Raw genomic sequence first — 72,089 nt, forward strand, 5'->3', positions numbered from 1 at the left:
AGTTATGTATTGTTTTCAAATGTAATTATATACACATATTGATGGTAATAGCGTAAAGCCACTGTAACAATAACCACAACATGATCAAAGTATAAACAGTTCAACTCAGTAATATGTAAATCGGAGTATTGGTGCATGGCTGTATGTATTGTGAGGTAGTGACACATACCTCAGTGACTGTAATTGCTTATATTATATTGTTGTGTCCCGGAACTGGCCGGTTAACCTTAGAGTGCGTAGGAGGGAAGAACCTCCGATATTACGTAGGAGGAAGTAACAACCTCCAACATCACGTAAGGAGAGAAGTTCTCCGACCCTACGTAAGGAGAGAAGTATCTCCGTTTTCCGTGTACACATCGTAGGATGAACACAGCCGTGGCATCCATGTAAACAGGCACCCTTAACTCCGTGGGGACAACATCGCCTGGGTGGAAAGATCACCATTCGTTATTACGAGGAAGAATTCTCGTGTGAACTGCTCAATAACATCAGAGATTCCAAAGTTCTGTATAGAACTGTTGTGACAGTGACAGTGGAGTGGCTTTGTATTGTTTGTGGGTTTTTTTTTTGGTTGTGTGTTGTTGTTGTATATATGTAGACACACACAGTTTTATTGTGTATTAGTTGTGTTATTCTTAGAACATCTGTATTAGTGTTAGTATTGGTAGAAGTAGACTATTAGTATTAGGATAGTGTATCGTGATAGTTGTATTGTTAGTAGTAGATAGTTGTATTATTAGTAGTAAACATTTGTACTGTTAGTATTCAGATATTAGTATTAGTAGTAGATGGTAGTATTGTTAGTTGTAGTAGAAGCTAGATTAGTTAGTTGTGTTAGTTAATTTGCTATTAGTTTGAATTTAAATATTGTTATTGGGATTTAAAATTACCTTAAGGGAGGGAATAAATCTTTATTACAACTTCATTTGTGTTTGTGGTTGATTCAATACGTGACACATTGATCCACGCAATTGGGATACGATGACATGCATCAACCACGTCAGTGAGGCTGACCACCCGATTGCCTCTTACGACAAGCATAGTTGCCATTTGCTGAAGACCTGTTCTACCCAGGATCTTCACGGGTCAGTTATCGCAGTAGTAGTAACAGTAATAGTAGTAGTAGTAGTAGTAGTAATATTAGTAGTATAAGTAGCAGCAGGAGTAACAGTAGCAGTAGCAGTAGTAGTAGTAGTAGTAGTAGCAGCAGTAGAAGTAGTGGTAGTAGTAGTAGCAGTAGTAGCAGCAGCAGTAGCAATAGTAGTAGCAGTAGTAGTAGCAGTAGTAGTAGCAGTAGTAGTAGCAGTAATAGTAGTAGCAGTAGTAGTAGCAGCAGTAGCAGCAGTAGTAGTAGCAGCAGTAATAGTAGTAGTAGCAGCAGTAATAGTAGTAGTAGCAGCAGTAGTAGTAGTAGTAGCAGTAGTAATATTATTAGTAGGAGTAGTAGTTGTTGTAGTAGTAGTAGTAGTAGTAGTAGGAGGGGGGGGGGAGGTGTAACCGTGCTGATGTTGGTAGTAGTCGCCGTCGTAGTGAAAGTAGTAGTAGTTGTATTTTTAGTGGCAGTAGTTTCAGTAGTCGTAGCATCATCAGCACTGGTAGTGGTCGTGGTCGTGGTAGTGGTAGTGGTAGTGGTAGTGGAAGTGGTAGTGGTAGTGGTAGTGGAAGTGGAAGTGGAAGTGGAAGTGGAAGTCGTAGTCGTAGTCGTAGTCGTAGTAGTAGTAGTAGTAGTAGTTGTTGTTGTTGTTGTTGTTGTTGTTGTAGCAGTAGGAGTTGTCGTGGTAACAGTAGTGGACCCGTGAATATCCGGGTTAGAACAGGTCTTCAGCAACCCATGCTTGTCGTCAGAGGCGACTAGCGGGATTCGGAGGTCAGGCTCGCTGACTTGGTTGATGCATGTGATCGTATCTCAATTGCCTGGATCGATGCTCATGATGTCAATCACAGACTCAATTATTTTCACGCCGCCGTCATAATGCTGGAATATTGACGAGGGGAGAAATTAGATAAAAAGTATAAGATCAGTCAGCAAGAGGCTGACAATAACGTATAGTAAAGTGTATAAATTTAGTGTATGTCATTTAGACACGCCGTTCAATGTATTTACAACATACTGACAAAAAACAAACAAAACATCACACAGACAGCACGCGTCAAGTGAAGCTCCACGTGCGTCCTGTGAAAACAGCAGACGTTCGCGTGTCACCAACACAGTTAATCTGGACCCGACTCAACACCTGGCGGGGTGGAGGTCAGATGTTGCGGTGTCGTGTGTCAATGCTCGCTATAGAGGTCACGATCGGCGTGCAAGTGACCGACATTAGAGACACCTTCAATTTCGCAGGAAGTTGGTAATGAGACCCTCTTTATTAATGCATTTATTCAATGGTAAAAAGACTGTAACCAACAGGACTGGTATTGTAAAGTTTGTGAAATACGTAAATGTTCAATGTATAAGGAATATAAGTCATTGCTAACAGTTGAAAAGTATCTCTGTGAAATCATAAGCAGTCATTATAGACGTATGTTTTGTTTGTTAAGAATTGGCGAGTTGCCATTGATGGTAAATTTAGGTAGAATATGCGGTATAGAGTACTGAAATAGGCAGTGCAGATTTTGTAATTTACAGGAAATTGAAGATGAGTTTCATTTTATGCTTGTCTGACCATGTTACCGATATTTAAGAACTAAGTATTTACCTATCTGTTACTCTTCCAATCCTACTTTATTTAAATATGACACACTATTATCTTGTAACCGCACTAGTATTGTAACTAATTGTGTTAAGTATATACTGGAAGCACCTGCAATCCGAAATACGGTCACTTAATACCCTCTGTCATCTGCCTCATACTGTATTTTTAAATGAGTATTTGTACGTGGGCCTATGGCCTTTATACTGAAATAAAGAATTGAATTTAGAACGATATGGAAACACACCTTCAGTTTAGACATTTTAACGCAAGGCGAGAGAAGTACCAGTCTCGATTATCCACCGAAACCGATTCGATTGGACGTAATAGGCAAAAATAGGTGAAAATATTATGAACTGATCACTAAAAATCAGTGATGGCACAAGGTCTCGAGTTAAGGGCAAGCATGTCCTGCATTGCAGGAAGAGTCAGCCACTCGCACAATCTATGTAAAAAAAGAGCCCTGTGGAGATCCGGGGTAAAACAGGTCTTCAGCAACCCATGCTTCCCATAAAAGGCGACTATGCTCGTCGTAAGATCTTTTGTTGTTTAACGCCGCACTCAGCAATATTCCAGCTATATGACGGCTGTCTGCAAATAATCGAGCCTGGACCAGACAATCCAGTGATTGATATCACGGATCGATGACATGCATCAGCCAAGTCAGCGAGTCTGACAACCCGATACCGTTAGTCGCCTCTTACGAAAGCATAGTTGCCTTTTACGCTTGAGGTAAGAAAAAAGGATCGGGTGGTCAGGCTCGCTGACATGGTTGATGCATGTCATCGCATCCCAATTGCCTGGATCAATGCTCGTGATGTCAAATACTTGGTTGTCCTGTCCAGACTCGATTATTTACAGACCGCCGTCATATAGCTGGAATATCGCTGAGTGCTGAGTGCTGAGTGCGGCGTTAAACCACTACATATCTTGAAAACTAAAATCCTAAATAATATTTTTGAAGCAAACCCATTTTAATCAAAAGCTAAATTACTTTCCAAAATAAAGTTAAAAGTTAATGTTGTGTTTTTTGGAGAACCGCACACAGCCAGCCCACCCTTCTAATTCGGCACATCTTGACTGAATATAGGCCAATTTGGCTTGCAATGATGTTTGACACCATGTACTTCATATCTTGAAAACTCATATCCTCAATTATATTTTGCATTAAACCCATTTGAATGAAAGCAGAGGTAAGCGTCTATTTAACAACTGCCACTGTGTATGGGAATTTAATTCCGCCAGGTAAGAATTCTTTTATAATCGAGTTGAACATGAGGGTACCAGATGTTTCTGCTATCTACAATAAACTTTCTGGGGAGAATGTGGTTTGTGACGTGGGTTTTCAGGGCTGTTCACGAAGTATCGTTTTTCACAGCCCTGATTTTTAGGAAACGTTGAAAATGGTGATATGGAAAGTGTAGTATCTGTACTTATAAAACAAATATTTGTAGTCGTATAATGTACAACTCATTCATTTACCAAATCAAGCAATTTATTCTCAAAACACCTGCGGAGAATATTTTGCCGAATATTTACACAATGCTCATAACAACACATGATGAAAGGCAGACACATACATACTAGTATATGGTATACACCGTTGTTTTGTTGACAGAAGTGAGATGACTCGAAATGAATTTAGAAAGTCTTGATATATTTTAGTCCAAATGCATGAGATTAAGGGTTATGGTAAATGCAAAATTCGGAATGAGTGCCTTCGAAGAGTATGCTTGGGTTGTAGCTAACCATTTATGCCAGAATGCGAGTATGGCATTGTCATGTTAATTGTTTGCTCAGACGATGAGGAAATACGGTTTCAAACGTGTACAATGTATGTGTATCTAAGCTCGTATCATCCAGATGTAGTATATATTCATATATTCATTCACAAACCACGACAAACCACGACCCCGATGCAAAGTTTAGGAGATTCCATTACTTAATTATAGACCGGTCAATATCCGGGGTAGAATAGGTCTTCAGCAACCCATGCTTGTCGTAAGAAACAACTAAAGGGACCGGGTGATCGATGCTCATGATATTAATCACTATATTGTCTGGTCCAGATTCGATTATTTACAGACCGCCATCATATAGCTGGAAAATTGCTGAGTGAGGCGTTAAAGAACAAACCGAAAACCTTAGATGGCTTTGTGGAACGGGGAATAACTCTAAGGGGTTTTATCTGCGTCTGAATGAAATCGATGTATGCCTAACTGCCGTATACTAGGTGTCTTTTACAAGCTTGTCAAGATCAGACACGAGCCAACGAGCATGAATGGGTTTCATGACACTAATCCCCTTATTTGATACACTGATCTGTTTTCTACTTCTTTTCATCAAAGGGCCGAACGTATATACTAGTACCAACAGACTGTCAACTAAAACAACACTAACACAATGATAGCTGCAAGGAAACCATTCTCACGCTTGGCCATCAAACATTCGGGCAATTAGCTAGTCTACTCACAGTTCCTGCTCAAAACGTCATTTGAAACAAACGAAGCGTTTTCAGGTAAGGCTTTTATTTACGTAGGTTACATTAATTAAAATAACACAGGACATAAATCCAGCGCATAATTGTTTAGGAAAGGGTATGGGCACTCGCATTTGTAAAATGCGCATTTATGTCTAAAATCAAGAGCTCGCATTATTTTCATGTCGCATTAAATTCCTGTTTTACAGTACCTGCCGATACAGACCAAGACATGCATTCATAAGACACCCCTGCAATATAATTAGGTGTGCGGTAAATCGTTGTCTACCGGTCCCTCGGGTAACATGCGTTGATGTGGCTCGGGGAACATAAGTTAATATAGAAGATACATCAACCCAAATGACCATCGAGACAGGTCGACAACTGAAATACCGTTCAAAGCAGCGCTCAACCAAAGTCAACTCACTCGCTCTTCCTGTGCCAAAGGGCGACAACTCCTTTGTTCTGTACATAAATGTCCCATGCGTGTTAGAGATATAGAGGGAAGGGGCGGACCATTTGACTGTTGAAAAATAAAGTAGCTGTCTGCCCCCCCCCAAAAAAATATGTTGTTGCTATGTGTTATTCTTAAAAAATAATATTCAGGGTCATACTTTTAATGGAAAACAAGACCGCCTCCGTGGTCTAGTGGTAGAGCGTCCGCCCGGAGAGCGGAAGGTCAGGAGTTCGATCCCCGGCCGCGTCATACCAAAAGACGTTAAAAGATGGTACTTGTTGTTACCCTGTCTGGCGCTCGGCATTAAGTTTTAATGGATAAAATATCTGGTTTTGCAGCTGTAGCTTAAAAAATATGTAATCCCCAGACAAAATCCCAGGGCAGCGGGGCAACGCAGATACTCATTGCCGAGATCGGGTTGATTTGAGGGAGTCATCGTGATGTAAATACGGGTTCATATTTTTAAAGTTTGTAATTTTTATGTCCTTTATTAAGTTGTAAATAATGTTGATGTCTCATGTAAGAAATAAACTTCTGATAGTCGTTGTTTATCATTCAATAAAACACTGCAAGGAGAATAAACGAATGGTTTATTTTAAAACAAATATGTTCTAATCAACACCGGCATTTCAATAAATAATGCCTGGTGGTGTACACTGGTTTTTCCAAGTATACAAAGCTGGTGAAAAACAAAGTCATGATTAAGATCTAGGTAAATATTTATTTGTAGGACACGAACTTTGGGACATAAATTAAATGAAACCTAGTTAATTCGATCTTTATGAGCTTTATGATATACCATTTTGACAAAAAAGACGAATTTTACCGTGACATCATTTTTCGGCATGTTCTAAAATCGGCAGAACAATACATATTCGAAGATCACAGTGACTTTGTTTTAATGTAAACACAAGTCCCTTTATACAAGAAAGTAGGGCTGGGACGATAAACCATCTGTGCAATCTGATATGTATCACGATACTTGTATGTGCTCTTATCTGTGGTGCGTAAGTCCTCTTTTTCATACACAGGATGGTCAAATGCCTGGCACACTGACGATTTACACTTGGTGCAGTGCATGAAAATATTTTCTTGTTCACTACTAATTTTCGCTATAAATTATGGTTTGGGGGAATAGCCATTAAAGTATACATGTAAGGTATGAATCGATATATTTACTTAGTGTGCGACTGTGATCGATACTTGTATCAGGAGTGTGAGTGAGTGAGTGAGTTGGGTTTAACGCCGCTTTTAACAGTATTCCAGTTATATCACGGCGTGTCAGCTTAATGTGGGAGGAAAGCCCGAAGTGATGCAGGTCTCAGACGTTTACCACTTCGATGAAACCGACGAGCACGGGTATGGTGCTGACAAACCTAGAAACATAATTTGGGCGAAGCGGGATTCGAACCCACAATCATAGGTTTCTTGCGTGACCAAGGGACACAACTCTGCACAGCGAATCGCGGCGCCTTAGACGACTGGGCCACCCGTGCCCCCACTTGTATCAGGAAGTAAAATCATCCACCGATGCATATAAGACCACCAAAGTGTCCTGACATTGGTTACATTCCAAACAACGTTATTATACCGACAGAATCATTTTGTTTTAATATGATATGTACTCCGGTAGTATGATATATACTCCGTTTATACAGCCTTCGGCTGTAGTAGGTAGGAACTGTTGGTTATGCGACGACCAAGTAGCCTCGACATCAGCCAGGTTTCCTGGGTAGCGCCAGCGCAGCATACCCAGGGAACCATGTAGGCTCATTCGTGACCATCTCGTGTTATTCCGGGACAAGCCGAATAGCGACTCGTGCCCCTCTCGTTGCCATGTTTGCGACCGGGTTCCGTCTTAGCGCAAACGGGCATACCTAAAACAATTGTCAACTCGTTGCGTAATGGTTCACACACTTTCCCCATATATTATGTATATGTCAGATGCAATTTAAAGCACATCGGGACGTGCGGAATAGTACAGTATGATTGAACACATTTAACTGTGTCTTTTGTATATTTTTACATGCAAGACATATGTAAAATCAAAAATTATTTCTGGGGGATTCTTTGACGAAGAACTTGAAATCATACGCGCATTCTGATTGGTTTGTCGTATTTTCGCACATAACATTCATCGATAGGGGGACGAGTCTTCTTGCAGGTTACGGAAAGGGGCGAGTGTTGACGAATGGGGGACGAGTCTTTTTGCAGGTTACGGAAAGGGGCGAGTGTTGACGAATGCATGCAGGCTGCCTCAACTCGGCTACACGCTACAACTGTCCGTGGTCACGTGGACTCCATTCTGAGAAAGCCATGCTATGCTGGACTTTCTCTGTGAAGAATGTGGTCAGTAGATATAGGGGTGTATTTTGCTGGTCCGAGAGTTCCGAGTAGTGGGGAAAGTATAACCTTCCGCATTCATGGTGAAGTGTAAGAATGAGTTGCGGGTGCTGTCCACACCCATTGATACCCCAGTTACCGTAGAAAGGCAGTTGTAGTGGCAGCTGAGGTCTCCCGGAAGCCCAATCTCATGTGTTCGTCTTCAGGTAGATATATTGTGTGTCGTTCCAAACACACTTAGCCACCTTAATTTATAACGAGTGAGTGAGTGAGCTGGGTTTTACGCCGCTTTTAACATTATTCCAGTTATATCACGGCGTGTCAGCTTAATGTGGGAGGAAAGCCCGAAGTGACGCAGGTCTAAGACGTTTACCACTTCGGTGAAACCCACGAGCACGGGTATGGTGCTGACAAACCTAGAAACATAATTGGGGCGAAGCGGGATTCGAACCCACAATCATAGGTTTCTGGCATGCCCAAGGGACGCAACTCTGCACAGCGAATCGCGGCGCCTTAGACGACTGGGCCACCCGTGCCCCCCTTCAGGTAGAATAGTTCCTGGCAGATGTGTAGAACGGTGATACTTATTCATGTCAGTCTTGCACAGTACAAAGACAGCAAACTATAGTTTACTTGTGCTCCATTAACCTCAAATATCGTAGGGGTGGCCCAGTCGTCTAAGGTGCCGGAATTCGCTGTGCAGAGTTGCGTCCCTTTGGCACGCCAGAACCCTAGTTATGAATATGTGTTTGAATCCCGGTTCGCCCCGATTATGTTTCTGTGTTTGTCAACACCATACCCGTGTTCGTGGGTTTGAGACCTGCATCACATTAAAGTGACACGCCGTGATATAACTGGAATACTGTTCAAAGTGGCGTTAAACCCAACTTACTTACGTAAAGCATGGGGAAAGGTAATCGTATTAATTCTTTTATCTCAAATATTGAATATCAGTAAGAAGGAGCATGGACACTGCCCATCAGTATTATTCGTGACAGTGTGTTACATAAGATTTTTCGGCAGGGTGGCCCATTTGCTAAAGGAGCCGAAATTTGCAGAGTTGCGTCCCTTGGGTGCGCCAGAAACCTCGGATCGTGGTTTCGAATCCCGTTCTGCCTCGATAATGTTACCAGGTTTGTCACCATATCCGCACGCGTTAAACCCAACTCACTCACTCACCTATATACGATTGTGGGTTCAAGTAACAGAAGAGTACTGATTATGATCAGTGGGTTGTCAGCAGTGTACCTCTACAAGGGGCGGTCGGGTAGCCTAGTGGTTAAAGCGTTCGCTCGTCACGCCGAAGACCCGGGTTCCATTCCCGACATGGGTACAATGTGTGAAGCCCATTTCTGGTTTCCCCCGCCGTGATATTGCTGGAATATTGCTAAAAGTGGCGTAAAACCATACTCTCTCACTCTCACCTCTACAAAGTTGTAGATACTGTTTAAACCGGTCCTCCGGGGGACCGGAATGCAGGTCCGTTTTAGACAGAATTATGCATTTTACAGAAATCCGATTCTGTCAAAGAGATACGCCCCTTGGTATCTCATGCGAAACTAAATTGGGGACAGTACACATGGTCCGGTATTGACAGAGACCTGGATTAATCAGAGTCCGGTTTAGACAGATTCTACTGTTATCACTTCGTTCCCAGGTTTTCCCGATTTAATGAAATACTGTTCAACGTTGCGTAAACCCAAATTATCTACTCGCTCGCAAACAGATCATCTGAAGAAATAAATACAATACCGAGAGAATAATCTTTCCGTACTGAATATATAACTAGGTGATCTACAGTATTTTTCGAGGCTCTCTTGTATGGTGTAAAAATTCTGTAGCTGGATTTCAATGGCCTTTCTTCGGACTGTTTGACAATAAACACAGGAATCCAAATAGTTCGCATATATTTAATTCACATTATGTACAGTCTTGATTATACATATATTTTGACAAAAAATAATCGCTTCGAGATTCAGAAGTGGCAACTTGTAATTAACTAATGGCGGTTATTCGTTCCTGATTCAACACAGAGGTTGGTCGGTGCCCAGTGTTGTAGGGTCACTTTATAGATTTGAAACCTGTTCAGTCAGAGACGGCAATTCGTTCCGAAGAGTCATTTTGATTTGATTCGTCCTCATTCGACCCTTTCCGTGACCGTGACGTCACTTCCAAACGGAGCAATTGTTGGTCCCGGGTACATTTCACTATTGTATGGATATAGTGGACACTGGATAATCGAGGGTGTGATACAAGGTTATTATCATTATAGTAAAGAGTAATAATGCAGTGGGTTATCGAGGGCACTTTTTCTCACACGGCAATTGTCAAATGATGCCGCAGACAGCAATAGTCCAGATGTATCTCCTTTGCCGTACCGGTAAACTAGTGTAGGAACATTCTCACTGAACTTTCTACTTTTGTTCCAAGGTGAAAAAAGGTAAACAGTACTCGACCACATGTGACGTAAGACTGCGCATGCTCAGAAGCCGTTAGTTAAAATACATATGGAGTTCTGAAACGAATCTAAAAGTACTAGAGCTGGGAGATCGTGAAGTGGTCGACTGTGTAATTTATTTACAAAATGATACATGTTAACGTGCTAAATCAGCTAAATTTGCAATACACCGGGGATCGTATATACATATATTAACAATGTAGCCAATGACTCCACCTTAACACGTTCCTGGAATAATCCCTGAATAAATGGTTTCCCTGATCAATCATCAACACAAAGTTTCTCCAAGATCCCAGAGCATACAATTATTAAAATACTCACTTCTAAGTCCACCATTGTCCACTCTTCTCCCCCCCCCCCTCCCCCAACCCCCTTCCCGCCTTTCTAAGCCCTTGCAGCCTTTACTCCCCCATTCTCAGCCCTAGCCGCCGTTAGTCCCCCCCCCCATTCACGGCCCTAGCCGCTTCTTCTCCCCCCCCCCCCATCCCCCCTTCCGCCTTTCGAAGCCCTTGCAGCCTCTACTCATCCCAGTCTCAGCCTAGCAGCCCTTACTCCCCCCCCCCCCCCCCCCACCCCCACCCCCTTCACGGCCCTCGCCGCCTCTCCCCCCAATATATCACACTGGTCGTCATCAGGCAGTGGTTGTCAAATGTCCCAGCTATAGGTCCGGTGTTCATCGTTTTACTTGATGAGTGTTCGCCTGGGTCTCGTTTGCTTTTTAAGCAAGACCCAGTCTTGTGTACATACAGACGAATAAAGAACATGATGTCGATGGTTTAGCAATAATGCTACATGGGATTGACTGGGCTTCTGTCTATCAAATCGACTATAAGGGCGTAGGCTGCGATTGGACGACACCTAAAAGCACTTAACATTGGTCGTCGATATCACACTGCTTGTTTGTGAAGTAACATTACAAAGCAGTATTTTATCATTGTTATCGCCAAAAAGATGTAGTCGTGTCTTTATGTTAATTTACATTCGTAATTAAGGACGCTACGCATGCGCACCTGTAACTGGCACTGTACATATTTGTACTTGATATTTGACCGCCGCCTGTTGGCTAAATTCCCTATGCTTGTTGCGCGATCCAACATTGGAACCAGTCTATTATGCGTCTTGCCTATCCGGTTCTTGTTCGCCGTTACAAACTACACTTTTAAGCAGTGTCATTTAGAGGAATGAACGACATAAAGCCATTACAACATATGGACTGTGACAAGATGACAGGGCAGTGGTGATCGAGGCACTTTCCATCAACTATTCCGTCAAGGCACCAGTGATGCAACATAAACATTGTCCAGGGAATATCACCCTAATGTCATTTGATATCAGATATATCACCAGTCGTCGATAAAAGCTTAACACTCCTCGATACACGTTCATCGACTCGAGTGGTTATATCTGAGGGTCAGATTCTATTTAGCATCCAACCAACTTTAGTGGCAGAGATTAGTGATGTCATTTGACAGTAGCGCCATGGTTTTGGTTTGGTTTGTTGTTTAACGTCGCACTTAGCAATATTCCAGCTATACGACGGCGGTCTGTAAATAATGGAGTCTGAACCAGACAATCCAGTGATTGACATCATGAGCTTCGATCAATGCAATTGGAATACGATGACATGAATCAACCAAGTCAGCTAGCCTGACCACCCGATCCCGTTAGATGCCTCTTACGACAAGCATAGTCGTCTTTTACGTCTTGTTTGCTGAAGACCTATTCTACCCCGAATCATCACGGGTGGTAATGCCATGGTAACCGATGACGTCACAATGGTGTGTGATGAAATTTTACTGCAGCATCTCATTTCGAAGCCTGTTTTGGGTGATCTATACAATATTTTCCATTCATGCTTCGAAGGCCTGCTTGGTGATGTACGTCACCGAGGTTGCACTGTCCACGTGATCAGCTCTTGGCAAAAGTTGACGGGGAACATCTGGATGGTCAGCTGAATTTCCTATGTTCCTACACGTATTAGCAGCTGAAATAAAGTCACTACTAGAGCTGTACTCCAGTTCCAATTGAAATCTGCCCTCAGTATAAGTATCCCTATTGCGCCTGCGTATTAGAACTCATCAATGCTGACTGTCGGGATGATGGGTGTCTGGTCGGAGTAAGTTTCCCTTGGGTCAAGGTCATTCAACGGAAGATATTGGTAAATAATCTTTTACAAACCATGGAAGTTACAAACCCTCACCACACAGATAATGTCAGCACCACACATTTATAATCGTATCGACCTTACTTTGCTATCATGAGCTTTGTACTGGGTGTATTGTGCCCATCGTCCGGTGACACCGTTGCTACCTTGCGGTCAAGGCCTTTCGGATCACTTTCGCTGAAAAATTGAAAATCGGCATGCTCAAATTCTTATTGGTTTTTAATTCATTTCGTTTGATGGTTTATAGACAAGTACAAGGGAAGTGCCAATATAGGTCTGAAAAGATGGTGTAGCTTAGTGTCCAGTCTTATCTTTTGCTGGAAAAGAGTGAGTGAGTGAGTGAGTATGGTTTTACGCCGCTTTTAGCAATATTCCAGCAATATCACGGCGGGGGGCCCCAGAAATGGGCTTCCAACATTGTACCAATGTCGGGAATCGAACCCGGGTCTTTGGCGTGACGAACGCTTTAACCACTAGGATACCCGACCACCCCTGCTGAAAAAGAAATCTGGTTTCGGGAAAAGAAATCTTTTGGCCATCTCATAAGGCAGTGAGTATTTATTCACACTGGGTATTAGTACGCTTTCTTCGGTATTCAATATGTTTTTACTCCCTTGGGTCCAGTCTTTTGGGTTCTTTACACCTATATCCGTGTGCTGCCCAATGTGTGTGACATATCGCATGAGTGTGAGTGAGTGAGATGGGTTTAACGCCGCTTTTAACAGTATTCCAGTTATATCACGGCGTGTCAGCTTAATGTGGGAGGAAAACTCGAAGTGATGCAGGTCTAAGATGTTTACCACTTCGGTGAAACCCACGAGCACGGGTATGGTGCTGACAAACCTAGAAACATAATCGGGGCGAACCGGGATTCGAACCCACAATCATAAGTTTCTGGCGTGCCCAAGGGACGCAACTCTGCACGGCGAATAGCGGCGCCTTAGACGACTGGGCCACCCGTTCCCCCGACATATCGCATGAACTAACAACCCATTTTTGGTGCATTATTCATTCAGTAGAGTTCATGTATGTGGCATGCCTGCATTTGATCAGTAAACAAAGATTTGTAAAGACATTTAGGTACGCAGTTTGGAAAGTCTACATTGGGTAATTAAGCAGATGGTGTTGATACACCATTGGGATTTTGACATTTTCCTTGCGCATTTGTTGTGAGTGAGTATGGTTTTACGCCGCTTTTAGCAATATTCCAGCAATATCACGGCGGGGTACAGCAGAAATGGGTTTCACACATTGTGGGGAATCGAACCCTGGTCTTGGGCGTGACGAGCAAACGCTTTAACCACTAGGCTACCCGACCGCCCCCTGTGCATTTGAACACAGGCAACCCAAAGTGATTGACTAATGGCGATTTATATGCGTACTTGACGCAAATGCGCAGCCAATCTGGAGCTCTGCCATCTGTGCTAAAATAACAATAACAACCAGAAATGTATCGTTTTGTGCTCTCCGCCTCTTGCGTCTTGAGGCCGGTCGGGTAGCCAACTGTTTAAAGCGTTCGCTCGTCACGCCGAAGACCTGGGTTCGATTCCTGACATGGGTACAATGTGTGAAGCCCATTTCTGGTGTCCCCCGCCGTGATATTGCTGGAATATTGCTAAAAGCGGCGTAATACCAAACTCACTCACTCACTCAATCTTGCGTCTTGAGAACGCTCGACACTGATGCAGGAGCAGCCATTGAACTTTGAAGGGAGAATAATACACGAAAAAGTGGAATAATTTTTTGCACCCATTTTATACAAAATGTACAAGTTCAAAATTATTGCACTTATATACGACGTGCATGCACGTGCATGCGTGTTAGCGGCGTGTGTCCGTTTTAATAGTGTTTGGGCCGCCATACGCAATTTAACATGGGTATTGACGCCCAGCCGTCAAGTACTTGTTTTATGCTCTTAATTGCGATCGTCAAGCATGGTAACTACAAGTACCTTATTTTAACGTGTTATGTTATGACGCGCCAGGGCATCGACTCACAACTTTCACACTCCGGGCGGACGCTCTGTCTACCAGACCACGGAGGCTAAGGGTTGGGAGGGTTTTGCATACTGTAGCATTTGCCAGTATCACTGACTACTGTAATTGGTCAGGCAATACTGTATTTGTTCAGTCTATTAAAAATAACAGATTAATTCTAATTCAATCGACATTAATGTGTAACAAAAAGTACAAATAAACGAGCACAATACCGAACCCTTCTTATAGACTAGCCTTTCTGAGCCTCGCTCTGGTCTGTCAGTAATTCGAAACCACATTCAGCGGATCCTGGTGTGACAAAGTAACTCAACTCTGCACAGCGTATTCCGGCTTTCTACATCAGTTGGCCACCCTATCAGTATTTGATACCTAAGACCAAGATAAGCAGAACAGTTGTGATGAACGTGCATTTTCTTGCAGACAAGAAGCCTTTTATCTTCATGAACTCCAGATTGTACACACCTGCGTGCTTTCCTCCTATACTTTTTAGGGAGTGCAACATAATCGAAATATAAATGCTACACCTTCACGTGCAGTTGTAAATAAATTGCTTAGTTCGGAGCATCGTTAAACACAGGAAACGCTCCAATATAGACTACAAGGATCTCCCCTCACCGCCGTATGCCGATCAAGTAGCCAATTAATGTCGAAGTCGTCATCATCCTCGCCGAACGGATTGATCAGCTGCTCAGCAACCTGTCAATCAAACGGTTGTAAATGACAGACATATACACGTGTTTGTCAAACGTGGATCAGCTTTCGACACACTGGGCCATTTAATATTGTTCGTTACATAATTTTATTTTAGTTAGCGCTTCAATTAATTGATTTATCTCTGAAAGAAGGAGGCAAACAGGAGATCTAATGTTTCAGAGCAAGTCGTTCTTTGTCAAATCTGAGAATATATTATTTGTTTCCAGTTTATCCGGGAAAAGATTGTTTTCTTCACCTGAAGCGCCCCCACTGGCTCTCGGTGGACGCCATGTGGACAGATAGCGAGATCTATAATTTGCATGCAATACACCTTGAAATACACTCAGGAAAAACATTCACTGATTTCTATTCACTGGTCAGGCTCGCTGTCTTGCTTGATGCAGGTCATCGTATCCCAGTATCGATGCTCATGATGTCAATCACTGGATTGTCTGGCCCAGGCTCGATTATTTACAGACCGCCGTCATATAGCTGGAATATTGCTGAGTGCGGCGTTAAACAACAACCAAAACAAAAACAAAAACCACCACCACAACTACCACCACTATAACAACACTAATTTTATATATTTGTGTACCGCATTTATTCAGACATCCCTCCTCAAATGCGGTTGATTCGTTCCCCTACCAGTGGATCCGTATGCATTTTAGTGATCATTCTCCGCTCCCTGGGCAGTATACAACCCATGATACCTACAGGCGCTGTTACATCACCTCGCATATCGGGTATCCGTTCCGTGCTGGGTAAACAGAGGCACATTTGAACTAAGTTTCTTGCACACGGTGAAACCACACGTATTGACACTTGTGGTTCGGGTGTATGTACTTGATATCACCATCACCACCATCTATTGCTGACCCGTGAAGATCTGGGATAGAATAGGTCTTCAGCAACCCATGCTTGCCGTAAAAGGCGAGTGTGCTTGTCGTAAGAGGCGACTAATCGGGTGGTCAGGCTCGCTGACTTGGTTGAAGCATGTCATTGTATCCCAACTGCTTAGATCGATGCTCATGATATACACTGGATTGTCTGGTCCAGACTCTCTTATTTCAGATCGCCGTCATATAGCTGGACTATTGCTGGGTGAGGCGTTAAACAACCAACCAACCAACCATCTATTGCTGTCAACCCATTTACACGACAGAACATAGTCCCCTTTGTGTCACGTTGAAAGGAAATCCGTGACGATCCTGGTTACAATAGATCGTCAGTTACCATGCTTGTCTCCCCTTGTGAAGATCCTGGTTACAACAGATCGTCAGTAACCATGCTTGTCTCCCCTCGTGAAGATCCTGGTTACAATAGATCGTCAGAAACCATGCTTGTCTCCCTCGTGACGATCCTGGTTACAATAGATCGTCAGTAACCATGCTTGTCTCCCTCGTGAAGATCCCGGTTACAATAGATCGTCAGTAACCATGCTTGTCTCCCCTCGTGACGATCCCGGTTACAATAGATCGTCAGCAACCATGCTGGTCTCCCCTCGTGACGATCCTGGTTACAATAGATCGTCAGTAACCATGCTTGTCTCCCCTTGTGAAGATCCTGGTTACAATAGATCGTCAGTAACCATGCTTGTCTTCCCTCGTGAAGATCCTGGTTACAATAGATCGTCAGTTACCATGCTTGTCTTCCCTCGTGAAGATCCTGGTTACAATAGATCGTCTGTAACCATGCTTGTCTCCCCTCGTGAAGATCCTGGTTACAACAGATCGTCAGTAACCATGCTTGTCTCCCCTCGTGAAGATCCTGGTTACAATAGATCGTCAGTAACCGTGCTTGTCTCCCCTCGTGAAGATCCCGGTTACAATAGATCGTCAGTAACTATGCTTGTCTTCCCTCGTGACGATCCTGGTTACAATAGATCGTCAGTAACCATGCTTGTCTCCCCTCGTGAAGATCCGGGTAAGAATAGGTGAGTGAGTGAGTGAGTATGGTTTTACGCCGCTTTTAGCAATATTCCAGCAATAACACGGCGGGGGACACCAGAAATGGGCTTCACACATTATACCCATGTCGGGAATCGAACCCGGGTCTTCGGCGTGACGAGCGAACGCTTTAACCACTAGGCTACCCGACCGCCCTGTAAGAATAGGTCTTGAGCAAACCCACGTTTGTCATAATAGGCGACAGGTTCGCTGAGTTGGTTGATGCAGGTCATCGTATCCCAACTGCGTAGATCGATGCTCATGATGTCAATAACTGGATTGTCTGGTCCAGACTCTATTATTTACAGACCGTCGTCATATAGCTGGAATATTGCGAGTGCGGCATCAAACAACAAACAAACAAACAAACAAACAAACAAACACTCCACTGCAGGACAACTTACCTTCAACCAGCCCATGTAGAAGAAGAACTGCATGAAAGTAAAGACAGGAATGTAGAAGTCGTATTCGTAGCCGTCGTATTGTTGGAGCGGGTCCAGAAACTGCCGTCCCAGAATACACGCCGCAAAAAACATATGCACGGCCAGCGTCACTACCTGCAATTAACCAAGCGTGATTTTTCATCGACATAAGACGTTACCTCACTTAGCATACTTTAAAGTCTTCTCTCAGATGTCGGAAGTAGTTATGACTATTGTCTTCAAGTATTTGTTTGCTTGTTGTTTAACGCCGCACTCAGCAATATTCCAGCCATATGACGGCGATCTGCACTGAGATCTGCGCTGAGAAAAAAGTTCAGTGAACTTAATTAATAACAGCGGTCAGAAGGTTTGTAAAAAACCGAAATCACTATCCTGCCTGCCACGGGGCAGTTGTTGAGAGAAGGGCATCACATTTCAGTTTCAGAGCCAAGATTTAAATATTGCTCACTTCCGCCTTGGTCAGTGCCACGCCCCCCATTTTGAGTAAACAAGATGAGTAGGGAAACAGGATGGTACTGAGTCAGGTGATGTGAAATGAGGGTTTACTGTCGCGTTAGTGCACATATATAGCGACGTGTGTGTGTGTGTGTGTGTGTGTGTGTGTGTCTGTGTCTTTGTGTGACTGTGTGTGTGTCTGTGTGTGTGTGCGTGTGTGTGTGTGTGTGTGCGCGCGTGTGTGTGTCTGTGTGTGACTGTGTGTGTCTCTGTGTGTGTGCGTGTGTGTGTCTGTGTGTGTGTATGTGTGTGTGTCTGTGTGTGTGTCTGTGTGTGTGTGTACGACTGTGTGTGTGTGTGCGCGCGTGTGTGGGTGTCTATGTGTGTGTGTGTGTATGTGTGTCTGTGTGTATCAATGTGTGTGTGTGTGTGTCTGTGTGTGTCAATGTGTGTGTGGGTCTGTGTGTGTGTATGTGTGTGGTGTGTGGGTCTGTGTGTGTGTCTGTGTGTGTGTGTCTGTCTGTGTGTGTGTGTCTCTGTGTCTCTGTGTGTGTGTCTGTCTGTCTGTGTGTGTGTCTGTCTGTGTGTGTATGTGTGTGTCTGTGTGTCTATGTGTGTCTGTGTGTATGAGTGTCTGTGTGTGTGTGTGTCTGTCTGACTAGCTGTGTGTGTGTGTGTCTGTGTGTGTGTGTGTGTGTGTGTGTGTGTGTGTGTGTGTGTGTGTGTGTGTGTGTGTGTGTGTGTGTGTGCTTGTACTAGTCCGGACTGATGCAGATTTATAGTGCTAGCCCACTGAGATACAATGCCGCAGTTTAACATGAATACCCCATTCAGACACTGACGCAGTATACTGACTCCGAGCCGACCAGTCCTTATTTAACCCCCTTAATGTCGAGCGCCAGGCAGGGTAAAAACAAGTACCATCTTTTAACGTCTTTTGGCATGACGCGGATAGAATAGATAGAAAAGAAATTGCTCTTATCTTGATCAGGGATATATTTGTTGTTTTTTAAACATTTTAGGTGCTAGGGTTCTTTGAATGAATGTTAACAATGGTTTAAATAGGTGAGACCTTTTTCGGCGCTCCGAGCCTAGACTTGGGGTTTACCTGATCATTTAAAAGATTAAACATCGGACCCGGGAGGCCCGAGTCTCACTCATTATATTTATCTTTCATCTCTATTTTGTTGTTTTCTTGTTTTGGTCGTCTAAGGCGCCGCGATCCGCATTGCAGAGTTGCGTCCCTTGGGCACGCCAGAAACCTATGCTTGTGGGTTCGAGTCCCGGTTCGCCCCGATTATGTTTCTAGGTTTGTCAGAACCATACCCGTGCTCCCGGTAAACGCCTGAGACCTGCATTACTTGGGCTTTCCTCCTACATTAAGCTGACACGCCGTGATATAACTGGAATACTGTTAAAAGTGGCGTTAAACCCAACGCACTCACTCACTCAATCTAACTGACTGATACGAGCAAGAATAGTTTTCATGCTTGTATCTTTTTTGTGTTTACACTAGTTGATATGATGGAGTTCTATAGAGTACGTGAACCCACCTGTGTGTAGACGAGAGGGATTGTTATCCAGTCGTACACAAAACACAGAGAGCATTTATCTCGGAACGTTGCCAGTTGCTGAAAGAGACAAACACGTAGTGATGACATGTGGGTGGAAACGGTAATTCGTGTAGACAACACATTACTGCACAGCTGACTCAATGCCAACCCTATCAGTACAGTAAACTACGGTTATAACGAACACGTAGTGATGACATGTGGGTGGAAACGGTAATTCGTGTCGACAACACATTACTGCACAGCTGACTCAATGCCAACCCTATCAGTACAGTAAACTACGGTTATAACGAACACGTAGTGATGACATGTGGGTGGAAACGGTAATTCGTGTCGACAACACATTACTGCACAGCTGACTCAATGCCAACCCTATCAGTACAGTAAACTACGGTTATAACGAACACGTAGTGATGACATGTGGGTGGAAACGGTAATTCGTGTCGACAACACATTACTGCACAGCTGACTCAATGCCAACCCTATCAGTACAGTAAACTACGGTTATAACGAACACGTAGTGATGACATGTGGGTGGAAACGGTAATTCGTGTAGACAACACATTACTGCACAGCTGACTCAATGCCAACCCTATCAGTACAGTAAACTACGGTTATAACGAACACGTAGTGATGACATGTGGGTGGAAACGGTAATTCGTGTCGACAACACATTACTGCACAGCTGACTCAATGCCAACCCTATCAGTACAGTGAACTACGGTTATAACGAACACGTAGTGATGACATGTGGGTGGAAACGGTAATTCGTGTAGACAATACATTACTGCACAGCTGACTCAATGCCAACCTTACCAGTCTATGAAGAAAGGAACTTCATGAAATAGTCAAATATTCTTTACTGTCAGCTACAGATTATTGTGGGAATAAGCCCAATATCATGCATGTATTGTGGTTCTAAAGAACGAGTCTGGTGCAGACAAACCAATTCGGGTTGACCGATCCTTGCTTTACGACCCTAATGCCGAGCAAAAGGCAGGGTAACAACAAGTACCATCTTTTAACGGATTGAGTGTGACAGGGCCGGGGATCGAAGCACCGAGCTTCCGCTCTCCTGGTAGACGTTTTGTCCACTAGACGAAGGAAGTGGTTCACACGAGCGACGAGAGACACACTTTACTAAGTCATGTTAGGATGCATCTCGTGAAGATGGCTCGCCGTGATATTACGGAGATACTCTTCAAAGCGGCGTGACACCCGATTCACTCACTCACGCATAAAACATAAAATCTAGAATTCCGTAATCTCGGTGTTTTGTTGGATTCAACCTAGGTATAGGAGTTGTCAAAGCGTTCACATGTCGCAATTCCCCGCTTGGTACAATGTGTAGAACTGAAATAAGATGTCCTCCGCCGTCCAAGGTTATTGCTTTTTTAACGTGATGTATGCACGTGTTTGTTTGTTTGTTGTTGAACGCCGCACTTAGCAATATTCCAGCTATATGACGGCGGTATGTTTATAATCGAGTCTGGACCAGATAATCCAGTGATTGACATCATGAGCATCGATCTACGCAATTGGGATACCATGTCATGCATCAACCAAATCCACCAAATCCCGTTAGTCGCCTCCTACGACAAGCACAGTCGCCTGCTATGGCAAGCATGGGTTGCTGAGGAACTATTCTAACCCGGATCTTTCCTCGGCAATGATATTGCTGGATCACTGCAAACAGCGGCGGAGAAGACCAACACACCTACGTTTCCATTCTTTCGCTGTTTACTTCATACCTCGATGAGACCCGTGAAGATTCAGGGGTAGAATAGGTCTTCAGCAACCCATGCTTGCCGTAAAAGGCGACTATGCTTGTCGTAAAAGGCGACTAACGGGATCGGGCGGACAGGCTCGCTGACTTGGTTGATGCATGTCATCGTTCCCAATTGCGTAGATCGATGCTCATGATGTTAATCAATGTATTGTCTGGTCCAGACTCGTTTATTTACAGACCACCGTCATATAGCTGGAATATTGCTGAGTGCGGCGTTAAACAACAAACAAACAAACAAACAAACATCATACCTCGATGATCATTCGTAGACCGAACTCGTTCTCCAGCTTGCCCTCCCGTCGAGCTTGAACCAGCACGCTGTTGGCCCACATCAAGGGCACCCAGAACTTGTGGAACTGACACTGCGTGTCCTCAAACGTCATGGCTTCGTCCTTGGTGATGAAACCTACAACAACAACACAAGGGTATAAATACCACCACGACTAGATCGGGTGTCGCTGACGATTCAGGGTGGAAGTGTTGGTGGTATCTATTGCTTGAGTTGACCCATTTAGACTCTAGAACACAGCCCTTTGTTTCACGTTGGAAGGATCACGTGAACAATAATTTAGGAGTAAGTGAATATTGTTTAACACCGCAGTCAGCAATGTTCAAGCTTTATCAGCATAATTTGGATCAGACAAACAACATAATGCAATCAATCAGTCCAGTGGTCGAGCCTGACCACCCGATCCACGACGACAATGGAACGCTGAGAGAATGTTCTTCACCAGAACCCGATATCCGTGATATATGCTTGTCGTAAAAGGTGACTAAGCTTGTCGAAAGAGGCGACTAACGGGATCGGGTAGTCAGGCTCGCTGACGTGGTTAATGCATGTCATCGTATTCCAATTGCGAGGATCGATGCTCATGGTGTGAATCACGGGATAGTTTGGTCCAGATTCGATTATTTACAGACCACTGCCATACATCTGTAATACAGCTGGAGTGTGGCGCTAAACAACAAACAAACAAACAAACAAGCATGTGGTCCTCCTCGCCTCTAGTGACCGCCTCCGTGGTGTAGTAGTAGAGCGTCCGCCCGGAGAAGTTACTGTGTCTCTGTGTGTGTGTCTGTCTGTCTGTGTGTGTGTCTGTCTGTGTGTGTATGTGTGTGTCTGTGTGTCTATGTGTGTCTGTGTGTATGAGTGTCTGTGTGTGTGTGTGTCTGTCTGACTAGCTGTGTGTGTGTGTGTCTGTGTGTGTGTGTGTGTGTGTGTGTGTGTGTGTGTGTGTGTGTGTGTGTGTGTGTGTGTGTGTGTGTGTGTGTGTGTGTGCTTGTACTAGTCCGGACTGATGCAGATTTATAGTGCTAGCCCACTGAGATACAATGCCGCAGTTTAACATGAATACCCCATTCAGACACTGACGCAGTATACTGACTCCGAGCCGACCAGTCCTTATTTAACCCCCTTAATGTCGAGCGCCAGGCAGGGTAAAAACAAGTACCATCTTTTAACGTCTTTTGGCATGACGCGGATAGAATAGATAGAAAAGAAATTGCTCTTATCTTGATCAGGGATATATTTGTTGTTTTTTAAACATTTTAGGTGCTAGGGTTCTTTGAATGAATGTTAACAATGGTTTAAATAGGTGAGACCTTTTTCGGCGCTCCGAGCCTAGACTTGGGGTTTACCTGATCATTTAAAAGATTAAACATCGGACCCGGGAGGCCCGAGTCTCACTCATTATATTTATCTTTCATCTCTATTTTGTTGTTTTCTTGTTTTGGTCGTCTAAGGCGCCGCGATCCGCATTGCAGAGTTGCGTCCCTTGGGCACGCCAGAAACCTATGCTTGTGGGTTCGAGTCCCGGTTCGCCCCGATTATGTTTCTAGGTTTGTCAGAACCATACCCGTGCTCCCGGTAAACGCCTGAGACCTGCATTACTTGGGCTTTCCTCCTACATTAAGCTGACACGCCGTGATATAACTGGAATACTGTTAAAAGTGGCGTTAAACCCAACGCACTCACTCACTCAATCTAACTGACTGATACGAGCAAGAATAGTTTTCATGCTTGTATCTTTTTTGTGTTTACACTAGTTGATATGATGGAGTTCTATAGAGTACGTGAACCCACCTGTGTGTAGACGAGAGGGATTGTTATCCAGTCGTACACAAAACACAGAGAGCATTTATCTCGGAACGTTGCCAGTTGCTGAAAGAGACAAACACGTAGTGATGACATGTGGGTGGAAACGGTAATTCGTGTAGACAACACATTACTGCACAGCTGACTCAATGCCAACCCTATCAGTACAGTAAACTATGGTTATAACGAACACGTAGTGATGACATGTGGGTGGAAACGGTAATTCGTGTCGACAACACATTACTGCACAGCTGACTCAATGCCAACCCTATCAGTACAGTAAACTACGGTTATAACGAACACGTAGTGATGACATGTGGGTGGAAACGGTAATTCGTGTCGACAACACATTACTGCACAGCTGACTCAATGCCAACCCTATCAGTACAGTAAACTACGGTTATAACGAACACGTAGTGATGACATGTGGGTGGAAACGGTAATTCGTGTCGACAACACATTACTGCACAGCTGACTCAATGCCAACCCTATCAGTACAGTAAACTACGGTTATAACGAACACGTAGTGATGACATGTGGGTGGAAACGGTAATTCGTGTAGACAACACATTACTGCACAGCTGACTCAATGCCAACCCTATCAGTACAGTAAACTACGGTTATAACGAACACGTAGTGATGACATGTGGGTGGAAACGGTAATTCGTGTCGACAACACATTACTGCACAGCTGACTCAATGCCAACCCTATCAGTACAGTGAACTACGGTTATAACGAACACGTAGTGATGACATGTGGGTGGAAACGGTAATTCGTGTAGACAATACATTACTGCACAGCTTTTGTCCACTAGACGAAGGAAGTGGTTCACACGAGCGACGAGAGACACACTTTACTAAGTCATGTTAGGATGCATCTCGTGAAGATGGCTCGCCGTGATATTACGGAGATACTCTTCAAAGCGGCGTGACACCCGATTCACTCACTCACGCATAAAACATAAAATCTAGAATTCCGTAATCTCGGTGTTTTGTTGGATTCAACCTAGGTATAGGAGTTGTCAAAGCGTTCACATGTCGCAATTCCCCGCTTGGTACAATGTGTAGAACTGAAATAAGATGTCCTCCGCCGTCCAAGGTTATTGCTTTTTTAACGTGATGTATGCACGTGTTTGTTTGTTTGTTGTTGAACGCCGCACTTAGCAATATTCCAGCTATATGACGGCGGTATGTTTATAATCGAGTCTGGACCAGATAATCCAGTGATTGACATCATGAGCATCGATCTACGCAATTGGGATACCATGTCATGCATCAACCAAATCCACCAAATCCCGTTAGTCGCCTCCTACGACAAGCACAGTCGCCTGCTATGGCAAGCATGGGTTGCTGAGGAACTATTCTAACCCGGATCTTTCCTCGGCAATGATATTGCTGGATCACTGCAAACAGCGGTGGAGAAGACCAACACACCTACGTTTACATTCTTTCGCTGTTTACTTCATACCTCGATGAGACCCGTGAAGATTCAGGGGTAGAATAGGTCTTCAGCAACCCATGCTTGCCGTAAAAGGCGACTATGCTTGTCGTAAAAGGCGACTAACGGGATCGGGCGGACAGGCTCGCTGACTTGGTTGATGCATGTCATCGTTCCCAATTGCGTAGATCGATGCTCATGATGTTAATCAATGTATTGTCTGGTCCAGACTCGTTTATTTACAGACCACCGTCATATAGCTGGAATATTGCTGAGTGCGGCGTTAAACAACAAACAAACAAACAAACAAACATCATACCTCGATGATCATTCGTAGACCGAACTCGTTCTCCAGCTTGCCCTCCCGTCGAGCTTGAACCAGCACGCTGTTGGCCCACATCAAGGGCACCCAGAACTTGTGGAACTGACACTGCGTGTCCTCAAACGTCATGGCTTCGTCCTTGGTGATGAAACCTACAACAACAACACAAGGGTATAAATACCACCACGACTAGATCGGGTGTCGCTGACGATTCAGGGTGGAAGTGTTGGTGGTATCTATTGCTTGAGTTGACCCATTTAGACTCTAGAACACAGCCCTTTGTTTCACGTTGGAAGGATCACGTGAACAATAATTTAGGAGTAAGTGAATATTGTTTAACACCGCAGTCAGCAATGTTCAAGCTTTATCAGCATAATTTGGATCAGACAAACAACATAATGCAATCAATCAGTCCAGTGGTCGAGCCTGACCACCCGATCCACGACGACAATGGAACGCTGAGAGAATGTTCTTCACCATAACCCGATATCCGTGATATATGCTTGTCGTAAAAGGTGACTAAGCTTGTCGAAAGAGGCGACTAACGGGATCGGGTAGTCAGGCTCGCTGACGTGGTTAATGCATGTCATCGTATTCCAATTGCGAGGATCGATGCTCATGGTGTGAATCACGGGATAGTTTGGTCCAGATTCGATTATTTACAGACCACTGCCATACATCTGTAATACAGCTGGAGTGTGGCGCTAAACAACAAACAAACAAACAAACAAGCATGTGGTCCTCCTCGCCTCTAGTGACCGCCTCCGTGGTGTAGTAGTAGAGCGTCCGCCCGGAGAGCGGAAGGTCCGGGGTTCGATCCCAGACCGCGTCATACCAAAAGACCTTAAAATATGGTACTTGTTTTTAACCCTGTCTGTACGCTCGGCATTAAGGGGCTAAAACAAGGACTGGTCGGCTCGGAGTCAGTATACTGTGTCTGAGTGGGGTATTTATGTCAAACTGCGGCATGGTATCTCAGTGAGCTAGCACTATAAATCGACATCAGTCCGGACTAGTACAAGCAGCCACACAAACACACACACGTACATGCACGGCGCTTTATAAGCGCAATAATCTTGGACGCGACGTTAAACACCATTTCACCTCATTTCACCTCGCCTCTAGTCCTCTAGTCCTCGCCCGGCCCGCACAACACACAACCGGGTTTACCTGCCTCTACAATGTGGTCCTCGTCGCCTCAAGTCCTCTAGTCCTCGCCCGGCCCGCACAACACACAACCGGGACTTAGGCCTGCCTCTACAATGTGGCCCCCCTCGCCTCTAGTCCTCTTGTCCTCTAGTCCTCGCCCGCCCCGCATAACACACAACCGGGTTTACCTGCCTCTACAATGTGGTCCTCGTCGCCTCAAGTCCTCTAGTTCTCGCCCGGCCCGCACAACACACAACCGGGTTTACCTGCCTCTACAATGTGGTCCTCGTCGCCTCAAGTCCTCTAGTCCTCGCCCGGCCCGCACAACACAACCGTGTTTACCTGCCTCTTCAATGTGGTCCTCGTCGCCTCAAGTCCTCTAGTCCTCGTCCGGCCCCGCACAACACACAACCGGGTTTACCAGCCTCTACAATGTGTTCCTCGTCGCCTCTAGTCCTCTAGTCCTCACCCGCCCCGCACAACATACAACCGGGTTGACCTGCCTCTACTATGTGGTCCTCCTCGCCTCTAGTCCTCTAGTCCTCGCCCGGCCCACACAACACACAACCGGGTTAACCTGCCTCTACTATGTGGTCCTTGTCGCCTCTAGTCCTCACCCAGCCCGCACAACACACAACCGGGTTTACCTGCCTCTACAATGTGGTCCTCGTCGCCTCTAGTCCTCTTGTCCTCGCCCGGCCCGCACAACACACAACCGGGTTTACCTGCCTCTACAATGTGGTTCTCCTCGCTTCTAGTCCTCTAGTCCTCGCTCGGCCCGCACAACACACAACCGTGTTTACCTGCCTCTACAATGTGGTCCTCGCCGCCTCTAGTCCTCTAGTCCTCGCCCGGCCCGCACAACACACAACCGTGTTTACCTGCCTCTACAATGTGGTCCTCGCCGCCTCTAGTCCTCTAGTCCTCGCCCGGCTCTCACAACACACAACCGTGTTTACCTGCCTCTACAATGTGGTCCTCCTCGCCTCTAGTCCTCTAGTCCTCTAGTCCTCGTCCGGCCCGCACAACACACAACCGGGTTTACCTGCCTCTACAATGTGGTCCTCCTCGCCTCGAGTCCTCGCCCGGCCCACACAACACACATCCGGGTTTACCTGCCTCTAACATGTGGTCCTCGTCGCCTCTGGTCCTCTAGTCCTCGCCCAGCCCGCACAACACACAACCGGGTTTACCTGCCTCTACAATGTGGTTCTCCTCGCTTCTAGTCCTCTAGTCCTCGCTCGGCCCGCACAACACACAACCGTGTTTACCTGCCTCTACAATGTGGTCCTCGCCGCCTCTAGTCCTCTAGTCCTCGCCCGGCCCGCACAACACACAACCGTGTTTACCTGCCTCTACAATGTGGTCCTCGCCGCCTCTAGTCCTCTAGTCCTCGCCCGGCTCTCACAACACACAACCGTGTTTACCTGCCTCTACAATGTGGTCCTCCTCGCCTCTAGTCCTCTAGTCCTCTAGTCCTCGTCCGGCCCGCACAACACACAACCGGGTTTACCTGCCTCTACAATGTGGTCCTCCTCGCCTCTGGTCCTCGTCCGGCCCGCACAACACACAACCGGGTTTACCCGCCTCTACAATGTGGTCCCCCTCGCCTCTATTCCTCGTCGCCTCTAGTCCTCTAGTCCTCGCCCGGCCAGGACAACACACAACCGGGTTTACCTGCCTCTACAATGTGGTCCTCCTCGCCTCTATTCCTCTAGTCCTCGTCCGGCCCGCACAACAGACAACCGGGTTTACCTGCCTCTACAATGAGGTCCTCGTCGCCTCTGGTCCTCTAGTCCTCGCCCAGCCCGCACAACACACAGCCGGGTTTACCTGCCTCTACAATGTGGTCCTCCTCGCCTCTATTCCTCTGGTCCTCGTCCGGCCCGCACAACACACAACCGGGTTTACCCGCCTCTACAATGTGGTCCCCCTCGCCTCTATTCCTCGTCGCCTCTAGTCCTCTAGTCCTCGCCCGGCCAGGACAACACACAACCGGGTTTACCTGCCTCTACAATGTGGTCCTCCTCGCCTCTATTCCTCTAGTCCTCGTCCGGCCCGCACAACAGACAACCGGGTTTACCTGCCTCTACAATGAGGTCCTCCTCGCCTCTAGTCCTCTAGTCCTCGCCCGGCCCGCACAACACACAACCGGGTTTACCTGCCTCTACAATGTGGTCCCCCTCGCCTCTAGTCCTCTAGTCCTCGCCCGGCCCGCACAACACACAACCGGGTTTACCTGCCTCTACAATGTGGTCCAGAGTCGGGAAGCGCTTCATGACGGCCACGCTGACGGAGCGGGAGATGAGGATGAGGCCGAACAGCATGTAGCAGGCCACCGTCCGTCTCATGATCCGGGACCTCTCGTCCAGGCCGGTCAGGTACGTCGTCATAATGAATAGTGTCCTGCAGCAATCAGTGAATGGTGTTAACGCCGCGGACAGCAATTGTCAAAACACATATCTTATGTATGCATAATGTTCAAGCTATATATACTTGGGAGTATATTTTTCTATTGAATTATCTTGGAATCTTAATTCAATACAGGCTGCAACACCAGCAAAGAGAATTCTCTATGGCAGACTAAAAAGTCTCAGATATATAAAAAGTGTAAATTTTAATCTTTTTCAACAATGCGATTATATGGGGTTGAGGTTTGGGGTGTACACTCCCATAACATTTGTACAAGGTGTGAATGTGGTAATAAATAATAAAGTGTTGGTTAAAGTTATTAAGGATGCCATATGATAGATACCCAAGTAAGTGGTATGAAATGATGGTATTGTATGACAAATATGGAAAGCAAACCTGGGATTCATCAGTTACAAAACTAATTAATGACTCACGCTTAGATTAAGCTTGGCAACGTCAAATTGTAGATAGCCCTGAACATTTGATGAATTGTGTGCACAAAGGCTCCAAGATACGTACATACATAAGTGGTATTGTTTCTTAGCTTTATCGTCAAAAATGTCAGTACTTTATTGGAAAACACATTGAATAACTGCAGAATATCTTTTGAAACTACGCTTGTACAAATATAGAATTGCATTTTCTTGATTCCGATGCTCATCACATGAACTATATATTGAAAGGGGAAGATATTCCAAGATCCCAAGGAAATTAGATTATGCAGAATGTGTAATTTACAGCTTATAGAGGATGAGTACCATTTTGTTCTTATTTGTCCATTTTATTGGAATTTACGAATTGAATAGCTACATCCATCAATGTATCAATTTTACAAATATATTTTTAGGTTTAATGAATTAATATCTTCTATAAATATTAATGTACTGAAGCCTTTGACTGCGTATATATTCCATGCAATGAATTTTAGAAATGATAAGATGAGTGACTTAAACAGGTAGAAATCAATACGTCCATCCACTATCCACGAAGATATGTATTACCGTCCACTACCCACGAAGATATGTATTACCGTCCACTACCCACGAAGATATGTATTACCGTCCACTACCCACGAAGATATGTATTACCGTCCACTACCCACGAAGATATGTATTACCGGCCTATGACCTTTCAATACTTCTGTAATAAAGATTGATAGAATGAACACGGTACAAACAGCCCTGTCCGGCAAGCCAACTTTAGAAACACTGACGTGACCTCACCGTTCGGTAAACAGACCTACCCTACTTCAACTTTAATACACACTAATGTATCCAGCCATTCTTTACCATTGCAGCGGACCGCCTCCGTGGTCTAGTGGTAGAGCGTCCGCCCGACGAGCGGAAGGTCCGAGGTTCGGTCCATAGCCGCGTCATACCCAAAACGTTTAAAGATGGTACTTGTTGTTACCCTGTCGGCGTTAGTCCGGACAAGTACAAGCAGCCACACACACGTGAATGCAGGTCGCTACATAAGTGCAATCATCTTGGACGCGACTGTAAACCCTATTTCACCTCACCACACCTCACCATTGAAGTCGGTACGTTTATGTCAATTCAGATTCAGCTCTCGCGCGGGAAATACTTTAATTCTGACACTCGTTTCGTAAAATCAGTAACACGAATGCGATTATAATAAGCTCTATATTTTACCCATAAAGGATAGAATGGTTGTGCGAAATAACTGTCGGATATTTGCACATGTGTATTTTAGCGATTCGCAATGATGATTGGTCAATTGAAGCCATATGACGTCACAGTGTTTCATTATACAGAAAATACATGACATTACATCCGGGTTTTTTACAACCTGCTGTAGAAAGGCGCTGCGCAATAATTGCCCGTGGAACCGGCCAAGCATTATTCTCTTGTTCATAAAAGTGAAATATTTCGAAAATATTTCTTCCATTGCCATTGTATTATCTCTTACGACCTTAAATATCCTTCCAGACACTTATAATCACGTGAAACTGTTCTGTTATTGCTTGTCCAAATAAACGTTTCTCCAGTTGGACATTAACGTTGGTAAGATGCCAACGTTGATGTGTTCCAACCTGTGAGTCGACACAAAAGCCTCAGGAGAAACAAGGAACAGGTGCAGCCGAAACTGAACCTACTAATCCGGAAATTCTACTTGACCGACTCCTGTCATCAAAAGCCAATGGGTGAATAACTGGCGAGTGGATGAATATTGCTAAACGCCGCACGAGTGAGTGAGTGAGTGTGGTTTTACGCCGCGTTTAGCAATATTCCAGCAATATCACGGCGGGGAACACTAGAAATGGGCTTCACACATTGTACACGTCGGGAATCGAACCCGGGTCCTCGGCGTGAAGAGCTAACGCTTTAACCACTAGGCTACCCGACCGCCCCTAACGAGAAATTATAGTGTCCCTTGCTCATATCAGTCACTTCAAAGGTTTGTTTGTTTGTTGTTTAACACCGCACTCATTTCAATATATCAGCCCAATATTCCAGCTATATGACGGCAGTCTGTAAATTATCGAGTCTGGATCAGACAATTCAGTATCCGAGCTTGAAGTTATCAGTTAGTCTGCATCCTAGATCTTTCGGGTTAGAATACGTCTTCAGTAACCCATGCTTGCCGTAAGAGGCGACTGCACTTGAAAGGGCTACTAACAGAATCGGGTGGTCATGCTTGCTGAATGTTGATGCGTGTCATTGTATTCCAATGGTGTAGATGGATGCTCATGATCTCAATTAGTGGATTGTCTGGTGCAGACTCGAGTATAGCTGGAATATTCCTGAGTGTGGCGTTAAACAACAAACAAACAAACAAACTTCCTACAACTAGTCTTCCTCTGTTCACTGACCTGTCTGGCCAGGGGATGTTCATGAACTGCTGCCACCACCTCCTCACGACAAGGGACACGTAGAAGCCGAGCACGAAGGAGACGGGGATGAGGCTGGTGAAGCTGTTACAGTGGATGACGATCTTCTCGAACACTCTGAAGCAGAACTTACATCAGTCAAACACCTGGGACAAACAGTACATCTGTCAAATATCCAGTGACAAACTTTACATCTGTCAAACAACCTGTCACAAACTGTAATCTGTCAAACATCCTGTCACAAACTGTAATCTGTCAAAAAAACTGTCTCAAATTCTTCATCTGTCATACATCTGTAACAAACTGTAATCTGTCAATCATCCTGTCACAAAATGTAATCTGTCAAACATCCTGTCAAAAACTGTACATCTGTCAAACATCCTGTCAAAAACTGTAATCTGTCAAACATCCTGTCACAAACTGTGATCTGTCAAACATCCTGTCACAAACTGTAATCTGTCAAACATCCTGTCACAAACTTTAGTCTGTCAAATATCCTGTCAAAAATTGTAATCTGTCAAACATCCTGTCACAAACTGTAATCTGTCAAACATCCTGTCACAAACTGTAAACTGTCAACATCCTGTCACAAACTGTACATCTGTCAAACATCCTGTCACAAACTGTACACCTGTCAAACATCCTGTCACAAACTGTACATCTGTCAAACATCCTGTCACAAACTGTACATCTGTCAAACATCCCGTCACATACTGTACATCTGTCAAACACCCTGTCACAAACTTTAATCTGTCAAACATCCTGTCACAAACTGTAATCTGTCAATCATCCTGTCACAAAATGTAATCTGTCAAACATCCTGTCAAAAACTGTACATCTGTCAAACATCCTGTCAAAAACTGTAATCTGTCAAACATCCTGTCTCAAACTGTGATCTGTCAAACATCCTGTCACAAACTGTAATCTGTCAAACATCCTGTCACAAACTTTAGTCTGTCAAATATCCTGTCAAAAATTGTAATCTGTCAAACATCCTGTCACAAACTGTAATCTGTCAAACATCCTGTCACAAACTGTAAACTGTCAAACATCCTGTCACAAACTGTAATCTGTCAAACATCCTGTCACAAACTTTAGTCTGTCAAATATCCTGTCAAAAATTGTAATCTGTCAAACATCCTGTCACAAACTTTAATCTGTCAAACATCCTGTCACAAACTGTAAACTGTCAAACATCATGTCACAAACTGTACATCTGTCAAACATCCTGTCACAAACTGTACACCTGTCAAACATCCTGTCACAAACTGTACATCTGTCAAATATCCTGTCACAAACTGTACATCTGTCAAACACCCTGTCACAAACTGTAATCTGTCAAACATCCTGTCACAAACTGTACTTCTGTCAAACACCCTGTCACAAACCGTAATCTGTCACTGCCTTCATTGTACGGGTCATGCAATTCTATGTGCTATAAATATTTGTACTCCGAGGAAAAACTGGTCAACCTCCTATTACTAAAACCACAAAACCCACTCTTATAAAAGATAACTGGCGTTGAACGAAGGGGAACACCAGCATGTGTTCATTTTGTAATTCCTTAAAATAATAAAAAGACACATTTTAAAATTCTATCTAGCAATTTTATGTTCTTTTCGCAGGTCATTGAGAGGTAAGTAGGTTAACTGAGAGGTAAGTAGACGCTGATTGAGAACATACGTTAACAGAGAGGTAAGTAAACGCTGACTGAGAACATACGTTAACAGAGAGGTAAGTAGACGCTGATTGAGAACATACATCAGCAGAGAGGTACGTAGACGCTGATTGAGAACATACGTCAACAGATAGGGAAGGAGACGCTGATTGAGAACATACGTTAACAGAGGGGTAAGTAGATGCTGATAGAGAACATACATCAACAGAGAGGTAAGTAGACGCTGACTGAGAACATACGTCAACAGAGAGGTACGTAGACGCTGATTGAGAACATACGTCAACAGAAAGGTAAGTAGACGCTGATTGAGGACATACATCAACAGAGAAAATATTTAGACGCTGATTGAGAACATTCGTCAAATGAGAGGTAAGTAGACGCTGATTGAGAACATACGTTAAAAGAGAGGTAAGTAGACGCTGATTGAGAACATACGCCAACAGAGAGGTAAGAAGACGCTGATTGAGAACATACGTTGAGAGAAAGGTAAGTAGACGCTGACTGAGAACATACGTTAACTGAGAGGTAAGTAGACGCTGATTGAGAACGTACATCAACAGAGAGGTAAGAAGATGCTGATTGAGAATATACATCAATAGAGAGGTATGTAGACGCTGATTGAGAACATACGTTAACAGAGAGGTAAGTAGATGCTGATAGAGAACATACGCCAACAGAGAGGTAAGTAGATGCTGATAGAGAACATACGTTAACAGAGACGTAAGTAGACGCTGAGTGAGAACATACGTTAACAGATATGTAAGTAGACGCTGATTGAGAACATACGTCAACAGAGAGGTAAGTAGATGCTGATTGAGAACATACGTCAAAAGAGAGGTATGTAGACGCTGATTGAGAAGATACGTTAACAGAGAGGTAAGTAGATGCTGATAGAGAACATACGTTAACAGAGAGGTAAGTAGACGCTGATTGAGAACATACGCCAACAGAGAGGTATGTAGACGCTGATTGAGAAGATACGTTAACAGAGAGGTAAGTAGACGCTGATTGAGAACATACGTTAATGGAGAGATAAGTAGACGCCGATTGAGAACATACGTTAACAGAGAGGTAAGTAGACGCCGATTGAGAACATACGTTAACAAAGAGGTAAATACCATACAATAACAGGGAGGTAAGTAGACACTGACTTAGCATGCTAGAACTAAAATACATTGGGTCATTGTTCCCAATACTCGCTCTCTATATACCAATGACAATTTATTGTAGCATGAGGTGAAAGTGTGCTAGACTTTGGTTTGGTATTTTAGCTGACAGTTAGTCGAGTTTCGATGTAATATACATGGCTAGTTACATTATAACCTTCGGATTTTGATTTTGCCTTTCCCATTACTCAAACATATAGCTCGCTCTAACACATAGCCTGCCTTTTCTTTCATACTCCAGGAAAAGAAATGGAAATGAGAAAAGCTGAAGGACAGGAGTATGATGCTGGTAGGTCGAACAAGTAGACCTGAGGTTTGAGTTTAAATAGCATGATTACTGAAACAACACTACAATGTTCTAGATTTCACATATGAATATTTCAAAAAAAGAACATCAATAAACATAGGTTTTAGTAAACTAATCTGTGGCACTAAATTTTAACTCACTCACTCACTCACTAATCTACCAACTTTCTGTGGTCAAAAAAAATATTGTTGACCTACTGCAGGCAACGTTGTTGCTGTCACAAGAGTAATGATGACAAAACTGAGAAAGAGTACTAGATGTGGGGAACCGAACCCAGGCCTTTACGCGCGACAAGCGAACTCTTTAACCATTAGATTCCCCCACTGTCCCTTTGGTCTTGCTGAGTTGCACTTCTACTAAAACTAATACAATTCACCATGTTGTCTTCCTCACAGAGCCCATCTATCAAAACACCAGCGGCAGCAACAAGTTGGCAAAATAACCATTGGAGGTTATGACCGGGGTACCTACCTTCGATAAATGTCGAAACTATACAGTAATTTCAGAATATTGTACATAGTTGGTATTAATAATGTTTTATGTGCACATTTTGTAAAACAGTTCTGAATTACATACACTGTGATGTTTGTAATGCCAGTCCTCTTATATTCTTGTAATCATGATCAGCCTGTTATGATACACCTACACTAGCTTGAAGCACACGCATAAAAATGATACACGCTTGTTTAATGTTTTCGAGAATGTAGTGTAGTTTTATACTTTTATTTCACTTTGAGTGTGAAGATCATTTGCTCATCTTTATTTGTGATGTTGTAACATCCTGATTGATGTATTTCCCGGTTTAAAAATACACATCATATTAACAGAAGTAAAAGAGGGTCCAAATCCTCAATATTTCAGAAATTGCTATAGTTATTCTCATACATGTACATGCCAAATGTGTGTGAAGCCCATTTAAGGTATCCCCGGCCGTGATATCGCTGGAATATTGCTAAAAGCGGCGTAAAACCATACTCACTCACATGTAAGTTACTAATAGCTTTATGTAGCCTCAGTGTTCCTTGTTAATAATTAGAGGCCATTGCTGTAGTGTCTGTTGTGTTATGTTTTCATATCTTCCCACTGTATTACATATTATATATACTCACCGCCAAAAGAAACATGTTGGTCACTAAAATTGGTTTGATCAACAATGAACATGCTGGTATGTTCATGATCCACAATGAACATACTGGTATGTTCATGTCCATGTTCATGTTGTGTGAACCGATGCTCATGAACATGTCAAGTCATAGATCCATTACGCGAGATGCATCATTTGTCTCGTGCAGAGTAGGCACGTAAAGTTTGGAAGTTCACGTGCAGCATACTGTTGTAAGAATAAAGACATTTGACTGATCGTTAGTCTTGTCTTTACTTGGTACACATTGGAAACATATCTTCTCAATTCACATGTGTAGAAGGGTGGGATGTGTGCGGTTCTTCAAACAGAACAACATTAACTGGTAACTTTTGATGGGAAAGTAACCTAGCTTTTGTTTAAAATGGGTTTGCTTCAGAAACATAATTTAGGATATTCATTTTCAAGACGTGAAGTGGATAGTGCCAAACCCCGTTGCCAGCCAAAATGACGTATTTTCAGTCAAGATGTTCCGACTTAGAAGGGTAGGCTATGTTCTCCAAAAAAAGCACAACAATAATTGGTAGGACAGGAACTTGGATTTTGCTTGAAATGATAATTTCGGATAGAAAAAAAACCAGGATAGTTTTGGTTCTCAAAATAAGACCTGGATAGTGTCAAACCCTGTTGCAAGGCAAAACGAATTGTTTTCAGTGTTCCGAATTAGAAGGGTGGGCTAGCTGTATGTGGTTCTCCAAAAAGCACTAAAATAACTTTTATCTTTATTTTGGAAAGTAATTAAGCTTTTATTTAAAAATGAATTTGCTTCAACAATTTTATTTAGGATATTAGTTTCCAAGATGTCAGGAAAGTGCAAAACCCCGTTGTTAGTCAAAATGGGTTGTTTTCAGTCAAGATAGTCCGAGTTAGAATAGTTAATATATGCCAAAATTAGAAGGGTGGGCTGTGTGCGGTTCCCCCAGAAGCACAACAATAACTCGTAGCTTCTGTTTGCCAAATGGAAATTTGCTGAAAAATGTTATCTAAAGTTTTGGTTTTCAAGATATGAAGTTGATACTGCCAAACCATGATATTTTGTGAAGCCCAGCGTCTGAAATAGATTTCATAGTTATTTTAAAATAATAAAGACTTAAATTCCATTGTTTAAGAAAAAAAACACTAAAATAATTTATATCAAAATCAATACTCAATTTTAATGCAGGAAACGATCAACCTTTGCCGGACCGTACAGCTCAAGACCAAGATGTTTTGCAACCACAGCAGTTGTCTCCCATTTCATTTGGAGTTTATCCAGGGCCCTGTTCCCCAAAGCGATCTTAGTGCTACGTTGTTCGTAAGCCTATGATAAAGTATGGGAGTTACGACCAACTTAGCACTAAGATCGCTTTGTGGAACAGGGCCCAGATCAATATAATTCATTTATTTTGACTTAAAATTGGGGATTTCTTTTAACTTTTAGACTTCAATTATCTAAACATACATGTACTATTTTAGGACAATTAAGAAACTCATTTAAAAACAATACCACGTTTAAACTTGAATGTATTAAGTTAAATATCTAGATCTATGTAAACTCAAGAAAGTAATATCTATATTTACATTTATTCTTAGCTATTTTGATTTCTTATAGGGGGCAGACAAAAGGATGAAGATACAGATGGTGGGCACCAATTAACCTTATTAGGTTGTTGTTTTTTAATAATATTTTACAGCTGTGCATCTTAAAATATATTTGGTATTTTGGATAGGATGAAATTATATCAAAATTAATTTCATATTATCATTTTAAGGTAGAAACATAATATCACAGTTGAATATCACATATTTAATATTATATACAGAGTATTAAAGAAATATAGAATTATATTTGTCCCATGTATATTCTTTAAACTAAAGATTTAAAAAACAAATATTTACCATGTTTACTGAAAACAACATTTCTTTAATGATGCAACTGTTGTATTATCATAGCAGATAAAGAATCCCAATATGCATAGCTACCTTATTTTTTATGATAATTATTCAGCATTTCTTTTGATGATAAACTGGACATATGACAAAATAAGAAATGTATTTTTATGTATTATTCTCACATTACAAGGTTTACAGTGGTTTATTTTATTTAACAATCTTATTGGCTTCTGAGAGTGGAGAGTAATGTCGCTATTTTAAGTAGAGTCCTTAAGTCATTCTAATTAGTAATGTGCGAATTTGCAGAGCTTGGTAAGTAAAGAAAAACTCAAATTTATGGGTGATGAAGAAAAGATAAAAAAGGGGGTCGTCTTACAACATTTACCATAAACCTCAATTCGTAACGTGAGCAATTTCAAATTTTGATCTTTATACCTTTTTCAAAATATTCATATATCAACAGGTCAGTAAGATACATATGTATTATGAGTCCTGCTTTCATGATGATAAAAAGAATAACGTATTTACGTACACCCCCAACGGTGACCTATTTAGTGTTGCGCATTGAGAATGATAGTCACGGCGAGACGAATTCAAATAAAGTTATAGGCCGAGTAATCCAAAGCCATTGACAAATATCAATTCACATTAATATTTCTCAAAACGTTACTCTCATCAACTTTTAATCGTTAACAAAGAACATAACATTAATGCTACCAATGCTGACGTTGAAGACACAAGATCACAGACGTTGATGATACACCACTGACGTTGAAAACACAGCATCACGGAAGTTGATGATTACACCACCACAGACGTTGATGATACACCACTGACGTTGATGACACAACATCACGGACGTTGATGATACACCACTAACGTTGATGATACACTACCACTGACGTTGATGATACACCACTAACGTTGAAGACACAACATCAGGGACGTTGATGATATTCTGCTGACGTCGAAGACAGAATACCACTGACGTTAATGATACACTACTGTTATTGAAGACACAAAATCACTGACGTTGATGACATAACACCACTGACGTTAATGATACACCGCTGCACACCCTCTTCTTCTTCCCTCCCTCCCTCCCTCCTCTCTCCTTCACGCCTTCCCGCCTTCCTCCTTCCTCCTTCTCGCCTTCACGTCTTCCCGCCTTCATCCTTCCTCCTTCTCGCCTTCTCGTCTTCCCGCCTCCCCGCCTTCACGCCTTCACGCCTCCCCGCCTTCCCGCCTTCCTCCTTCTCGCCTTTCTCCTTCTCGCCTTCCCGCCTTCCCCTTTCTCGCCTTCCCGCTTTCCCGCCTATCTCCTTCACGCCTCCCCCGCCTTCCCGCCTTCCTCCTTCTCGCCTTCCTCCTTCCCGCCTTCCTCCTTCTCGCCTTCCTCCTTCCCGCCTTCCTCCTTCCCGCCTTCCTCCTTCTCGCCTTCCTCCTTCCCGCCTTCCTCCTTCCCGCCTTCCTCCTTCTCGCCTTCCTCCTTCCCGCCTTCCTCCTTCCGCCTTCCTCCTTCTCGCCTTCTCGCCTCCCCACCTTTCTCCTTCTCGCCTTCCTCCTTCTCGCCTTCCTCCATCTCGCCTTCCTCCTTCTCGCCTTCCCGCCTTCCCGCCCTCCCGCCTTCCTCCTTCTCGCCTTCCCGCCTTCCCCCCTATAATTTGCAACGTTGTTGTTACGTTGTGGAACAATGTAACGTAAGAATAGCATTGTTGAATAAAGTTATAATGTAACGTAATACTAGCGTTGTCATAGAGAGACAGAATTACGTTCTGAAAATTTTAGTATTAAGAGATGAAAATTCAAGCACCGAATATATAGAAAGATAATGCATTACTTTTTTGGTATTCTGACAAATTCAGGTTGATTTTGATAATGCAGGTGTTTGATGCAAACAAATAAAATAGTTACATAATATACGTCTAGTGTAGGGATAATATACCATAATATTTGGTAGGAATAACTGTTACTAACTTTCTTCACGTAGAGTAAAACAGTATTCTCAATCATACGCTTAACTGTATTATTTGTCCGTGAATACATGCAGCATAATGAAAACCATTGTCAAAGAAAGGAGACAATTCAATTTTAGCTTCTGCAGTGGTTTCAGCCTATTGTATTTGATAGTGATGGCAAAGTTAATAGAGGCAATAAAGCTTATATATGATAGTTGATATGACTAATAAATATATAACACATTCAGCAAAACTATTGACAGTGAAATCGTTTGGATTTGGAAGTGGGACAATCTGGCTTAATAACCTGGGCTGCACTGGTACTGAATCATCCCTGAGTCGTTGTTCACATGTTGTTATCATATGTGATGAAAGTGAGTTGGCATGAATACATTAAAGTTTCTATAAAGTTAATTGTTCAATGTGAAGTCATTCAAAACTGAGATGCCTAAAATCTGCAATCTTTGTTCAAAAAGTTGCGATCGAGCTCCTCTCTATAAGAAATTCAAAGAGTGTCATGTGACTCTTGTTCAAATGCTGCTTGATCAAAGTTACAACATCCAAGGCCTCATTAAAGCTTTCGAAACGGTTTATGGTGGACAGGTGGAGGGCGCCTCAATGACAATAATAATGGAATGACTTGTACCATCTATTCCCGTATCTTTTCAAGTGAACAGTTGACTTGCTTTTGCGTGTGTTTGTGGCAGTTGTCACCAGTGGGGAAGCATATACTGTGTGTTTATAAATCACTATCAGATTGTGTTAATAAAAGGTGTTCGACCTGTTATCATCAAAATCTGATGGTGATTTATAAAAAAACTTGCTCATTTTATCGTTCATCAACTGGGCTTTCAGCAGAGATTTCTTATGGCTAGGTGAAGGGTTTTATTGCTCTTATTGAATCATACAGTGACAAGTTCTTTCGTTCTTATCTGGCCATTCATTATACCACTAAGGCAATGCTAAATGAGTGTACATGGTTTAGATGTAATGAGAAGGTAAACCGAATAATGGTGACACTGTTAAATTATATACGAGGTATTTGGCCTGCTTGATTTCTCTCACAAGGTAGTATAACTCAACTGCGGGGGCACTAAACCCAACTCACTCACTCATTATATCCGAGTGTGGTGGTGAGTTGAAGTGGGTTTTGACTCCAGATTATTGCACTTCTATAACTGGCAGGTGTGGACTTGTCTGTGTCTGCTTGTACTAGTCTGGACTGATGCTGATTTTATAGTGCCAGCTCATTGAGATACCACGCCGAAGTTTTAACATGAATACATGCACTCATCAAAGTATACTGACTCTGAGCCGACCAGTCCTTGTTTTAGCCTCTTAATGTCGAGCACAAGGCAGGACAACAACAAGTACCATATGTTAAGGATGTTGGTTTAACGCGACTGTGGATTGAACCACCGACCTGCTGCTCTCGGGGCAGGCGATCTATCCACTGCACCATGGAGAAGGTCAATGTTACCAGCATTGTTCATGTTTTCTGGTGAATCTTAGCTAAAATTAAGAAAACAAAGCAATATTGTATGACACGTGTTCATTTCAACTTCCCCCTCCCCCTCCTATAGTTTAAGAGCTTTACCCTTTACTTCCAGATCCTCTTTGAGGAATAAAAGACGGTAACTCTAATATCAAATGTTCACAGTATGCAAAGGCATCCCCGTGCATGGTAACAAACAGGGTTAGTCATCCTGTTAATAATGGCAACAATTAAAATTTGAAAAACACAGGGTCACTTTTAATTTACTGAATAGATAGATGTACATTTGAAAACATCAACCAATCTCACACAAGATCATCCAATCACAGGTCTCTCAATCTACAAACAATCTTTCTCTACCAAAGCAGCTGGCCGAACGACTGTTTGTTTGTTGTTTAACCCCACACTCAGCAACATTCCAGCTATATGACGGCGGTGGTCAAACGACTGATTCTTTTTTGGTGTAGTAGCAGTCATCCTGTAGACTGGCGCCAGCACTCTCACAGTTGCAGAGAAGTCCTTTTTCAAATCACTTTAGACTTCAGGTAATATACTTTTCACTTACTTCAATGAAAGTAATACTTGTGAAAGTGAATAAATTGTCGACACCAGATATACAAACTTTACCCAGCCTCGTCATTTAGTTCAAGGAGAATATTCACGATGCCCTTTTGTACAATTTGGGGATAATGATGCACTGTACATCACCTGGTTGGGATGTTGACATCTCTCGATGGCGAAAATTGTGCAGAGTTACAATGTGGTTATCATGTGGACAGACTAATAAGCAAGCTACCAATGAGCTTAAGAGAGAGTTTCATCAAACGCTGTACCAAGAAAGATGTGATGGAAGGACACTCAAAATCAATCCAACACAATGCAAGATAACGTATAACATAGCTACACAATAGGGAACTGCTACCCGAGGCTTAAAAAAGGTTTAAAGAAAATTGCCAAGAGCTTTTGGACATTTTTCTGCGAAATATGTTTCATCTGTAGCCGTTGAAGGCAGGTTGCTTTCAACAATGGCCGATATAGATGTAGGCCGTACTTGACTCATCTTACTACGTCAGAGACTAAAGTCATCCGTGGTAATGTTGGGCACAGCGCCTGCAGGAATATATCAGATTACATAACGTCTTGCACCAGAACATTGGATACATGCTCAACTCTTTGCTTCCAAATGTGCTGATATTCACAGACAGTGATTTCCATTACACTATGGAAGCTCTGTGGACTGATCCAATGTTGGAAACAGTCCTGTTTACCATGATTGTTTATGTATGACACTCATATGTAACATAATATATTTTCCTGAACTATAACATCTATTACAAACTCTTCTCTCTCCAGTGACGAAAAATTTGCACCAACTCAGCGACTAGCGTACATCTGCCGTAACTGGTGTTTCAGTTCGCGAGATTTCAGCGTTCTCACTTGTAGCGCTTGTTATTAACACAAACACTAGGTATCATCACTGTTTGATACTGATTCATATGAATATTACTGGTGCAGACTGAGACGAATGTTTTATTACTATGTATAATGGGACTTGATACTGTGACCCTTCTATTGCACCATCTGCTAGACAATGGCAATGTACAAATCACACGTACAAATTATAACGCACTTTGTTCATTACAAAGTGACTCTTACAACTAAGTACAGTGGTGTGGGTTAATGAAGTATAGTTATACATTAACTGTCCGTATTTATCGTAAAACTTTGCTGGCAAATATCACAATATACTTTGCCCATGTTTGTATGATATGGGACATAGATAAATTAATCAATTCATCCGGTCCCCTCAGTTCCTTACAAATTTACCGTCGACTCTCTTATTCGGACTGTTTACACTCTCGACTAAAGTGACGGATCAAACAACTAATTTACTTTTGACAAGACACTGTCTAAATCGGCCTGGGCCAGACGGGACTGGATTTCTTTATCTAAGAAATAAACGACGAGTGGGAGTTGTTTATTGTACAATAAAACACTGCAGGGAAAAGTTTTATGTCGCAAGACAGATGCGTTGTCAGTTTGGACGCATGGCCCTGTAACGTGTGACTGCAGGAGTTGTCTCCCTTGTATAGTGCTTGTCTTGATTGCGAGCCCACTCTGTCTCACTGCTGCGATGATGTTGATTGACTTATACTGTGTGACGGTGCAGCTCGAAAGCGGCGACACGCGGCTTGTCTTGCGTACCTGGAACTGACGGAGTAGTCTCCCTTGTGCCGTTCAGGATTTAGAGGCTTTGTTGATGCATTTGACAATCACTGGTGTACCAAGGGAGACGCAGAACACTTGACACTGCAGACCAGAGAGGTCAAGCGTGTATACCGTATATATGTCAGTATGTGTAATATCATCACACTGTACAAACATGTTATTTAGATAAAGCGGACTGAGATAGCATAATAACTGATGTATACCATATATATGACAGTGTGTGTGACCTTTGTAAGATCATCACACTGTACAAACATATTATTTAGATAAAGCGGACTAAGATAGCATAATAACTGATGTATACCGTATATATGACAGTGTGTGACCTTTGTAATATCATCACACTGTACAAACATATTATTTAGATAAAGCGGACTAAGATAGCATAATAACTGATGTATACCGTATACATGACAGTGTGTGACCTTTGTAATATCATCACACTGTACAAACATATTATTTAGATAAAGCGGACTAAGATAGCATAATAACTGATGTATACCGTCTACATGACAGTGTGTGACCTTTGTAATATCATCACACTGTACAAACATATTATTTAGATAAAGCGGACTAAGATAGCATAATAACTGATGTATACCGTATACATGACAGTGTGTGACCTTTGTAATATCATCACACTGTACAAACATATTATTTAGATAAAGCGGACTAAGATAGCATAATAACTGATGTATACCGTATACATGACAGTGTGTGACTTCACATATCACCACACTGTACAAACATGTAATTCTTCCTTTCCAAGCAGTGACAAGTTTCAGATTTATGCCCAAATTGCAGAGAAAACAAGACTGCAAATTGGGACATAGGGTTAGTCAACAAAAACACGCCACACAATAGTGTCCAGTATTGACTTCAATATATTTTGTGTTTATGTAGGTATAAACCAGTACAAGTATGTCGCGTTTTCTGAAGACTGTCACATCAAAGTGTCACACCGGTTTGATCTACCCGATTTTAAGGAACATGTGCAGATCGGTTTTATAATATGGATTAATACAAATTGTGCACACCAGTGTTACTGGAAGATCACAGAATGTTCTCGTGGGTTTAACATGGCGGATTTTCACGAAGCACCTCCACCTTACGTTTGCACCTTCATACATGCAAAACATTTAAATATCAAACGTTGACGCCAGATAATAAACTAGTCAATTATTATAAATGCATTTCCCAAAAGACTGCTTATTTAATCATTACTCAAGAAAGAGAGACAACAACACGAAACCAGTGACATCATTCAGGGCCAAGTCCAAAGTCCCGCCACCCTATTATCGGTCAATCAGGAGACAGTAGACTGCAAAAGACGTGGCCTATTTTTTCGTTTGGCTAGGCCAGGTTCACACAGCGCTACGACAGGAAAAGTGAAAAAAGTCAGATAACTGTCGTCAATGACCTGGAAGGTCCTATCTTTGTCTAGACGCAGTCGTATACATTCGTAACAGAGTCCTACGGATCAGGAAAGGTCCAGAGAGGTTGGCCAAGCACTCCCGACAGTATGGTGCGTCCCGTAACATTCGGAAAACTCAACCCATTTTGTCTCGTCGGATTACAATCGTGACTATGTCGTGACAGATTCTGCTGTATCGGATCAAAATCGTAAGAATGTTACGATGTTTTGTTATGTAATAAGGACAATATGGCTCTATTCGCTGCGGCTTAGAGGTCACGTGTACCTGGTGCTTGCATTCTATCAGTAAATAAAAATATTTAAAGATTACAGGTATGAATACAAGCTCAATGAAGGCTGCCATGGGTAATTACGCTCAGTTGAGTTTTGTTAATATGGTTTACGGTGATTTGTTTGATGTATTTTGGTTATCTGAAGCTCTGTTAACCACAAAAACATTTTGAACCAGTGTAAAGCACTTTTCCCATTTATATAACATTGTGTGAGGACTGACTGTATCTGTGCGGATAGCCATTGCCTCGACACATCCGTGTATTATTAAAGAATGGCATGTTCATACAGTGAGTCAGGAGGAAGCAAGCAATATCTACTGTACACTCTTATGATCTCTTAATCTATATCGTTTAGAAAAAAGTAAAATCACTGTTTGCGACATGTTTACAAACTTGGATCCACCCGGCATGTATATACATCGGGTGTGGACCACGGTGATTCAAAGTGCCTGAAAGTATTCAGTATCCTATAAACCTGTTTAACACTGCATACATTTGAGTGAGTGAGTGAGTGAGTGAGTAGGGTTTTACGCCGCTTTTAACAGTATTCAAGTTATATCACGGCGTGTCAGTTTAATGTGGGAGGAAAGCCCGAAGTGATGCAGGTCTCAGACGCTTTCTACTTCAGTGAAAGCCACGAACACGGGTATGGTGCTGACAAACCTAGAAACATAATCTGGGCGAACCGGGATTCGAAACCAACTGTCATAGGTTCTGGCGCGCCCCAAGGACGCAACTCTGCATAACCTGTAGTCTCGTTTTCTTAAACCATTCTGTCGTTGTAGGAATGTCTTGGTGGCGTTCGTGTTTAATCTGTGGGACAGTCAGAGCAAACAGTTGTGTAGCAGTACGAAGGGGAGCTGTCTAAGAGTGCACTTCCCACTTGTACACTTAGGTTACCTACACTAGGCCGGGGCTAACAGTACAGCCGTCTGAGAGTGCACTTCCCACTTGTACAGTTAGGTTACTTACACCAGGCCGGGGGCTAACAGTACAACTGTCTGAGAGTGCACTTCCCACTTGTACACTTAGGTTACCTACACTAGGCCGGGGCTAACAGTACAGCTGTCTGAGAGTGCACTTCCCACTTGTACAGTTAGGTTACTTACACTAGGCCGGGGCTAACAGTGCAGCTGTCGTGGCCAGGTTTGTCCACTTTGTTTATTGATGATGATATTGATGACGAGACCTCCATGTGGATTGCGGGTGAGAACTGGTGATCAGAAACCTATAAGTGCTTGTCCTGCGAGACAGTGGCTCGGGGATGCCAGGCTCGGTGACTTGGCTAATTGCCAGTTACCTTACCCAGATGTCGTGGACCGATGTTTATTAAATAAATCACTCGATTGTCTGGACCAGATTCGTTAAGTTACAGACCGCTGTGATATAGCTGGAATATTGTGGAGTGCAGCGTTAAACACAATTCACTCTACAATTTTCCATGCAAAAGATTGGCGATGCGTTCCACGCCATTGTCGTGTGAGTTTAAGGTGTCTGCATGTGTTTTGTCAGTTCTGCGTCTTGGGAGGGAACCGCGGGCCCGGCATTCATCGGGACTTCAGAACAGAATACAACTCAAAGCTATACATGATAGCATAATGCTGATTTGAAGACAATGCTAGTATTTACATAACGAATGTATACTTGATAGCATAATGCTGATTTGAAGACAATTCTAGTATTTACATAACGAAGGTGTGACAAATGTAAAGTTCACTTTAATGCAGACATGATAAATTTACAAAACTGTGACCGATTTTTTTTTCATTTTACATTATTATTACAATTGAACAGTTTTTGCACTTTAACCATCGATACATCTTTTGAGCTGAAGTAGTAGTTGACATTTCGTTTTTTGTTTCAACACAATCAGTAAACGGGCTGTCACTGGATTGTGTGGTCCAGACTCGATTGAGTGTTTACAATCCGTCGCCGTTGTATGTCAGTACTGTTGTGCGGTGTCAGGCAACAAATATATTTCATTTTCCTGCAAATTGTGTGAGTGACGAGTTCTACCTGTAGAGCTGGACAAGCAAACCCTTTTCGCGAACACCTGGTGGCATCACTGATTTTCAAGATCCATTCATATAATTTTCCCTACAATTTTGCCTTTTGTTGAATCTGCCTCGGCGGATAATCGAGATGGATTATGCTCTGTTAAATTATTAAACTTAAAACGTCAACGCCAGTCTCAAATATTTCAACTTGAGTGAGAGAGGTCCTTACGATTATTAGTTCAGCTATATGACAGATAATCACTGGAATGTCTAATCCAGACCTCCGTCACATAGCTGGAATATTGCTGAGTGCGGCGTTAAACCAACAAACATTTAAATTCGTGAATATCTTGTCAAACGACCGAAATGTTATACTCAGGCCGACGCGCCTGCCAGCGCTTCTTTCAATCGGTCAAAGTCTTATAACCGGGTGCTGTTGTCATAAATACAATACAGGCTGTCTTGTCTTTTCTTTCTCCGTGAGCCGGGGTGACTGTAGTGCACGCGCTGCCCGAAATACACGTGGTTGAAACCTGACACGACACACTAACAGAAGCTTGGCAATATACACTCATAGTCGATCAAAACACAGCCAACCACACTCGTGCATGCCTGCGGGGTCCCAAAGTGTATAATCTGGTGCTTTGTGCGTTCTGGCAGTCATGTTCGTGAATCGCTTGTCTGAAATTGGTCCTTATGTCATACGGCAGTGACGCGACTGACTCATACCCAATCTTGTCAGTTTGAGGATATTGGCATAACTCACTGGACTTAGACGATATAAAATAATACATCCCAGAATTTAAGAATAATACAATCAATTGCAACACTTAGTCTTATCAGGATCCGCTTATGAGGATATATGTTCAAATCCTGTGTATGCATATATTTTTGGTCTGTCAACAGAATGTCGACCCTCCTTTTTACTCAGGTTGAAAACCGTCTGAACATGGCCGGCCTGTCTCAGTGATTTCTCTCACAGCCTTGTATATCTGAACTGCGGGGGCACTCACACACCCATGATATCCGAGTGCGGTGATGAGGTGAAGTGGGGTTTGACATCGCTTTCTTGATTATTGCATTATTATAACGACTAGCTTACACGTGTGTGTGTGCGTGTGTGTGTGTGTGTGTATGCGTGAGTGAGTGAGTGAGTGAGTGAAAGAGTGAGCGAGTGAGCGAGTGCGTGCGTGTGTGCGCGCGTGCATGTGTGCGTGTACTAGTTCAGCCCGATGCTGATTTTATAGGGCCAGTTGAGATACCATGCCCGAGTTTTAACATGAAGACACAGTGTATTGACTCTGAGCGGACCAGTCCTTGTTTTAGCCCCTTAATGCGGAGCACCAGAAAGGAAAACAACAAGTACCACCTGTAAATGATGTTTGGTTTGACGCGACTTTTACCAGTATGTCACATGTTTTCTGATGAAGATTTGCTGAAATTAAGACTTTGTTACGAACGTATACGACTGCGTTCAGACAATCATGTGACATATCAGATCACTGAGATTAGTAATCCGACTTTTTCACTTTTCGCGCCGTAGCGCTGTCTGATCTCAAACGGGAGCCATAATAGGCACTGTGTTAACTTAGAGAGTGAGTGAGTGAGTGAGTGAGTGAGTGAGTGAACCCTCGCTCCACGCTCAACGCTATTACAAATTACAGTGTCACGTGTTTTTTATAACAAATATTTGTCATTAAAAGTATGTAGCTAGTAAGCATACCGTCGTTGATGTAGAAAACAAATATATATTGTCTACTGCAGACATTATAGGGATAACTATCGTTATAGCCGTAAACCAATTTGTTTATATGAACCCCCTCCCGACAACCAGCCGCCCCCCCCTCCCCCCCCCCCGCCCCCCAAACCCCACAGACACAGTATAATTGGTTGTCAAATGCTAGACATGCATGAACGGTGCATGTGCGTGGCGTGCATGGCTTCTTGATGGATATAAATAAACAGTTTGACAGAAGACAGCACAGAACACATCACAGAACACAGCACAGAACACAGCACAGAACACAGCACAGAGTGCGCAGATTACTTTACACAGCCACCAGCACATGATATAACACACAGAACACGGAAAACAACATAGAACAAATCACACAGCTTAGAACACAGCACACAACACATAGCACAGAGCACAGTACGGAACACATAACACAACACAGAACACGTCACACAGCTCAGAACACAGAACACATTACAGATAACTGAACACAGCACACAACACAGAACACAGAACACAGCGCGCAGCACCGAACACTGTACACAGAACACAGCACGCAGCACAGAACACAGAACACAACACGGAACACTTAACACAGCACGCAGCACAGAACACAGAACACAGCGCCCGGCACAGAACACATAACACAACACAGAACACAGCGCACAGAACACAGAACACAGAACACAGCACAGAACACTGAACACAGAACACAGAACATCAAACAGCTCGGAACACAGCACACAGCACAGAACACAGAACACATTACAGATAACTGAACACAGCACAAAACACAGAATCCAGAACACAGCGCGCAGCACCGAACACTGAACACAGAACGCAGCACGAAGCACAGAACACATAACACAACACGGTACACTTAACACAGCACGCAGCACACAACACAGAACACAGCGCGCAGCACAGAACACATAGCACAACACAGAACACTGAACACAGAACACAGAACATCAAACAGCTCGGAACACAGCACACAGCACAGAACACAGAACACATTACAGATAACTGAACACAGCACAAAACACAGAATCCAGAACACAGCGCGCAGCACCGAACACTGAACACAGAACGCAGCACGAAGCACAGAACACATAACACAACACGGTACACTTAACACAGCACGCAGCACACAACACAGAACACAGCGCGCAGCACAGAACACATAGCACAACACAGAACACTGAACACAGAACACAGAACATCAAACAGCTCAGAACACAGAACACATTACAGATAACTGAACACAGCAAAAACACAGAACACAGAACACAGCGCGCAGCACCGAACACTGAACACAGAACACAACACGCAGCACAGAACACATAACACAACACGGAACACTTAACACAGCACGCTGCACAGAACACAGAACACAGCGCGCAGCACAGAACACAGAACACTGAACACAGAGCACAGAACAGCACACAGCTCAGAATACAGCACACAGCACAGAACGCAGCACACATAACACAGCACAGAACATTTAACAAAGCAGAGAACACAATACAGAACAAATTACAGACGCAGCACTCATCACAGAACACATCACACATCACAGAACACATAACACAGCACAGAACAATGACACAGAACACAGAGCAGCACAAAGCACAGAACGCAGTACACATCACACATAACACAGCACACAGAACACTGAACACAGAGCACAGGACAGCACACAGCTCAGAATACAGCACACAGCACAGAACGCAGCACACATAACACAGCACAGAACATTTAACACAGCAGAGAACACAATACAGAACACATTACACAGCCAAGAACACATGACACAGCACAGATCAATGACACAGAACACAGAACAGCACACAGCACAGAACGCAGCACACATAACACAGCACAGAACAGTTAACACAGCAGAGAACACAATACAGAACACATTACACAGCTAAGACGCAGCACTCATCACAGAACACATCACACAGCACAGAACACATGACACAGCACAGATCAATGACACAGAACACAGAACAGCACACAGCACAGAACGCAGCACACATAACACAGCACAGAACAGTTAACACAGCAGAGAACACAATACAGAACACATTACACAGCTAAGACGCAGCACTCATCACAGAACACATCACACAGCACAGAACACATAACACAGCACAGAACAATGACACAGAACACAGAACAGCACACAGCACATAACGCAGCACACATCACACAGAACACAACACACAGAACACAAAACATATCACATCACACAGCACATCACACAGCACACAACACAGCACAAAACACGGACACATCAAACAGCACACAGCACAGAGAACGCCCATCACAGATGACAAACTCCTAGATTTTTGCGTCAGGAACATGCGGTCACACACACGCTAATGACACAATACAAGACTCAACGGAATACACACAACACCAAAAGACAGACTTCCAAAACATCAAGAAGAAAACGCAAATTCACAACATAACTTTGCCGTGAATCTTATCAGCATATAATAATAAGAAGAAGAAAAGTGACACGTATTGAAAATCAGAGAATTATGTTCGACTGTGTTGTTTTTTGTTTCTCTTACATTCTGGTGTCGAATATGAAAATTACATAAAGATAACAGTTTAGGAATCGCCATTTCCTATTAATAAATACAAATTTACTTTTAGGGCCTTCAAGCACCTGATAACTGCATATCGTATACAATGCTTCCCGAAGACCATGTCTAAAGGCGCGCAAAAGTCGCAACATGTAACTCTTAGCCAGAGGATCGACACGGCGCAAAGATACTATGTAGATACTTACCTACTGATGCAATCTAAGAACCTATACTGTCAGAAAGTGCAAATACGTATCCCAGAAGGTAAACCGAATTGTAAATTCAGAATCAGGATATGAGAACATGGCATGAGTTTAAATATGTAGGTAATAATAAGTAAAACAGAAAAAAAAACAGAAATTCAAAGCAAAACTAGTGATTCGTTTTCACAACAAAAACTACCTGAAACATGTGCTTTTGTTTTCACCGCCTCCAGAGAGCAGACGGTCCGAGGTTCGATACCCGACAGCGTCATACCAAAAGACGTTAAAAGACGGTACTTGTTGTTACCCTGTCTGGCGCTCGGCATTAAGGGGCTTTAACAAGGACTGGTCGGCTCGGAGTCAGTATGCTGTGTCTGAGTGGGGTATTCATGTTAAACTGCAGCATGATATCTCAGTGAGCTAGCACTATAAATCGGCATCATTCCGGACTAGCACAAGCAGCCATATAGCCACACAGACACACATGTGCATACACGTCGCTATATAAGTGCAATATTCTTGGACGCCACGTTAAACCCAATTTCGCCTCAGTGGACACAATAGGAATTAGGTTAACATACCCATAGTGGTATAAATAATCTATGTTTAAAGTGTGTTCAGAATGGAATGGGATAAAAACTGTTTTCTTGGCACATGATAATGTTTGCAACCTATCTGCGCGTATTTTTGTGAGTGTGCATGTTTTATGTAACCTTGAATCATTCTTCTCTATAAGAGTTACCTCCCTGACGTTTAACGCACTGTCAGTGTGCTGCTGTAGTCTGACACGTAAGTTGATCAGGCTGTCAAAAAAGTTGTTTTCCTTCCAACGAGAAACTGGGTCGACGTTTCCTGCATAGCGATCCTTAAATAAGTGAAGGCTGCCATGTGATGTATGCGGGGAGCCACAGAGAAGTGTCGGTAAGCGTGAAGCAAGTATGATAGCGATTTTTTTGTTACATAGACTTGTCTCCATCACCAGATTCCATGGCTGTGGTTGGAGATAACGCAACTCACCACGTGTGAGGCCCCCTTCTTGAGAGAATTCAACTAGTTTTGAAACGTTTTTCAACGATTAATATCATGAAAAAAATCAAGACTTTGTCGGATGTGTTAGCTGGGCCCAAATGTCATTTAATTATATCTCTACAAAGTCTACCCTATGGTTTGTTTTCGAAGATGAACCTCTATTGCCAGTGTCGTAACTTTAAGTATAATTCTAATTAATCAAACTGCACAGTTTGAAGGCAAATACACCCTGCTATCAAATCTCTTTATTGTTTTCGTTGTTAAACATATGAAGACACTCCCAACAATAATGGCCGTAGGAGCGAGAGGCCTATATAAACACTGTCTGTTAATATTACATATTGCATTAGTGCACACTTGTCATGGTGTGGCCACTGCTTCTTATTATGCTGCACTAATGGTCTGCAACTTACCTGTAATATATATATATCTTTAATTGTCACGTGTATGACCGCACCGCCTCCAATACTGTCTGATCCTCTGCGTTTCCTTTCAGAATACAACAGCTATAGCTTCATCCCTGCCATTTGTTTCCCTGGTATCAATCTTGTACGTTAATAATGAACACTATTAATGTGTTTGAACTTTGCAAGTTCTACCCTGTACTATATGCTAATTGCATGTGCTACCTTCAGAATCAGGATAGGATAACATGACATGAGTTTAGATATTAGGGTAATAGAAAAATAGAAAACAAACATAAATTGAATCAAAGCTAGTAATATGTTTTCACAGCCATGACATCCGAAAACATTTGTTATTGTTTTCAAGGAACAAGAGGTATTATGTGGACACAATCATAGTGGTATACGTTGTTCATGTTCAAGTGCTTTCAGAATGGAATGGCATAAACCTGTTTTATTGTGAGGTGATGAGCAACACGTTCAAGCAGTGCAGCACCGTGGCAGCCTGGGCTATAAATAGAAACACTGGTTCGGCATTACCAGTGTTAACACAAAACTTCATAAGACCTCATCATCAAAGCATGAAACAAATAAATCACTAAGAACACAAGAGGTTGTGTATGAATTTATGTCAAACATCTTAATCTTAACCACGATAATATTTTGAAAACGGAAATCTAAATCAGAATTGACATTCAATAGTATGCCCACAAACGTTTTGCTACTCGAATATTTTGCCATTGTTCTCTGTATATGACGACAGCTACTCAAGTGTTTTGACATTGTTCTCAGCACGTGAAGACAACTACTCCAGTGTTTTACCATTGTTCTGTGTATATGACGACAGCTACTCCTGTGTTTTGGCATTGTTCTGTGTATATGACAACAACTCCAGTGTTTTGCGATTGTTCTGTGTATATGACGACAGCTACTCCTGTGATTTGCCATTGTTCTGTGTATATGACGTCAACAACTCCAGTGTTTTGCCATTTTTCTGTGTACATGACGACAGCTACTCCAGTGATTTGCCAATGTTCTGTGTACATGACGACAGCTACTCCAGTATTTTGCCATTGTTCTGTGCATATGACGACAGCGTATCCAGTGTTTTGCCATTGTTTTGTGTATATGACGACAGCTACCCTAATGATTTGCCATTGTTCTGTGTATATGACGAGAGCTACTCCCTTGATTTGCCATTGTTCTCTCTATATGACCATAGCTACATCAATGATTTGCCTTTGTTCTGTGTATATGACGACAACTACTCCAATGTTTTGCCAATGTTTTGTGTATATGACGGCAGCTACTCCAATGTTTTGCCATTGTTCTGTGTATATGACGACAGCTACTCCAATGTTTTGTCATTGTTCTGTGTATATGACGACAGCTAAACGAATGATTTGCCATTGTTCTCTGTATATGACGACAACTGCTCTAATGAATTGCCATTGTTCTTTGTACATGACGACAGCTACTCCAATGATTTGCCATTGTCCTGTGTATATGACGACAGCTACTCTAGTGATTTGCCATTTTTCTGTGTAAATGACGACAGCTACTCCAGTGATTTGCCATTGTTCTGTGCATATGACGACAGCGTATCCAGTGTTTTGCCATTGTTTTGTGTATATGACGACAGCTACCCTAATGATTTGCCATCGTTCTGTGTATATGACGAGAGCTACTCCCTTGATTTGCCATTGTTCTGTGTATTTGACGACAGCTATTCCAATGATTTGCCATTGTTCTGTGTATTTCACGACAGCTTCTTCAGTCTTTTGCCATTGTTCTGTGTATATGACGACAGTTACCCTTTGTTTTGCCATTGTTCTGTGTATATGACGACAACTACTTCAATGATTTGCAATTGTTCAGTGTATATGACGACAGCTATTCCTAGGATTTTCCATTGGTCTGTGTATATGACGACAGCTACTCCAATGATTTACCATTGTTCAGTGTGTATGACGGCAGCTACTCCAATGATTTGCCATTGTTCTGTGTTTATGACGACATAAACTCTAATGCTTTTCCATTGTTCTGTGTATTCGACGACAGCTACTCCAGTGTTTTGCCATTGTTCTGTGTATATGACAACAGCTACTCCAATGATTTGCCATTGTTCTATTTATATGACGACAGCTACTCAAATGTTTTGCCATTGTTCTGTGTATATGGCGACAGCTAAACGAATGATTTGCCATTGTTCTGTGCATATGACGACGCCTACTTCAATGATTTGCCATTGTTCTGTGTATATGACGACAGTTACTCAAATGATTTGCCATTGTTCTGTGTATATATGACGACAGCTACTCCAATATCTTGCCATTGTTCTGTGTATACGACGACAGCTACTCCAATGATTTGCCATTGTTCTCTCTATATGACGATAGCTACATCAATGATTTGCCATTGTTCTGTGTATATGACGACAACTACTCCAATGTTTTGCCATTGTTTTGTGTATATGACGGCAGCTACTCCAATGTTTTGCCATTGTTCTGTGTATATGACGACAGCTACTCCAATGTTTTATCATTGTTCTGTGTATATGAAGACAGCTAAACGAATGATTTGCCATTGTTCTCTGTATATGACGACAACTGCTCTAATGAATTGCCATTGTGCTTTCTATATGACGACAGCTACTCCAATGATTTGCCATTGTCCTGTGTATATGACGACAGCTACTCTTGTGATTTGCCATTGTTCTGTGTATATGAAGACAGCCATTCCAATGATTTGCCATTGTTCAGTGTATATGACGACAGCTGCTCCAATGATTTGCCATTGTTCCGTGTATATGACGACAGCTGCTCTAATGATTTCCCATTGTTCTCTGTATATGACGACAGCTACTCCCATGATTTGCCATTGTTCTGTGTATGTGACGACAACTACTCCAATGATTTGCCATTGTTCTGTGTATATGACGACAGCTACTACAATGTTTTGCCATTGTTCTGTGTATATGACGACAGCTAAACGAATTATTTGCCATGGTTCTGTGCATATGACGACAGCTACTCCAATGATTTGCCATTGTTCTCTGTATATGACGACAGCTACTCCAATGATTTGCCATCGTTCTGTGTATATGACGACAGCTACTCCAATGATTTGCCATTGTTCTGTGTATATGACGACAACTACTCCAATGATTTGCCATTGTTCTGTGTATATGACGACAGCTACTCCAATGATTTGCAATTGTTCTGTGTATATGACGACAGCTACTCCAGTGGTTTGCCATTGTTCTGTGTATATGACGACAGCTACTCCAATCTCCAAAGATTTGCAATTGTTCTGTGTATATGACGACAGCTACTCCAATGATTTGCCATTGTTCTGTGTATATGACGACAACTACTCCAATGTTTTGCCATTGTTCTGTGTAAATGACGACAGCTACTCCAATGTTTTGCCATTGTTCAGTGTATATGAAGACAGCTACTCCAATGATTTGCCATTGTTCTGTGTATATGACGACAGCTGCTCCAATGATTTGCCATTGTCCTGTGTATATGACGACAGCTACTCTTGGATTTGCCATTGTTCTGTGTATATGACGACAACTACTCCATTTTTTTGCCATTGTTCTGTGTATATGATGGCATCTACTCCAATGTCTTGCCATTGTTCTCTGTATATGACGACAGCTACTCCAATGATTTGTCATTGTTCTGTGTATAAGACGACAGCTAAACTAATTATTTGCCATTGTTATCTGTATATGACGACAGCTACTCCAATGATTTGCCATTGTTCTGTGTATATGACGACAGCTAATCCAATGATTTGCCATTGTTCTCTGTATATGACGACAGCTACTCCAATGATTTGCCATCGTTCTGTGTATATGACGACAGCTACTCCAATGATTTGCCATTGTTCTGTGTATATGACGACAACTACTCCAATGTTTTTCCATTGTTCTGTGTATATGACGACAGCTACTCCAATGATTAGCCATTGTTCTGTGTATATGACGACAACTACTCCAATGTTTTGCCATTGTTCTGTGTATATGACGACAGCTACTCCAATGTATTGCCATTGTTTTGTGTATATGACGACAGCTACTCCAATGATTTGCCATTGTTCTGTGTATATGACGACAGCTACTCCAATGATTTGCCATTGTTCTGTGTATATGACGACAGCTGCTCCAATGATTTGCCATTGTCCTGTGTATATGACGACAGCTACTCTTGGATTTGCCAGTGTTCTGTGTATATGGCGACAGCTACACCAATGGTTTGCCATTGTTCTGTGTATATGACGACAACTACTCCAATGTTTTGCCATTGTTCTGTGTATATGATGGCATCTACTCCAATGTCTTGCCATTGTTCTCTGTATATGACGACAGCTACTCCAATGATTTGTCATTTTTCTGTGTATATGACGACAGCTGATCTAATTTATTGCCATTGTTCTGTGTATATAACGACAGCTAATCCAATGCTTTGCCATTGTTCTCTGTATATGACGACAGCTACTCCAATGATTTGCCATCGTTCTGTGTATATGACGACAGCTACTCCAATGATTTGCCATTGTTCTGTGTATATGACGACAACTACTCCAATGTTTTTCCATTGTTCTGTGTATATGACGACAGCTACTCCAATGATTTGCAATTGTTCTGTGTATATGACGACAGCTACTCCAGTGGTTTGCCATTGTTCTGTGTATATGACGACAGCTACTCCAATCTCCAAAGATTTGCCATTGTTCTGTGTATATGACGACAGCTACTCCAATGATTTGCCATTGTTCTGTGTATATGACGACAACTACTCCAATGTTTTGCCATTGTTCTGTGTAAATGACGACAGCTACTCCAATGTTTTGCCATTGTTCAGTGTATATGAAGACAGCTACTCCAATGATTTGCCATTGTTCTGTGTATATGACGACAGCTGCTCCAATGATTTGCCATTGTCCTGTGTATATGACGACAGCTACTCTTGGATTTGCCATTGTTCTGTGTATATGACGACAACTACTCCAATTTTTTGCCATTGTTCTGTGTATATGATGGCATCTACTCCAATGTCTTGCCATTGTTCTCTGTATATGACGACAGCTACTCCAATTATTTGCCATTGTTATCTGTATATGACGACAGCTACTCCAATGATTTGCCATTTTTGTGTGTATATGACGACAGCTGATCTAATGATTTGCCAATGTTCTGTGTATATGACGACAGCTAATCCAATGATTTGCCATTGTTCTCTGTATATGACGACAGCTGCTCCAATGATTTGCCATCGTTCTGTGTATATGACGACAGCTACTCCAATGATTAGCCATTGTTCTGTGTATATGACGACAACTACTCCAATGTTTTGCCATTGTTCTGTGTAGATGACGACAGCTACTCCAATGTATTGCCATTGTTCTGTGTATATGACGACAGCTACTCCAATGATTTGCCATTGTTCTGTGTATATGACGACAGCTACTCCAATGATTTGCCATTGTTCTGTGTATATGACGACAGCTACTCCAATCTCCAATGTTTTGCCATTGTTCTGTGTATATGACGACAGCTAAACGAATGATTTGCCATTGTTCTCTGTATAAGACGACAGCGAAACGAAAGATTGGCCATTGTTCTCTGTTTATGACGACAGCTGCTCTAATGATTTGCCATTGTTCTGTGTATGTGACGACAGCTACTCCAATGATTTGCCATTGTTCTCTGTATATGACGACAGCTACTCCCATGATTTGCCATTGTCCTGTGTATATGACGACAGCTACTCTAGTGATTTGCCGTTGTTCTGTGTATATGACGACAGCCATTCCAATGATTTGCCATTGTTCAGTGTATTTGACGACAGCTGCTCCAATGATTTGCCATTGTTCTGTGTATGTGACGACAGCTGCTCTAATGATTTGCCTTTGTTCTCTTTATATGATGACAGCTACTCCAATGTATTCCCATTGTTCTGTGAATATGACGACAGCTACTCCAATTATTTGACATTGTTCTGTGTATGTGACGACAGCTACTCCAGTGTTTTGCCATTGTTGAGTGTATATGACGACAGCTACTCCAATGATTTGCCATTGTTCTGTGTATATGACGACAGCTGCTCCAATGATTTGCCATTGTCCTGTGTATATGACGACAGCTACTCTTGGATGTGCCATTGTTCTGTGTATATGATGGCATCTACTCCAATGTCTTGCCATTGTTCTCTGTATATGACGACAGCTACTCCAATTATTTGCCATTGTTATCTGTATATGACGACAGCTACTCCAATGATTTGCCATTTTTCTGTGTATATGACGACAGCTGATCTAATGATTTGCCATTGTTCTGTGTATATGACGACAGCTAATCCAATGATTTATCATTGTTCTCTGTATATGACGACAGCTACTCCAATGATTTGCCATCGTTCTGTGTATATGACGACAGCTACTCCAATGATTAGCCATTGTTCTGTGTATATGACGACAACTACTCCAATGATTTGCCATTGTTCTGTGTATATGACGACAGCTACTCCAATCTCCAATGATTTGCCATTGTTCTGTGTATATGACGACAGCTAAACGAATGATTTGCCATTGTTCTCTGTATAAGACGACAGCGAAACGAAAGATTGGCCATTGTTCTCTGTTTATGACGACAGCTGCTCTAATGATTTGCCATTGTTCTGTGTATGTGACGACAGCTACTCCAATGATTTGCCATTGTTCTCTGTATATGACGACAGCTACTCCCATGATTTGCCATTGTCCTGTGTATATGACGACAGCTACTCTAGTGATTTGCCGTTGTTCTGTGTATATGACGACAGCCATTCCAATGATTTGCCATTGTTCAGTGTATTTGACGACAGCTGCTCCAATGATTTGCCATTGTTCTGTGTATGTGACGACAGCTGCTCTAATGATTTGCCTTTGTTCTCTTTATATGATGACAGCTACTCCAATGTATTCCCATTGTTCTGTGAATATGACGACAGCTACTCCAATTATTTGACATTGTTCTGTGTATGTGACGACAGCTACTCCAGTGTTTTGCCATTGTTGAGTGTATATGACGACAGCTACTCCAATGGTTTGCCATTTTTCTGTGTATATGACGACAACTACTCCAATATTTTGCCATTGTTCTGTGTATATGACGACAGCTACTCCAATGATTTGCCATTGTTCTCTGTATATGACGACAGCTACTACAATTATTTGACATTGATCTGTTGATGTGACGACAGCTACTCCAGTGTTTTGCCATTGTTGAGTGTATATGACGACAGCTACTCCAATGATTTGCCATTTTTCTGTGTATATGACGACAGCTGATCTAATGATTTTCCATTGTTCTGTGTATATGACGACAGCTAATCCAATGCTTTGCCATTGTTCTCTGTATATGACGACAGCTACTCCAATGATTTGCCATTGGTCTGTGTATATGACGACAGCTAATCCAATGATTTGCCATTGTTCTGTGTATATGACGACAACTATTCCCAAGTTTTGCCATTGTTCTGTGTATATGAAGACAGCTACTCCAATGATTTGCAATTGTTCTGTGTAAATGACGACAGCTACTCCAGTGGTTTGCCATTGTTCTGTGTATATGACGACAGCTACTCCAATCTCCAAAGATTTGCCATTGTTCTGTGTATATGACGACAGCTACTCCAATGATTTGCCATTGTTCTTTGTATATGACGACAACTACTCCAATGTTTTGCCATTGTTCTGTGTAAATGACGACAGCTACTCCAATGTTTTGCCATTGTTCAGTGTATATGAAGACAGCTACTCCAATGATTTGCCATTGTTCTGTGTATATGACGACAGCTGCTCCAATGATTTGCCATTGTTCTGTGTATATGACGACAGCTACTCTTGGATTTGCCAGTGTTCTGTGTATATGGCGACAGCTACTCCAATGGTTTGCCATTGTTCTGTGTATATGACGACAACTACTCCAATGTTTTGCCATTGTTCTGTGTATATGATGGCATCTACTCCAATGTCTTGCCATTGTTCTCTGTATATGACGACAACTACTCCAATGATTTGTCATTTTTCTGTGTATATGACGACAGCTGATCTAATGATTTGCCATTGTTCTGTGTATATGACGACAGCTAATCCAATGCTTTGCCATTGTTCTCTGTATATGACGACAGCTACTCCAATGATTTGCCATCGTTCTGTGTATATGACGACAGCTACTCCAATGATTTGCCATTGTTCTGTGTATATGACGACAACTACTCCAATGTTTTGCCATTGTTCTGTGTATATGACGACAGCTACTCCAATGATTTGCCATTGTTCTGTGTATATGACGACAGCTACTCCAATGATTTGCAATTGTTCTGTGTATATGACGACAGCTACTCCAGTGGTTTGCCATTGTTCTGTGTATATGACGACAGCTACTCCAATCTCCAAAGATTTGCCATTGTTCTGTGTATATGACGACAGCTACTCCAATGATTTGCCATTGTTCAGTGTATATGACGACAGCTACTCCAATGTTTTGCCATTGTTCAGTGTATATGAAGACAGCTACTCCAATGATTTGCCATTGTCCTGTGTACATGACGACAGCTACTCTTGGATTTGTCATTGTTCTGTGTATAAGACGACAGCTAAACGTATTATTTGCCATTGTTATCTGTATATGACGACAGCTACTCCAATGATTTGCCATTTTTCTGTGTATATGACGACAGCTGATCTAATGATTTGCCATTGTTCTGTGTATATGACGACAGCTAATCCAATGATTTAATTGTTCTCTGTATATGACGACAGCTACTCCAATGATTTGCCATCGTTCTGTGTATATGACGACAGCTACTCCAATGATTTGCAATTGTTCTGTGTATATGACGACAGCTACTCCAGTGGTTTGCCATTGTTCTGTGTATATGACGACAGCTACTCCAATCTCCAAAGATTTGCCATTGTTCTGTGTATATGACGACAGCTACTCCAATGATTTGCCATTGTTCAGTGTATATGACGACAGCTACTCCAATGTTTTGCCATTGTTCAGTGTATATGAAGACAGCTACTCCAATGATTTGCCATTGTCCTGTGTACATGACGACAGCTACTCTTGGATTTGTCATTGTTCTGTGTATAAGACGACAGCTAAACGTATTATTTGCCATTGTTATCTGTATATGACGACAGCTACTCCAATGATTTGCCATTTTTCTGTGTATATGACGACAGCTGATCTAATGATTTGCCATTGTTCTGTGTATATGACGACAGCTAATCCAATGATTTAATTGTTCTCTGTATATGACGACAGCTACTCCAATGATTTGCCATCGTTCTGTGTATATGACGACAGCTACTCCAATGATTTGCCATTGTTCTGTGTATATGACGACAGCTACTCTTGGATTTGTCATTGTTCTGTGTATAAGACGACAGCTAAACGTATTATTTGCCATTGTTATCTGTATATGACGACAGCTACTCCAATGATTTGCCATTTTGCTGTGTATATGACGACAGCTGATCTAATGATTTGCCATTGTTCTGTGTATATGACGACAGCTAATCCAATGATTTAATTGTTCTCTGTATATGACGACAGCTACTCCAATGATTTGCCATCGTTCTGTGTATATGACGACAGCTACTCCAATGATTTGCCATTGTTCTGTGTATATGACGACAGCTACTCAAATGATTTGCCATTGTTCTGTGTATATGACGACAGCTGCTCCAATTATTTGCCATTGTCCTGTGTATATGACGACAGCTACTCCAATGATTTGCAATTGTTCTGTGTATATGACGACAACTACTCCAATTTTTTGCCATTGTTCTGTGTATATGATGGCATCTACTCCAATGTCTTGCCATTGTTCTCTGTATATGACGACAGCTACTCCAATGATTTGTCATTGTTCTGTGTATAAGACGACAGCTAAACTAATTATTTGCCATTGTTATCTGTATATGACGACAGCTACTCCAATGATTTGCCATTTTTCTGTGTATATGACGACAGCTGATCTAATGATTTGCCATTGTTCAGTGTATATGACGACAGCTACTCCAATGATTTGCCATTGTTCTCTGTATATGACGACAGCTACTCCAATGATTTGCCATCGTTCTGTGTATATGTCGACAGCTACTCCAATGATTTGCCATTGTTCTGTGTATATGACGACAACTACTCCAATGTTTTTCCATTGTTCTGTGTATATGACGACAGCTACTCCAATGATTAGCCATTGTTCTGTGTATATGACGACAACTACTCCAATGTTTTGCCATTGTTCTGTGTATATGACGACAGCTACTCCAATGTATTGCCATTGTTCTGTGTATATGACGACAGCTACTCCAATGATTTGCCATTGTTCTGTGTATATGACGACAGCTACTCCAATGATTTGCCATTGTTCTGTGTATATGACGACAGCTGCTCCAATGATTTGCCATTGTCCTGTGTATATGACGACAGCTACTCTTGGATTTGCCAGTGTTCTGTGTATATGGCGACAGCTACACCAATGGTTTGCCATTGTTCTGTGTATATGACGACAACTACTCCAATGTTTTGCCATTGTTCTGTGTATATAATGGCATCTACTCCAATGTCTTGCCATTGTTCTCTGTATATGACGACAGCTACTCCAATGATTTGTCATTTTTCTGTGTATATGACGACAGCTGATCTAATTTATTGCCATTGTTCTGTGTATATAACGATAGCTAATCCAATGCTTTGCCATTGTTCTCTGTATATGACGACAGCTACTCCAATGATTTGCCATCGTTCTGTGTATATGACGACAGCTACTCCAATGATTTGCCATTGTTCTGTGTATATGACGACAACTACTCCAATGTTTTTCCATTGTTCTGTGTATATGACGACAGCTACTCCAATGATTTGCAATTGTTCTGTGTATATGACGACAGCTACTCCAGTGGTTTGCCATTGTTCTGTGTATATGACGACAGCTACTCCAATCTCCAAAGATTTGCCATTGTTCTGTGTATATGACGACAGCTACTCCAATGATTTGCCATTGTTCTGTGTATATGACGACAACTACTCCAATGTTTTGCCATTGTTCTGTGTAAATGACGACAGCTACTCCAATGTTTTGCCATTGTTCAGTGTATATGACGACAGCTACTCCAATGATTTGCCATTGTTCTGTGTATATGACGACAGCTGCTCCAATGATTTGCCATTGTCCTGTGTATATGACGACAGCTACTCTTGGATTTGCCATTGTTCTGTGTATATGACGACAACTACTCCAATTTTTTGCCATTGTTCTGTGTATATGATGGCATCTACTCCAATGTCTTGCCATTGTTCTCTGTATATGACGACAGCTACTCCAATTATTTGCCATTGTTATCTGTATATGACGACAGCTACTCCAATGATTTGCCATTTTTCTGTGTATATGACGACAGCTGATCTAATGATTTGCCATTGTTCTGTGTATATGACGACAGCTAATCCAATGATTTGCCATTGTTCTCTGTATATGACGACAGCTACTCCAATGATTTGCCATCGTTCTGTGTATATGACGACAGCTACTCCAATGATTAGCCATTGTTCTGTGTATATGACGACAACTACTCCAATGTTTTGCCATTGTTCTGTGTATATGACGACAGCTACTCCAATGTATTGCCATTGTTCTGTGTATATGACGACAGCTACTCCAATGATTTGCCATTGTTCTGTGTATATGACGACAGCTACTCCAATGATTTGCCATTGTTCTGTGTATATGACGACAGCTACTCCAATCTCCAATGATTTGCCATTGTTCTGTGTATATGACGACAGCTAAACGAATGATTTGCCATTGTTCTCTGTATAAGACGACAGCGAAACGAAAGATTGGCCATTGTTCTCTGTTTATGACGACAGCTGCTCTAATGATTTGCCATTGTTCTGTGTATGTGACGACAGCTACTCCAATGATTTGCCATTGTTCTCTGTATATGATGACAGCTACTCCCATGATTTGCCATTGTCCTGTGTATATGACGACAGCTACTCTAGTGATTTGCCGTTGTTCTGTGTATATGACGACAGCCATTCCAATGATTTGCCATTGTTCAGTGTATTTGACGACAGCTGCTCCAATGATTTGCCATTGTTCTGTGTATGTGACGACAGCTGCTCTAATGATTTGCCTTTGTTCTCTTTATATGATGACAGCTACTCCAATGTATTCCCATTGTTCTGTGAATATGACGACAGCTACTCCAATTATTTGACATTGTTCTGTGTATGTGACGACAGCTACTCCAGTGTTTTGCCATTGTTGAGTGTATATGACGACAGCTACTCCAATGATTTGCCATTGTTCTGTGTATATGACGACAGCTGCTCCAATGATTTGCCATTGTCCTGTGTATATGACGACAGCTACTCTTGGATGTGCCATTGTTCTGTGTATATGATGGCATCTACTCCAATGTCTTGCCATTGTTCTCTGTATATGACGACAGCTACTCCAATTATTTGCCATTGTTATCTGTATATGACGACAGCTACTCCAATGATTTGCCATTTTTCTGTGTATATGACGACAGCTGATCTAATGATTTGCCATTGTTCTGTGTATATGACGACAGCTAATCCAATGATTTATCATTGTTCTCTGTATATGACGACAGCTACTCCAATGATTTGCTATCGTTCTGTGTATATGACGACAGCTACTCCAATGATTAGCCATTGTTCTGTGTATATGACGACAACTACTCCAATGATTTGCCATTGTTCTGTGTATATGACGACAGCTACTCCAATCTCCAATGATTTGCCATTGTTCTGTGTATATGACGACAGCTAAACGAATGATTTGCCATTGTTCTCTGTATAAGACGACAGCGAAACGAAAGATTGGCCATTGTTCTCTGTTTATGACGACAGCTGCTCTAATGATTTGCCATTGTTCTGTGTATGTGACGACAGCTACTCCAATGATTTGCCATTGTTCTCTGTATATGATGACAGCTACTCCCATGATTTGCCATTGTCCTGTGTATATGACGACAGCTACTCTAGTGATTTGCCGTTGTTCTGTGTATATGACGACAGCCATTCCAATGATTTGCCATTGTTCAGTGTATTTGACGACAGCTGCTCCAATGATTTGCCATTGTTCTGTGTATGTGACGACAGCTGCTCTAATGATTTGCCATTGTTCTCTTTATATGATGACAGCTACTCCAATGTATTCCCATTGTTCTGTGAATATGACGACAGCTACTCCAATTATTTGACATTGTTCTGTGTATGTGACGACAGCTACTCCAGTGTTTTGCCATTGTTGAGTGTATATGACGACAGCTACTCCAATGGTTTGCCATTTTTCTGTGTATATGACGACAACTAATCCAATATTTTGCCATTGTTCTGTGTATATGACGACAGCTACTCCAATGATTTGCCATTGTTCTCTGTATATGACGACAGCTACTACAATTATTTGACATTGATCTGTTGATGTGACGACAGCTACTCCAGTGTTTTGCCATTGTTGAGTGTATATGACGACAGCTACTCCAATGATTTGCCATTTTTCTGTGTATATGACGACAGCTGATCTAATGATTTGCCATTGTTCTGTGTATATGACGACAGCTAATCCAATGCTTTGCCATTGTTCTCTGTATATGACGACAGCTACTCCAATGATTTGCCATTGGTCTGTGTATATGACGACAGCTAATCCAATGATTTGCCATTGTTCTGTGTATATGACGACAACTATTCCCAAGTTTTGCCATTGTTCTCTGTATATGACGACAGCTACTCCAATGATTTGCCATTGGTCTGTGTATATGACGACAGCTAATCCAATGATTTGCCATTGTTCTGAGTATATGACGACAACTATTCCCAAGTTTTGCCATTGTTCTGTGTATATGACGACAGCTACTCCAATGATTTGCAATTGTTCTGTGTATGTGACGACAGCTACTCCAATGATTTGCCATTGTTCTCTGTATATGATGACAGCTACTCCCATGATTTGCCATTGTCCTGTGTATATGACGACAGCTACTCTAGTGATTTGCCGTTGTTCTGTGTATATGACGACAGCCATTCCAATGATTTGCCATTGTTCAGTGTATTTGACGACAGCTGCTCCAATGATTTGCCATTGTTCTGTGTATGTGACGACAGCTGCTCTAATGATTTGCCTTTGTTCTCTTTATATGATGACAGCTACTCCAATGTATTCCCATTGTTCTGTGAATATGACGACAGCTACTCCAATTATTTGACATTGTTCTGTGTATGTGACGACAGCTACTCCAGTGTTTTGCCATTGTTGAGTGTATATGACGACAGCTACTCCAATGATTTGCCATTGTTCTGTGTATATGACGACAGCTGCTCCAATGATTTGCCATTGTCCTGTGTATATGACGACAGCTACTCTTGGATGTGCCATTGTTCTGTGTATATGATGGCATCTACTCCAATGTCTTGCCATTGTTCTCTGTATATGACGACAGCTACTCCAATTATTTGCCATTGTTATCTGTATATGACGACAGCTACTCCAATGATTTGCCATTTTTCTGTGTATATGACGACAGCTGATCTAATGATTTGCCATTGTTCTGTGTATATGACGACAGCTAATCCAATGATTTATCATTGTTCTCTGTATATGACGACAGCTACTCCAATGATTTGCTATCGTTCTGTGTATATGACGACAGCTACTCCAATGATTAGCCATTGTTCTGTGTATATGACGACAACTACTCCAATGATTTGCCATTGTTCTGTGTATATGACGACAGCTACTCCAATCTCCAATGATTTGCCATTGTTCTGTGTATATGACGACAGCTAAACGAATGATTTGCCATTGTTCTCTGTATAAGACGACAGCGAAACGAAAGATTGGCCATTGTTCTCTGTTTATGACGACAGCTGCTCTAATGATTTGCCATTGTTCTGTGTATGTGACGACAGCTACTCCAATGATTTGCCATTGTTCTCTGTATATGACGACAGCTACTCCCATGATTTGCCATTGTCCTGTGTATATGACGACAGCTACTCTAGTGATTTGCCGTTGTTCTGTGTATATGACGACAGCCATTCCAATGATTTGCCATTGTTCAGTGTATTTGACGACAGCTGCTCCAATGATTTGCCATTGTTCTGTGTATGTGACGACAGCTGCTCTAATGATTTGCCATTGTTCTCTTTATATGATGACAGCTACTCCAATGTATTCCCATTGTTCTGTGAATATGACGACAGCTACTCCAATTATTTGACATTGTTCTGTGTATGTGACGACAGCTACTCCAGTGTTTTGCCATTGTTGAGTGTATATGACGACAGCTACTCCAATGGTTTGCCATTTTTCTGTGTATATGACGACAACTAATCCAATATTTTGCCATTGTTCTGTGTATATGACGACAGCTACTCCAATGATTTGCCATTGTTCTCTGTATATGACGACAGCTACTACAATTATTTGACATTGATCTGTTGATGTGACGACAGCTACTCCAGTGTTTTGCCATTGTTGAGTGTATATGACGACAGCTACTCCAATGATTTGCCATTTTTCTGTGTATATGACGACAGCTGATCTAATGATTTGCCATTGTTCTGTGTATATGACGACAGCTAATCCAATGCTTTGCCATTGTTCTCTGTATATGACGACAGCTACTCCAATGATTTGCCATTGGTCTGTGTATATGACGACAGCTAATCCAATGATTTGCCATTGTTCTGTGTATATGACGACAACTATTCCCAAGTTTTGCCATTGTTCTGTGTATATGACGACAGCTACTCCAATGATTTGCAATTGTTCTGTGTATATGACGACAGCTACTCCAGTGGTTTGCCATTGTTCTGTGTATATGACGACAGCTACTCCAATCTCCAAAGATTTGCCATTGTTCTGTGTATATGACGACAGCTACTCCAATGATTTGCCATTGTTCTTTGTATATGACGACAACTACTCCAATGTTTTGCCATTGTTCTGTGTAAATGACGACAGCTACTCCAATGTTTTGCCATTGTTCAGTGTATATGAAGACAGCTACTCTTGGATTTGCCATTGTTCTGTGTATATGACGACAGCTGCTCCAATGATTTGCCATTGTTCAGTGTATATGACGACAGCTACTCTTGGATTTGCCAGTGTTCTGTGTATATGGCGACAGCTACTCCAATGGTTTGCCATTGTTCTGTGTATATGACGACAACTACTCCAATGTTTTGCCATTGTTCTCTGTATATGACGACAACTACTCCAATGATTTGTCATTTTTCTGTGTATATGACGACAGCTGATCTAATGATTTGCCATTGTTCTGTGTATATGACGACAGCTAATCCAATGCTTTGCCATTGTTCTCTGTATATGACGACAGCTACTCCAATGATTTGCCATCGTTCTGTGTATATGACGACAGCTACTCCAATGATTTGCCATTGTTCTGTGTATATGACGACAACTACTCCAATGTTTTGCCATTGTTCTGTGTATATGACGACAGCTACTCCAATGATTTGCCATTGTTCTGTGTATATGACGACAGCTACTCCAATGATTTGCAATTGTTCTGTGTATATGACGACAGCTACTCCAGTGGTTTGCCATTGTTCTGTGTATATGACGACAGCTACTCCAATCTCCAAAGATTTGTCATTGTTCTGTGTATATGACGACAGCTACTCCAATGATTTGCCATTGTTCAGTGTATATGACGACAGCTACTCCAATGTTTTGCCATTGTTCAGTGTATATGAAAGCAGCTACTCCAATGATTTGCCAATGTTCTGTGTATATGACGATAGCTGCTCCAATGATTTGCCATTGTCCTGTGTACATGACGACAGCTACTCTTGGATTTGTCATTGTTCTGTGTATATGACGACAACTACTCCAATGTTTTGCCATTGTTCTGTGTATATGATGGCATCTACTCCAATGTCTTGCCATTGTTCTCTGTATATGACGACAGCTACTCCAATGATTTGTCATTGTTCTGTGTATAAGACGACAGCTAAACGTATTATTTGCCATTGTTATCTGTATATGACGACAGCTACTCCAATGATTTGCCATTTTTCTGTGTATATGACGACAGCTGATCTAATGATTTGCCATTGTTCTGTGTATATGACGACAGCTAATCCAATGATTTAATTGTTCTCTGTATATGACGACAGCTACTCCAATGATTTGCCATCGTTCTGTGTATATGACGACAGCTACTCCAATGATTTGCCATTGTTCTGTGTATATGACGACAGCTACTCAAATGATTTGCCATTGTTCTGTGTATATGACGACAGCTGCTCCAATTATTTGCCATTGTCCTGTGTATATGACGACAGCTACTCTTGGATTTGCCAGTGTTCTGTGTATATGGCGACAGCTACTCCAATGGTTTGCCATTGTGCTGTGTATATGACGACAACTACTCCAATGTTTTGCCATTGTTCTGTGTATATGACGACAACTACTCCAATGTTTTGCCATTGTTCTGTGTATATGATGGCATCTACTCCAATGTCTTGCCATTGTTCTCTGTATATGACGACAACTACTCCAATGGTTTGCCATTGTTCTGTGTATATGACGACAACTACTCCAATGTTTTGCCATTGTTCTGTGTATATGATGGCATCTACTCCAATGTCTTGCCATTGTTCTCTGTATATGACGACAACTACTCCAATGATTTGTCATTTTTCTGTGTATATGACGACAGCTGATCTAATGATTTGCCATTGTTCTGTGTATATGACGACAGCTAATCCAATGCTTTGCCATTGTTCTCTGTATATGACGACAGCTACTCCAATGATTTGCCATCGTTCTGTGTATATGACGACAGCTACTCCAATGATTTGCCATTGTTCAGTGTATATGACGACAACTACTCCAATGTTATGCCATTGTTCTGTGTAAATGACGACAGCTACTCCAATGTTTTGCCATTGTTCAGTGTATATGAAGACAGCTACTCTTGGATTTGCCATTGTTCTGTGTATATGACGACAGCTGCTCCAATGATTTGCCATTGTTCAGTGTATATGACGACAGCTACTCTTGGATTTGCCAGTGTTCTGTGTATATGGCGACAGCTACTCCAATGGTTTGCCATTGTTCTGTGTATATGACGACAACTACTCCAATGTTTTGCCATTGTTCTGTGTATATGATGGCATCTACTCCAATGTCTTGCCATTGTTCTCTGTATATGACGACAACTACTCCAATGATTTGTCATTTTTCTGTGTATATGACGACAGCTGATCTAATGATTTGCCATTGTTCTGTGTATATGACGACAGCTAATCCAATGATTTGCCATTGTTCTCTGTATATGACGACAGCTACTCCAATGATTTGCCATCGTTCTGTGTATATGACGACAGCTACTCCAATGATTTGCCATTGTTCTGTGTATATGACGACAACTACTCCAATGTTTTGCCATTGTTCTGTGTATATGACGACAGCTACTCCAATGATTTGCCATTGTTCTGTGTATATGACGACAGCTACTCCAATGATTTGCAATTGTTCTGTGTATATGACGACAGCTACTCCAGTGGTTTGCCATTGTTCTGTGTATATGACGACAGCTACTCCAATCTCCAAAGATTTGTCATTGTTCTGTGTATATGACGACAGCTACTCCAATGATTTGCCATTGTTCAGTGTATATGACGACAGCTACTCCAATGTTTTGCCATTGTTCAGTGTATATGAAAGCAGCTACTCCAATGATTTGCCAATGTTCTG

The 72,089-nt window shown here is 42.2% G+C and overlaps 1 protein-coding gene and 1 long non-coding RNA gene across 2 annotated transcripts; one reads left to right on the plus strand and one right to left on the minus strand.

Moving 5' to 3' along the window:
* Nucleotides 1–14,677: 14,677 nt before the first annotated feature.
* On the minus strand, nt 14,678–32,496 carry LOC125383530 (bestrophin-2-like). The gene is made up of 7 exons (XM_048401862.1): nt 32,450–32,496; nt 31,718–31,852; nt 28,712–28,878; nt 25,321–25,475; nt 23,552–23,629; nt 17,635–17,787; nt 14,678–15,284 (listed from the first exon to the last, which is right to left on the minus strand). Exons 1-7 carry the CDS (start codon nt 32,494–32,496, stop codon nt 15,156–15,158), a joined length of 864 nt encoding a protein of 287 aa, XP_048257819.1. The 3' UTR covers nt 14,678–15,155.
* A 1,128-nt stretch (nt 32,497–33,624) lies between these two features.
* Nucleotides 33,625–35,416, plus strand: LOC125383544. Its single transcript, XR_007222789.1, has 3 exons — nt 33,625–33,664; nt 34,821–34,868; nt 35,282–35,416. It is a non-coding gene; the product is annotated as an uncharacterized LOC125383544 (long non-coding RNA).
* Nucleotides 35,417–72,089: the final 36,673 nt, after the last annotated feature.

This window comes from Haliotis rufescens, unplaced genomic scaffold (assembly GCF_023055435.1).
Source record: "Haliotis rufescens isolate VD_foot unplaced genomic scaffold, xgHalRufe1.0.p SCAF_24, whole genome shotgun sequence".
Classification (NCBI taxonomy): domain Eukaryota; kingdom Metazoa; phylum Mollusca; class Gastropoda; order Lepetellida; family Haliotidae; genus Haliotis; species Haliotis rufescens.

Excerpts from the sequence above, each read along its gene's own strand:
- LOC125383530 (XM_048401862.1), bottom strand. The coding sequence starts at position 32,496 with ATGTTTGACAGATTAAAGTTTGTGACAGGGTGTTTGACAGATGTACA. Across the intron at positions 25,476-28,711 it reads GGACCACATTGTAGAGGCAG|GTTTCATCACCAAGGACGAA; the intron begins GTAAACCCGGTT and ends TTGTTGTTGTAG. Across the intron at positions 17,788-23,551 it reads TCCCTCTCGTCTACACACAG|GTAGTGACGCTGGCCGTGCA; the intron begins GTGGGTTCACGT and ends GGTTAATTGCAG.